Raw genomic sequence first — 70,152 nt, 5'->3', positions numbered from 1 at the left:
CATTCTCTTATTGCAGTTGTTTATCATGGGGATGGTTCACGGTCGCAGAAGTTCACCGCTGACAATGGGGGTACCAGCAATTGTGCTTGGGGGACAAAATACCTCCCAGATCCACCCCCGCTGGTCCTTTGGTTATATTTCATTTAGAATTTTTATTAAAAATAAATAAAATGTACAATGACTTTGTTGTGTTCGTATTTGTTGAAATATCCAATGTGACAACTTACCCCACATAGAGTGACAACTTAATTACCCACTGATGTGTCACAAGAGCACAATCTCCACTAAACTGTTTATAACTCTACTGAAATATGATATGCAGATGTAATGAACACCAAATACAGTATGTGTCTGAGACTTAATTCTTTCATTTGGTATGACATGTATTCCATTGCGCCCAAGAAATGTAAGAAAGAGTGAAAAGTGTAAGAATATGTCGCTCTCCCCTATACCAAAAAATGATAATTCACCCACCTACCGGATTTTTCCCTTTTTCTCCCAATTTGGTAGCCAATTGTACCCTGTCTGATTCAATTAGAGCTAGTATTAGATACACCGCCCACACCCCGTCCCTCAGCAGCCCGAAGGAGAAAGACACACCTTCTTCAAGCCGTGCATCTTAGCCAGTTGCGCCACCACGGCCCTCTGATTGTGTCTTTATCCACCCAGTTACACCTGAAATGTGCCAGTGACACTGTAGTATAATTAAAAACTAGCATCAATATCAACCTGTTAATTTACCTTTGGTCACTTGTGAACTCTCCTCTGAAAACAAGTGAAGGATCCATTGAACAATCACTGTTCATCGACAAACAGCTGGGTACAGGGGACCCTGTGAACAAAACATGGAGACAGAGCTTCCAGTTAAACTCACCCTCTAACTGCAGCTCCAACTCACAGCACATGGTGATAGAGCTTCCAGTCAAATTTCATATCTTTAACTGGAAGTACAGCTTTAACTCCTGTATTATTAAATATCTGATTCATGCATTTCTACCTCTTTCTAGAGTGATGCGGGTTCCACATTTGGTCACTGGCTCCCCTGAGAGACTCATTTTAGAAACAGCACCCCCTACCTCCGGAGACTGGAACACATCAGACCACCTGAGACTACAAGTGGGTTCTGACCCAAATTAACCAACCTGTAAAGGCACAAAATGAGAATATTCTGAACAGAAATATAGACACACTAAAACATACATGCACACACATATACAGAATGCACTGTTGTGTTTTAAATAGGCCCACAGGACAGCATCTCACTGGATGCTTTTTGTTTTTCACACCATTCTCTGTAAACTCTAGTCTAATGACTTCTGTACATGAGAATCCCAGTTGATCATTAGTTTCAGAGATACTCAAACCACCGAACAATCATTCTATGGTCAAAGTCACTTAGATCACATTTCTTCCCCATTCTGATGTTTGGCCTGATCAACATCTGGACCTCTTGATCACATCTGCATGCTTTTATGCATTTAGTTGCTGCCACATGTTTGGCTGATTAAAATTTTGCATTAACAAGCTGGTGTACAGGTTGACCAAATGTGAATAGCATTACTGACTCCCCTGATTGAGTTCGCAAATAACAGAGAACAGAGTGTCATATCATATTAATAAAAGGATATATACAATTTTCAGTATGTTACCTGAATAAAATTATATATTGAACTCAAATGGGTTACATATGCTATGGCTTACTTCCCTTCCTATTCCCCTATGTAAAGCCAATGTTGGTGACATTAATGATTACTTAATGGGCTGTAATTTTTGGGCACCCCTGCTTTAAATGTCTGTTATAATGAATCTGTATGTGATCGAAAGCAAACCTTAACTCTAAACGGTACAACATGAGACCGTTCTGCACATTTTAAAGCAATATTGCTTTTTATTTTCAATTGTTTATAAATGATAAAAAGGAAAAGGACCCTGTGCAAAAGTTTGGGAACCCTTTTGGATGTTTCTTCCATTTTCTAATAATTGCTCCAACAGTTAACTTCTCACCAAGCTGCTTGCTTATTTTCTTGTAGCCCATCCCAGCCTTGTGCAGGTCTACAATTTTGTCCCTGATGTCCTTAGACAGCTCCTTTGTCTTGCCCATGGTGGAAACGCTGGAATCTGATTGATTGTGTGGACAGGTGTCTTTTATACAGCTACATAACGATGTAACGAGTTGACACAGGTGTTTTGGGTAATGAGTTGAGATTAGGAGTGCTTCTTAATGGAAAACTAACTGGTCTGTGGGAGCCAGAATTATTGCTGATTGGTAGGGGATCAAATACTTATTTCATGCAAAAATACGAGAATAAATTTATAAAATGTATATGATGTTGTTATTGTGGATTATTTTGTGATATTCTGTCTCTCAACGTTAAAATGTACCTATGATTGAAATTCTACACAGTTCCATTCTTTGTAAGTGGGCAAACCTACAAAATCAGCAAGGGATCAAATAATTATTGCTCCCACTGTAGATGGTAACAAGGCTGCAAACAAAAATAATTTAATAAACCGAATAAACTTTCTGCTCAAATCAGAATGATCTGTCTTACGTATTTCAAGCATATAGTTTAATTTATCTGCCAAAATGCAGCATATTTCCTTCCACAATGATCAGGGTTTTGAACTGAAAGTTAACTGTTTTGAACAGAGTATCTAAATGTCTGCAAAATTTGGACCACTGCCCAGTGAAAATACAGCTGCAGGAAACCTGCCTCCACTCTGTGAAATGTCTTTAATCTCTGTTTCTCCTTTTTTATTTCGCATGCAGTCCCTGTCAGGTTTTTATTACTGCCTTGGTGTTAGCTTCACCGTGGGGACAATTATTTTATTTTGGTAGTACTGAGAGGTTTCTCTTCTCCCCTATTTTCGTTGGAGTTTCTTGTTTTCCTTTTGATTTTCATCTTGTTTAGTTCCTGGTTGTGTCGCACCTGGGTATCCACCACCCCCCCCCCCCCCCTTACAGTCCCTGTAAGTATGAAATTGTGTAGATGGCACAAAGAAAACAGTACATCACATCACTAGCAACTTAGTCCTGCTACAAAAAACTGGAAAATCAACTAAATGTTTTAGGCTGTCTACAGTTTATAGATATCTGCGACTGCATATCTTGCCTGTCATTTGCATTACCCCTTAGATTTTAATTCAAGCAGTCCAGTTGTATACCATATCTCAGACAATACTGTGCATACCTTAACACATTGACACTGACATTCTTTCACTTTGGCCCTGCTAAAATGGTAGCTAATAGACAGCTGCTTTGTGATATTTTGAAAGAATTGTTGTCTTGAATGATTTTGTCCTTCAAGTGGAAGGCCTTCTTTTCAATAACAATATTTACTGTGCAGCAGCAGTCCCTGTTTAGCTGTAAATATTGCTTGTTTGCCACCAGTATATGGTCTTCTCTCAACCGTATAGTGTACAATAAAATATTTTTCATGATAGCAGTAGCAAGTAGTGCTAACATAATGCCAAAGCAAGCTGTATGTACATATTATATACTTTGTGATCTCACCTAATGAATAGGAGAGGCCGAAGTAGTCCCCCCGCTACTACATAAATTAAAGCAATTTGGTCGATTTCAGTCCTATTCAGTTTTACAGATGAACTTAATTTGGGCATTTGTGTCATCATCAATATGACGAGAAGCGAGTGTCAACCACCAGCCAGGTTCCACTCGACCATCCGAAATGAATAATTCACAACTTAAGGCAGAAATATATTGTGCTGGTTGTAGCAAATAACATTACGGAGATTAAGCTTTGTCAATTAAATATATATATATATATATATTTTTTAAATTTATATCGGGAGATTGTAAATCGTGAATAGCCATACATGTATAATATCTCTCTCTCTCTCTCTCTCTCTCTCTCTATATATATATATATATATATATATATATATATATATATATATAGATATAGATATATGGATAGATAAATAGATTATAAATAAATATATATTAAAAAATGTGGTAGGAGAAGATCTTGCAATGCCCGGCACATGCAATGAATATTAAACCTTTTCCCTAATACACATAATACACAATCAACCCATTCACATTACTGGTTATTTATTTCTTCAACAGGTTTGCAGAATACCATGACTTTAACATAAAAAAAAAAACTTAAGTCACCTACACCACATAATAATTTGTGACGACCTGAAAGACTTGCGATTTGACTTGGACTTACGATGAAAGACTTAAACTCTGCTGGTGTGTCATTTTACAGTGTGACTTCATGTTGATTATTGAATCAAAAGTTTTGTACCTCTGCATTTTGAATGTTCCTACACATTTGTAATATATTTCCCTATTTTGGGAAAAGCTTGAGAATATTGTGAGCAAGACTCTCAGGGGAAATCTGTATGCAGTGCTTGCATTTGTGTTAAATGGTTTTCAAACAGTTTTCAATGTGATATGTTGTGCAAAAAGTTAATTTAATTGTTTGAAGAGAACCGGAAATGCATTTGACATCACTGCATCCTTGTTCAACAATGCATCCAAACAATGGAGAAAAACTGTAATTAACCATATAGTTTGTTTTGTCATAAACGCCACTGTATAATTTATTCAGTTTCAAATGATTCTGTGCAATTGCATTACAATGGCATTGCGGATGAAATTTGGTGTAGGTAATTCACATTAAACAGCAATCCAACGTGCACGGATGTGGTCTCGCCCTAGGTACTTTCCCCCAGTGACTACTGGAAACGCAGCCCCAGCCAATAGTGACAGATTAGCAACATGTAGCGTTCAGCCACCTTGCGGTACCAAAAGAGTCTAAATGTAACAGCAATTCAGATCAATACTCCTAAAATACGCGAATTACTGAAATAGTCTACGAATTCAATAAAATACAACGAGAATGACATGAATGAATTGAAACTAGTCTGAAAATACCCAGCGAGTTAAATATGAATAGAATATAACAAATACATGAATAAACAGCTTATTAGCTTATAAACTATTAAAAACGATCAAAAACCTTTTTTAAATGGTATTTTATTTGGGACCACTATTTTATGGGGAATTCGTTTTACATAATTAAGCGTGTTATTGCGATTATAGGCAACTTGCAGATTCCCAATTCCCATTCCTCTCCACACCTATTTAGGATACCTTTCGCTTCTAGGCTATTCACTGCACCCCACGCCAAAACAGGCTACTTACTCCGTTCCTTTATTTACATGCATTCCTTCTTTTACTTCCTCTTTTCTCGTCCGTCTTAATGGCGTTTTAGTTTAAACGGTTCAACGTTTCAGTTTCTCTTTTAGCCTTTGACCTCTATTTTCTTGACAGCGTCATTGTTTTTTTTTCTTTTTGTATTTTTAAATTCGTTATTCAGAAGAAACAACCAATCCATAAATGCAGATATCTGCCTAATTCGCTTAGGCTAGACAGTGTTCTCCGTAAGTGTTTGGACAGTGTTCTGTTCTTTTGGCTCTGTAGGGACTCCATGCAGCGACTGTTTGGCTGCGTTATGAGAGAAAGTAGTGTTATTTATGAATAATACACTGCAGGAATACTTAAAATTGTAAAAAATATTTTAACAAATTATTAATAGAATTAAAAACGTACAAACTAAATTATCCAACCGTATATATACTTTTTGCCAAATTATATATACAGTTAGTGATACGGTTTGTGGCTACGCCATCTAGCAATATGCCTTCTTTGGCATGTCATGTTTTATTTAAATTATTTTAATATCTTTGTCATCAGGGTTGATTTGGCAGAAGCACCATCACATTGCTGGTGTAATTAACTATTTTCTCTGATTAGCTGACGTTTGCAATAAAAGCGCACCAACAAGCAAAACGCACCATTCATTCATTCATTCATTATCCTAACCCGCTTATCCTGAACAGGGTCGCAGGGGGGCTGGAGCCCATCCCAGCACACATGGGGCAAAAGGCAGGAATACACCCTGGACAGGTCGCCAGTCCATCACAGGGCACACACACCATTCACTCACACCTATGGGCAATTTAGACTCTCCAATCAGCCTAACCTGCATGTCTTTGGACTGTGGGAGGAAACCGGAGTACCCGGATGAAACCCACGCAAACACGGGGAGAACATGCAAACTCCACACAGAGAGGACCCGATCGATGGGGATTCGAACCCAGGACCTCCTTGCTGTGAGGCAGCAGTGCTACCCGCTGCACCATCCATGCCACCTAAATGCACCAACACGAAAATATATTTATTTATTATTATTATTTTATTCTTTTTGCATGAGATATGGTGGAAAAAAGAAAATAAATAAGCGGACCCACAGCTTCTCAGCAAAGTAAATGGAGATATTGTCTTTATTTGGTTTTACAATTTTTACATTATAAAACTTTCTTTTAAAAAGTTTGGAGCAGTTATGCTCCACTTTAAAAACACAAACTTATCAGAGGTATGAAAAGGAAACAAAATTTCAAAAAGATAAAGATTGCCCAGGCTTCTCTTTTGAGGCCTCTAAGAGCCTGTGTCCCTTCTAGGGGGGTGGGTTATATAGTAAGTTCTTTTCAAAGCTCCACCCCCCATTTCTCTCTTGCCAGAGTCCTGTTACTGTTCAAGTCCACCACAGCGCTGTCTTGGAGGAGATTTTGTATTCTCCTCCTGAGAGTGACAAGGTCCTCTGTTGTCCTTGATGTTTCTTGTCTCCCACAGGACCTGCTTTACAATGTTGACAATCCTCCACTGAGTCCCCCGGTTGGCCCACAGAGGACGCCCTCATCAGTCAGGGAGGATCTCGGCAGCAACCTGTTTTGGGAGACAGAGGAAACAACAAGGCCCCAGACCCGCCTGACCACGGAGCACTCCCAAAACAGATGGTTTACATGTTCTGAGTCAGTGCATCTGTGGGGACAGCGCTCCGTCAGAGCCAGATGTCGCCTATACATGAAGGACCTGGTGGGGAGGCACATAGGATATCCATGCAATGTCTTTTTGTTTATTAGTTAATGTGCTATGGCAAACGTTTGACCAGATTCTTGATGGGTCCAGGGCTGGGTTTCCCCTCGGGAACGTTACTGTTTGGCCAGATCTTAAGTAGGCCATAATTACCTTATAGCTCCACGAGGGTAGTCCAGCCGCGGACAGTCTGGTCCTGAAGGCAAAGTCCTTCAGCGCTCTGTAAGTGTACGGGGGGTCCCAGCTGTATGGTACTTTAAGGTCTAGCTCACACAGGCCCAGCGTTCTCAGAAAGGGAGTGGCATAGTACCTAACAAAGGTACCAGAGGCCTTCTTAACCTTCTGGACATTCTGGGCCAGTGTGGCCAGACCCTGCGCCAGAATGATGTTAACCCCCCAGCCCCCGTTCCTTTCTTCCTTCAGCATGACAGAGCGCTTAAGCTTTTCCATAGTGCTCCCCCAGACAAAGCCACCAGTAAATACATCTACCGGGTGGCTTTGTCTGGGGGGGACACCCTGCCCACATAAAGTAGGATTGGAAGGACTATTGCCTTCAGGACCAGGATCTTACCCGTCATTGTGGGAAGCCATGCGTTCCAGCTCCGCAGTTTACCCTCAGTGTGGCTGAGGGCTCCCTTCCAGCTTAGCGTGTCCTCTTCGTCCACCTGGAAGGTTACCCCCAAGAGCTTGATCTTATTTCTGCGCACAGGGAAGGGAACAGTTAGTGGCTCACTCCAAAAACGAGACGGTAACAATTCACTCTTGCTCCGTTTGACAAGAGCGCCAGTGGCTGCATAGAAGTCATTCAGTACCTTGGTGGCACAAGCTAAGGAACGACTATCTGTGGCGGGTCGTTCCTGGTGGCCTGTAGGAATGGCTCAAGGTAGATGACATACAGGAGGGATGCGAGGGGGCACCCCTGCCTGATGCCGGATCTGATGTCAAACGGGGCAGAGGGTTGCTGGTTGACAACCACTCTGCCCATGATGGTCTGTCAATGGACTTGAATCCAGTGTAGGAGGAGGCCAGGGATGTTAAACCTCTCAAGCACACATGGCTAACCCTGTCAGAAGCCTTCTCTTGATCGGAACTGAGAAGGCTTAAGGGGGACCTGCGCTTCCCGGAGTGGATTATTAAATCCCTCACGAGGAGCAAGTTGTCATTAATGGACCTTCCGGGGATGCTACAAGTCTGGTCCGGTCCGATCACTGATGGCGCTGAATAAAGAAACATTATTTTCCAATTTTAGGACTACAGTGTCCAACAAAACCAAGAAAGAACTATGATTAAACATCGCTCCAGCACACAGAGTGGGAAAGTTTATGAATATCATTTAAAAGGCAATTAACAACATGTTCAATATGTTGTTACATGTTAATTGTCAATTCGTAACAGTGCAATTACTGTGGTATTCTAGTAATATTATTAGCCAACTACAACTGTAGAATTATTAGTGTACATTTTGCTTAACATATTGAGATGTAATGAAGAGAAAAAGCTGATTTCAGATGCTTGCGTTCGTAACAGTGATGGCCACTAGCAAGTGAGCTGACAACATTGCTAAGAGTGGTCCAGACCAACCTTACGAAAGTACGACGTACAGAAGGTATAATTAACTAAGAACGTTTCGGGAAACACGCTGAAACGTTAAGGTACAGCTTAAGGTACAACTTACAAATGACGTAGCATTAAGCAGGCTTCAAGAAACACACCTCAGTATATGAGTATGATGTTAACATGCAGACTGTAGCCTTTAATTTTAGGGTATTTACATCCATATGGGGTGATTTACATCCATAGGAAGTTGCATCAATTTTTGTTGTTGTCCCATTTTAGGGGACCAAAAGTAATTGAACAGTAGGCTTCTCCGCTATTTCTGGTTAGTCAGGTGTACTCAGTGGCTTCCTTATTGCAGAAAGCTTAGAACTTTCAGAATCTATTATTCAGTATCTAGTGTTATTTATTCCTTGTGACCAGATATAGTCGTATCTCTGTTGTGTAAACTGTTATCACTATTCTGTCATCATAATTTTGAAATTATTTAACATGGAGTCCGAGAAACAGCATGTTTCATTTTCCCTCAAGCGGCTGATTTGGGCATACAATGAATACTAGTGACCCAATGCAAAAAAGAGGCAGAAGTCTTTCATTTCAAGGGAAAAACTGGTTATTTTATTGATACAAAGTTAATGAAATGCCACGGTAAAACATACTACTATTTAAAAACAATTTCTTTGACAATTCATAACTGATTTGTGAGCAATAATACATGCATACAATTGCACCGTGCACTGCAAGTTTAGAGAAGAGAATCAGCGAATTAGCAGGTTACGCAAAGCTGGGTTAGATTCGTAAATTAGAGAGGAGAAGAAAGGTTTGACACAAAACCCAAAACCCCAAACAAACAAACAAAAATATTCTAGCTATCTGACCAGAGGGGTATAGCATTATTGAATTAGTTGGATAAATACACCTGGGCCCTTTCCAAAACTGGAACGTGGATTTCTTCCCATTGGGGAGTTTTGTCTCACCACTGTTTAAAGGTTGTTTAACTCCTTATGCTATTGGGGCTGAGATGTTTAATTCTCTTCTTCGGTGTCCTTAAATGAGTCATACAACAGGACAGAAACACTTGTAAATTTTGTTCTGAAGAAATTAAATCTACAAACGAGAAAATTGGTGGAAGCAGCAATATTTAAGATTCACTTTAGCTAACCAACTTATTTGGCTATGTAACTAGCTGGCTATATATAACTAAGATATGATCGTCTACCACAAACGATGCAACTACAATTTACAGTTTCAGACAAATAAAGTTTTAGCTAAACACGGATGATTGAACATGTAAAGTGATAAAAAGGAACGTGTAGCTGCCCAAATTGCACTCCGGACAAGCGATCACTGAAACTCTATACTATTGCTTATTATTGCAGCGAATAATACATAGCTAGTTATAAAACGATAGCAGTTCTCAGTAGTAACAAGCAAATTAGCTATTGCGAATTTACAAATATCAACCTGATGCACAACGCTGTGCAACCATGCTCGCAACGCTCACTCGGCTAATTTGGTTGTTGCTACTGATAGTGAACTGGTATTGTTTTATAACTAGATATGTAGTCTTCGCTTGGATAATAAACAGTAGTATACAGTGTTTCAGTTATTGCTTGTCTGGAGTGCAATTTGGGCAGCTACATGCAATCAATCCAGGCCATTGGCTGTGGCAATTTGAACAAATTTTCAACCAATGAGCTTGAATTATTGTACAGCTATACAATGTTTTGGTAAAGATTGTAAAAAGACTGTAGTAGCTTATTTGGTTTTATAATAATTGAGTACATTGACAAAGCTGCTGGGCCTTGGTATTACAGGTAGTCTTCCCCACCAAATAGGTAAATGAAGAAATACAAAAAAAAAATACAACAAGTCTGAAATAAATACACACCTTGACGCTATGTCCCAGATGGGCCCCAGCACTTAAACCAAGTTTGGCCCTTATGGGTTGAGTCACACCAACACAGTTGAGAGTAGAACACAGCACAATAATAATTATAGAAAGATGTGATGCAGAGCACAACCCGTTGTCACGACACTGTTTGCAATGAAACACACAATATACAGCAAGGAATAGTCCCTGAACTATTGTCAGACACCTGATATGGGCATGCACGTGAATAGCAAAGAAACCAGATTAAGAGAATACACACCTTAATCACTGTACAACAAACATGAACCAAGGTCGGGCATATTAATACAAATAATAATGCCCAACAGTAAAAATGTACATAAATAATGAATCACAATGTCATTATGCATAGAATAGCCTACAAACAATAAATGACTAACATTACGAACATAGGGGAGAGCGGGGTCTGTTGTGACACGGGGGTCAGTTGTTAGCCAATGTTTTTTTTTTCCTGAAACCAGCTAGCCTGCTGTAAATCACATCGCACACCCTCATACACGTCCTCTTCCCCCTCGGATTTCAAAAATGTAACAACTCGTGTCACAACAGTCCCTACTCTCCCCTACATCAATAAATGAATAATACAGTCAGTATGCAGAGAATAACTCTCTCTCCCAGTCACTGGAGAAAACATTAGTAAGAGTTTAACAGCAACTACGTTTACAAAAAGGCATGAGAAAATATGTTGTAAAACCTTTCTTGATACAGAAGCGGAGGCAGTCAGACAACGCACCTTGGCTATTGCAATTTTGGCCCGGCAATAACCACACACTGGGACAACATGAAGTCTTCAAATTACAACAGAGTATAATAAAAAATATGTACAAGTACGTGAATTAAATTCTCTTAGAGGATCACACACATGCCAAACAATCTCAGACAGCCCAGCCACAAGGATGTGAGGAAGAGAGAGACATGGTAGAGGCAGGCGTACCTGTCCTACATTGAATGCCCTAAGTACCTGTGAGACAGCACACCCTCTCTAACACTTTCAGTGGTGCTGATGGACGTCAATCCCTTCCCGAGGGACAGGTAAATAATTGACTGGATAGGAAGTGGGAGCATGAGAGATGAAGGGGACAAGATGAAAAACAAGTGCACATTGCGCACTGGAGGAGAATGTGGCCATCTGCGTGATCGGTAATACAATCACCTCACTACAAAAAGATAAGATTAAAAGCAATAAAAAGCGATTACATGTGTACTAAAGAAAACGTAGGGGACATGAACCTCAACAATAGAACCAAATTATTTACAGAATAATTCCATTAAAATGTAAAAACAAAACAAAAATTTTAATTAGCTGGTAGGAAAGTGTTTAACCTGAACCTTATGTTCTTATGCACAGGGTTTAAGCTGTACTGAGGTTAATATTGAATACAATTGCAGTGGTATAAATGTTGTTACGTTTTCGGCATGATTGTCTATTGGTTTCAGTAAGAAAGCATTGGGTGCACATGCAAGTATATGGGTGGGTATGAGAGAGAGCAATTGTGTGTGTGTCTTCTACAGTTGGCAGAGGGACACTGAGGAATCACACACTCCAAATCCAGCATAGAGGGGTGTGTGTTCAGTGAAGTGTGTGTGGATTGTGTGCAAGAGGGTCAGTGTGTCAGAGTCAGAGACGCTGTAGAAGGACAGAGTTCCGCTTGGACGGTCCACACACACTCCAACCCTGTAATCTCTTCTACCAAATAACCGTCCTACTCTGGGGTAGGGTGAGGGGGAAGGTATGCGTTTGCTGTTATTATTGTGTCTGATAACACAACTGAGATTATCAGAGAAACTGCGTTTAACACAGCTCAGTCTCCAAGAGTTTTCATTCCCTCCAAACCTACTGCCAGAATCCTCTCCTTTCCTGCTGATGCCTTTATATGTCACTGCTATATCAACCCTTGCCCACAAAGTCAGACTGAACTCAGCCTCCCAGTAACAGCGCTCACTTGGACTCTCTCTGCACAAAACCTGGGGCTCATAATCAAATCTCTCTGGGTGGTCAGGATATGGCCCTCTCTCCGGTGTATGTGTCACCTTCCTGTTCCCCTCGGACAAAGACAGCTCTCTGTTTGCTGTGTTTGGATCCAGTGTGAGCTGACAGCCATCTGCATTAAATAGATTCATTATTATTATTAATATTCACCTCATTATTTGTATGAGAGAAAGGGCTGTGATTGCACCAATGTGTGTGTGTAGGAGCCGTTTATGCACTTATAGGTTCTGAAAAGGAAAATGAATGTTAAATGAACTTATGGTAAATGAATAATGAATATGTTATGAGAACGTAAATATGAATGATTAGTTTTGCTGATTATTATTGTTGATTTATTATGCTACTTACCCTTTAAGAGACCATAACTGATCAAGCAAAAAGGTTTTCTACCGCACGCACTAACAAGGATAGAGGTATATGAAGAACTCTTCATTTTTTGCGAGTGAACCTAATGGCTATCTAAGATCCGGAGTGGCTATCATAGTTTGAAAATACAAAGTAACAACAGTGTGTTTGTGCATTTATGTGGGTAAAAGACTTTAAAAACATCGCTCACACGCACACACTGGACCTCCTTTATCAATATTTTCTTATATCCACATGTAAACTTGTGTGATCAGAACCAAACTAACAAATTCTATTTATCAAAAACGTGTTCACTGAACTTGTGATTTAGCATAAATTGTCACCCCTAAAATGCAAACTTTTGACAATATAAACAAACAGTGAAAAATTTGGTGCAGTGTAGCTGCACACTGTGGAGTAAAATGGGGGTAAGCAGGGAAATGGCAGGGACGGGAGGACTAAAGCCAGGGAAGATATTGCCGTTGTTGTAAACTCTGTCTCGTGTTGAATGGAATAATAAAAGTGAAAAACGAGCTTTACAACCCTGTTTTTTTTTTTCATTCACACACCCGATACTAACAGTTCTGGTGTGTAAATGAATCACACATTGTTCTCGCTAAAACCCTGGAACGGGCGGTCTGCTCCCAACTGTCCACTTATCTTCTCCACAACAATCTCCATGACCCCAACCAGTCTGGCTTCAAGAGTGGCCACTCCACTGAAACCGCCCTGCTCGCGGTCACTGAGGCACTCCACTCTGCTAAAGCAAAATCCCTCTCCTCTGTCCTCATCTTCCTCGACCTGTCAGCCGCCTTCGATACAGTCAACCATGAGATTCTGCTCTCATCGCTGTCTGGGATGGGTGTCACAGGTTCTGCACTCGCTTGGTTTTCCTCCTACCTCTCTGGTCGCTCCTACCAGGTGACTTGGAGGGGCGCAGTCTCCGACCCTCAACCCCTACGAACTGGAGTCCCGCAGGGCTCGGTTCTTGGGCCTCTCCTCTTCTCGCTATACACCATGTCTCTTGGTCCTGTTATCTCTTCCCACGGCTTTTCTTATCATTCCTACGCTGATGACACCCAACTCTTCATTTCCTTCCCCCCCGACACCCAAATCACCACACGGATCTCTGCCTGCTTGGCTGATATCTCTGCGTGGATGACTTCCCATCACCTGAAGCTCAACCTTGCCAAAACTGAGCTTCTCTACATCCCTGCTAAGTCCTCTCCGTCAATCGACCTCTCATTGACTGTTGAGGACTTTGTAGTTTCCTCCTCCCGTACGGCAAAGAATCTTGGGGTGACTCTTGATAACTGCCTCACCCTGGCTCCACAAGTATCCTCCACTGCCAGAACCTGCAGGTTCTTTCTGTATAATATACGCCGTATCCGTCATCTCCTGACTGAGAAAGCCACCCAGCTCCTAGTCCAGGCACTCGTAATTTCCCGCCTGGATTACTGCAACTCCCTCCTAGCCGGTCTCCCAGCGTGTGCCATCAAGCCCCTCCAGCTGGTCCAGAATGCTGCAGCCCGCCTGATCACCAATCAGCCCAGGTCGGCTCATGTCACCCCGCTTCTCATTGGCCTCCACTGGCTTCCCATTGCCGCACGCATCCGTTTCAAGGCCCTAGTGTTGGCATTTCAGGCTGCTAAGGGGACTGCCCCACCTTACATACAATCCCTGATCACTCCCTACTCCCCAGCTAGACCACTCCGGTCTGCCAGCTCTGGTCGCCTTACGGTTCCCTCTCTACGTGCACCTGGCGGTCGAGCTGCACGTTCACGCCTGTTTTCCGTTCTGGTTCCTCAGTGGTGGAATGACCTGCCTACCACTGTCAGAACAGCAGAATCCCTCCCCCTATTTCGACGCAGACTCAAAACCCACCTTTTCAAACTCTACCTTAGTCCTCCCTCCTGATTTCCCCTGTCCCTCCTTTCTGATATCCCTATCCTTGTCTAATAGTGTTGCGTGTTAATACAGACTCACATTTCCTGGGTCCTGGTTTGGTCCTGGTCTCTCCTCCATGGTCCACACTGTAAGAACAGAAGAACAGAGAGAGAGAGCGTGAGTGAGTGCGCGAGTGAGTGAGTGAGTATGCGTGCGTGTGTGAGAGGGTATGTGTGTGTGTCATTGACAAGGTGTTGTGATGCGTCAAGTGCAGTTGTGCAGTAGTTAGAGGGAAGGTGCATGTCTACTTCCCCTGCTTGCAACTCTCTTGCTTACAGCTCACTGCCGCTGGCTAGTCCCCGATGGTGAACAGGGAAGCAGCCTAGTGTGTAAGCCTTCTCTTGCCAGTACACAGCCTCTCCTTCACCAAGACTCCTGCCAGGCCTCCTCATGGCCACATACGGTAACCGGGTGCCTCGTGGCCCCAGGCAAACTTGGCAGGGGATCTCGGAGCTGCAGTCATCCCCAGAGGTGTGATGTGCAGGCCCGCAGTTGTGGACAGGCCCTGGCGTCCACCAACCACTGTCCCGCTGCCTTGTGGGTACGTCCAGAAAGACAAAGGCTAGGGGAGCACACCCTGAGAGAGAAGCTGGCGTACCATAGGCGGTCGTCCAACAGACTGGAGCTCCGGCAGCCTCCTGCAGCTGTAAGGAGTTGCCAGTCATCCTGGATTATTTACATTATTCCAGTATTATTACTCCGCACAGCGAAGAAGTGATGTTGGAGCAAGTGCATCCCCTTACTTTAAATAACCTCAGCGTACAAGTATCTGCTACTGGTTTAGTGAGTTCCATCCAGACCCCTGCAAACCTATCAAGTCTACTCGCGATGGGGTGCCTGGTGAATGGGCAGGATTGAATGATCTGGAAGCTCCTAGCTAGGTCCCTGCACAGTAGCGGCACAGGGCTATTTGGTCGTCAGCAGCTGGGATTTTGAGTTGCAGCTGCTCCCGGCAGACCCCTGTGTGTCTGAGCAGCCCTATTAAGGACCACACTGCTCACCCCAGTTGAAAAGGTCTAGAAGAGGTGACCTAAACATTGCCCACTCAGACTCTCCTAGATGGGGTACCGTGCCCATCAGGACATTCTGTTTAGCGGTCGAAAACAAAAAAGGCTAAGTGTATTCCTACGACTTGCAACATGGAACGTCAGGACCCTCTTGGACTCAACACCTTTAGCCACAACACCAACAGGCCCGGTCGAAGGACTGTGCTGATCGCGGCAGAGCTGAAGCGCTACAACATCGACATTGCTGCTTTAAGCGAGACCAGACTCCTGGGTGAAGGATCACTCAAGGAAGAGGGAGAGGGTTTCACCTTTTTCTGGAAAGGTTACCCCACAGGAGGACAACACCTGCATGGTGTGGGCCTGGCCATCAAGAACTGCCTCCTGCCAAATCTCACTGAGATACCGACTGGCATAAGTGAAAGGCTTATGTCACTGCATCCCCCTCGTCAGAAAGCAATATGCCACCCTCTTCAGTGCTTATGCACCCACCCTTCCATCAGAAGAGGATGTGAAAGACCGCTTCTACGTGATGCTGGATGAGGCCCTCCACAAAAATGACAAAATCTTGCTGTTGGGTGATTTCAATGCAAGAGTGGGGAAGAATAGTGACATTTGGAAAGGCGTGATTGGACAACATGGCATCGGCCACACCAATGCAAATGGGTTAAGACTCCAACGTCTCTGTGCTGAACACAATCTCACCATAACCAACACCATATTCCAGATGAAAAATAAATACAAAACCCCCGGTCCAAGCACTGCCACCTTCTGGATTACATCATTGTCAGGCACTCTGATCTGAGGGATGTCCACATCACACGAGCCATGAGAGGGACGGAGTGCTGGACGGAACATCGGATGATCATGGCCATGCTCAAAATGAGGATCTGCCCAGCAGTACGCCTCAGAAAGTACACCAAAAAAGGCTGCACTGTGCCCGACTGCAGGAAACAGAGGCATGCAACAGCTTCTGCTTTTCCCTAGCTAAGCAGCTGGAGAACATGGAGGGGACGACCGATGACAAGTGGTCCTCCCTAAGTGCTTCACTTTGGGCTGCAGTTTCATAATCTATCGGCTACAGCAGGAAGAAGCACCAGGACTGGTTTGATAAACTCCATACACATTTCCACTCTCCTCAACAGCATGCCCATAAACCTCACTCAATAACCCATCTTCTGCAGCCCTTAAAACCAAATGGCAAGACCAAAGGAGAGAGGTGGAGCATGTCCTGAGGCACATTAAAAACCAGTGGTGGGTACACAAGGCACAGCAAATACAATCCTATGCAGACAGGTATGACATGCACACATTTTATGATGCAGTAAAGGCCACTCATGGTCCAAGAGCCTACACTGTCTGCCGCCTTAGAACTGCAGATGAATCCTCCCTCATTAAGGATCAAGCTATGATTATCCAGAGATGAGGGGAGCATTTTGAGGCTCTCTTAAACCAGTCAGCCCCAGCTGATGTCTCAGTTCTGGAAGAGCTCCCAACCCTACCCACCATCCAGAGCCTGGACCTTCCACCTTCCTTCTCTGAGGTACATGCTGCCATAAGGGCACTGAAAAACAATAAATCCCCAGGACCTGACTCCATCCCTGCTGAGATCCAGAAGCAGGGGGGATATTTCAGCAGCAGAGCAATCTACCTCTTCATCTCCCTAGTATGGCGGGAAGAAAGCATCCCCCATCAATGGAAGGATGCAAATCTGTGGTCCTTCAGAGAACCAACTGCAGGAGCATAGAGGCCACCATCATGCACCACCAACTGAGATGGCTTAGCCATGTTATCAGGATGCCAGCCAGCCACCTTCCACGCAAGACCCTGTATGGCCAGCTCCACCTAGGCCGTCGTTCTGCAGGGGGTCAAAAAAAGAGGCTGAAGGACCAACTAAAGACCTCCCTAAAGAAGTGTGGAATAAAGCCTACTTCCTTGGAAGCTGCTGCTGTAGGTTGCTCCTCCTGGCATGGACTCTGTCAACAAGGAGTATAACTGGCTGAGGAGCACAGAATTGAACATCGTCTGGCAAGAAGCCAGAGAAGAAAGGCATCCATGTTTGCACCTTGTCCCATCGGGTCAGGCTTTCACTTGCCCTGTCTGTGGCAGACAGTGTGTATCCCACATTGGACTATACAGTCATCAAAAGACCCACAAACCGTAGTGGAGGTCATCATCACACACGATGGACTACCTTAACATAACGTAAACCATGTGTGTGTGGAAACTGTACTTACAGCAGTGTGAGTGTGTCCAGTTTAGCAGCAGACAGCGCTCTCACTCCTGAGTCTCCCGGGTGATTGTATCTCAGGTCCAGCTCTCTCAGGTGTGAGGGGTTTGAATGCAGAGCTGAAGCCAGAGAATCACAGCCTCTCTGTGTGACTCTACACCCTGACAGCCTGCAGGTAGACGGACAAACACACATTACAGCACATTCATATAAACTAACAGGGCTGTGTTTAAACACAAGGCAGTGTGTCATGGCAAGCCAGATGAGGATTTATTGCATATCCTTGATATCCAATTTGCAGTTTCCCCCAGTTGCCTGCTTTTTAGGACGTGCTCCAACATTTTATCTTACTAGATGAATGAAATAATTTTGATACTGTAACAAAGTTCTGATTCATCTGACTAGTCATTCTTTTTGAGCCTATTGTACTTCATACTTATTTTATGGTACGGTTGAAAGGCTGACTTGTTCTGACTGTGTTGCCACTGGACCGTACTAAGCTATAAAATAACAGGACTGTTTATTTATTTTTCTTCATATATTAAACTGAAATAATTTGATTAAATGCTTTGCAATTGTACAATTGATGTCAGATTAAGAAGTTAAATGGGCATGCTGAAGATCTGTTTTCACATTAGAAACATTAACATTAGTGCTGTATTAGGCACAATGGAGCCCTTTTGATTTGAAGGGGCTTTTATTTGTACTCACCCCAGTCTTTGCAGTTTACAGTGTGGGTCCTCCAGTCCAGCAGAGAGTGCTAACACTCCTGGATCCAGCAGCTCGTTGTCTCTGAGCTCCAGATCTCTCAGCTCTGAGTGAGGGGAACGCAGGACGGTGGCCAGAGCATCACAGCAGCCCTCTGTGAGATTACACCAACCCAGGCTGTGGAGAGACCACACACCCACACATTCAAATCCACTACTCAGTCTGACACTGAGCACCTTGGCAGTTGATACATGTGTTTATGTATTTCTTATTTGTATATGCATTTCTGAGACAGGGAGATGGTTGTGTAAATTAGATTACTAAAATATTATGACTAATCCACAAGTAAGAACTTGATTTCTTAATACTGTCTCTCTCCTTTAATAATTCCACAGAAAAAGCAGATGTCACAAGTCTATAGTATTTCAAACAATTGCCTCTGAGTATCACCATCATGTAGGCTATTCCATGCATGTTAAAAGTTTCAGTTTCACTGAAAATGTTGGAGGAGTTTCCATTTCTATCTACAACGCACACCCCCAATATTCATCCCCACCTACAGCTTTTGTCATCTTCATCAAACAATTCCAATGACTTAATATTCATTGGAAGGAATTGGTCATTCACAGAGAATTGGGTGCCCTTTAATTCTTTAAACTTTTGCAACATGGCCAGTTTAATTTTGTAATCTGACAGCCTAGCAACAATACATTGGGATTTCTGGGAGATCCTATGACCCAAAAAATGTTCCCTTTACATTCAGCTGTGATTTACTGTACCTGTCAATCAGACATTTTGAGATTTTGTTTCAATAACCAAACTTTCCACTCAATTCAACTCAACTCAATTAGAAGCAACTTGGGCAACTCTCTTTAAATGTTTTTTTTTCATCATTTTGAAAAATAGAAAAGCTTATCTGCAAAAGAAAGGCAACTTCACTTTGATCATTCATAAATATTTGCACCATCGCTTTCTTATAAAATTTTATAGCTGTCCTTTCGCTACTGAAACCTGCTCATCAATAAGCTTTGTAATTCATTTTCGTACCGATACTTGCCTACCAATCACTCACCTAAGCATTACGGCTTGACCATTCATTAATATCATTGTATCAACTGACATCTCAATCGGTTTGACATACTGTACACATCACAAAACTTTTTCCGCGATTGGAATGGACAGAAATTTGAGTGGGACAATTTCTAAATAGAATCTTATAAATATATGCCTACGCATTTTACTATGCAGATGGTCAGTACTTTTGGACCATTTAAGCTCACAGTACACAACACTACTCACTTCAGTCTCTGTAGTTTACAGTTCGGACTTATCAGTCCACCACAGAGCAGCTGAGCTCCTGAATCCCCCAGTTTATTGTAGCTGAGGTCCAGAACTCTCAGGGGCGAGTTTGACGACTGGAGAGCTGAGGCAACAATATCCATAGACCTATCTGTGAGGTTACTGCTGTTCAGTCTGTAAAGAAGAGATAGTAGTATTATAACATTATTTGTACACATATGACCAGGTAGTGCAGTGTGTCTGTTCTGCAGGGGTTACATATGACCAGACTAAATTCTGTGACCGTTTTCAGATAAAATTATCTTGCTGAGAAAAGTTATTTGTAACTGGCTCCATGTAGAACACCGTTTAGGGCTATATTAATTTTCTATATGCATTCAAAACATCAGGTGAAGTTTTGATATGGACGCCTGAAGTGGACTTGTTCCACTGTACAGTATTTGATGAGTCAACAGAATTGATTGAAGATCTGGATCTTGATTGAAGAGAGTTGAATGAATTAATGAATGAATGAGGAAATGCATGCCTGTGTGCAAGTGTAAGTCAAACTCAAAAGTTTGATGCATGCATGATATTATGCATTTGAAAAATCTTCATCAAGACAAACACGCCTTGTTGTTCTTTTAACCAAATAAAAAAATTCACAAATAAATGACCCCTACAATACCGGCCCCTATTGTTATGGCCGAAGTGCGTACTAACAATATTAAACAAAAACAAACAGGAGCCAACACAAAACAAATAACCAAACATTTCTAACAAAGGTTTGTCATATTAGATGAGGATGTAAGCGTGTAAATTCAGAGGCTGGCCGGAACCAACAGGCAGATTTTGTTGATCATCCTTCTTTGTTTGAAGCTTCACACTTTGCACTCTTCCTCTTGCATCAGGGTTGGTATCAATAACTCTTGCTGTCATGCATGAATAACGTTGAGCATTTCTTCTAAATCTGTTCCAGTTTTGGCACTTTTGCATGAGGGGAAGATATTCCTTTACCCATCCAGACCAAAGCAGATCTGATATGTACTCTTAATTGGCGCCAACGGCGTCCTGCATACATATCCTCTGGCTTGAAGACACCAGGTGGGAGCATGGGCTGAAATTTAAGTAACAGCAGTGGCAGAGGAGTACCCGGAGGAAACCCATGTAGACACGGAGAGAACATGCAAACTCCGCACAGAGAGGCCCTGTCCGACAGGGATTCGAACCCAGGACCTCCTTGCTGTGAGGCGACTGTTGCTAACTTTGAAAATAAAATAGTAACTTAAATCAAATACAATTAAGTCATGAGTTTTTGCACTGGATGCTGCTTATGATCTGGACATTAATGAGGATACAAGCTGTTGAAGCATCTTGATTCAACACTAGCAAAGAAAGTGTGAAAACATGCACTCAGTCATCAACATTATTAATAAGAATACTCACATTGCCTTCCTGCAGTTTCTGACTACTGGTACTAGTCTCTGATGACCTGCTGCTGATGTGTTGTAGGTTTTCAAGTCAAAATCATCCAGGATCTCTTCTGACATCAGTAACACAAAGGCCAGTGCAGAACACATGTGTGGTTCCAGATTTTTATCAGAAAGTTTTCCTGATTTCATGGAATTCTGGATTTCTTTCACAAGAGAGTTGTCTTTTAGTTCATTCAGACAGTGGAACAGATTGATGGTCCTCTCTGCTGAAGATTCCTCTCTGATCTTGTTCTTAATGTACTCGGCTGTTTTCGTAATGCTCTCTGATCTGCTTTCTGTCTGTGTCTCTGGTTCTGGTACAGATGATCTGCTTGGTGAGTTGTCTTCCAAAAGTTGTCTTCCAAAAACAGTCATGAAATCATGAACGGATTTTGTTTTGCGTCTTCCTCCATCAGGTTTGCTTCCTGTCTGTGTCATTAGTCCTCCTAAAAGAGTCTGAATGGAGTCCAGAGAGAGTCCAAGAAGAAACCGGAGGAAAAGGTCCAAGTGTCCATTCTCACTCTTCAAGGCCTGATCCACTGCCATGCAGTTTAACTTGATTAGCGGCATTCTGACAGGTTTAGACTTCTTTGTTTTTCTGAGTGCATTTACCTTCTTATTTACACACAAATTAAACACAAACAATGCAGCCAGATACTCCTGAATGCTCAGATGCACAAAGCAGTAGACTTTCTCTTGACCCAACCCAAGCTCCTCTTTAAAGATCTCTGTGCACACTCCAGAGTACACTGAAGCTTCACAGACATTGATGCCACTCTCTTGTAGGTCCTCTTCATAGAATATCAGATTGCCCTTTTCCAGCTGTTGAAAAGCCAGCTGCCCCAGTTTCAGGATGATTTCTGCATTGGACTCCAAAGTTTTCTCTGGGGTTGGGTCTGCATCTGAGCCATGATACTTCTGATTCTTCACATCAGTCTGAATGAGCAGGAAGTGTGTGTACATTTCAGTCAGAGTTTTGGGCAGATCTTCACTCTCTAGTTTACCCAACATTGTCTCCAGAACAGCAGCAGAAATCCAACAGAAGATTGGTATGTGACACATGATGTGGAGACTCCTGGATGACTTTATGTGCGAGATCATTCTGCTGGCCAGATTCTGATCTCTGATTCGCTTCCTGAAGTACTTCTCCTTCTGTGGATCATTGAACCCTCGTACCTCTGTCACCTGGTGCACACACTCAGGAGGGATCTGATGGGCTGCTGCAGGTCGGGAGGTGATCCACAGGAGAGCTGAGGGAAGTAGATTCCCCTTAATAAGGTTGGTCAGCAGCACATCCACTGATGATGACTCTGTTACATCATAGCAGTTCTTATTTCTTTTGAAATCTAGAGGAAGTCGACACTCATCCAGACCATCAAAGATAAGCAAAACTTTGAATTCATCACTTTCAACACTTTTGATCTCATTCAGTTGTGGAAAGTAGAGCTGGAGAAGTTGCATCAGACTTAATTCTTTATCCTCCTTAAAATTCAGATCTCGGAAAGGAAGCGGGAAGATGAAATCAATGTCCTGATTGGCTTTTCCTTCTGCCCAGTCTAGAATGAACTTCTGCACTGAGATAGTTTTCCCAATGCCAGTGATGCCCTTTGAAAGCACAGTTCTAATTCTTTTCTTTTGTCCAGGTGAGGGCTTAAACATGTCACTGAAGAGGATTGTAGTCTCCTGTGCGGTTTGTCTCTTGGATGCTGTCTCAATCTGTGTGACCTCATGTTCATTATTGACCCCCCCACTTCCCCCCTCTGTGATGCAGAGCTCTGTATAGATCTCACTGAGCAACATTTGATGGCTCTGCTTTGCTGAACTTTTAATTGTGCATTCAAACTTGCTTTTCAGATGAGTTTGCACTGCCTGCCTGGCTCTTTTTATGGATTCATCTGAAGAGAGGAAATAATTATGGTTAAAATTATAAATACATTTCTCATTCAGACTTCACAAAGTCAATGGAAACAGTATTACACACATCATATCATTAAATCAGCAAAAGAAGTACATACTGTTTCTTTCGTACAATAAGGATGAAAGAAAAACCATATTACATTGTCAAAAATGGGTTTTCGTCCCATTCCATTCAAAATTGTCTTTTTCTATTTCATTTCGCAGGCTTATGTGGAAAATATTCTACAAAGGTCATATGGTACATTTTTGTGCTGGGTGCACAAAAGCCCTGTATACAAACTGAGGGCAGTCTGTCTGATAGGACAGTGGATTAGTTATTGGCTTTTGAGCACGAGGTTCCTGAGAGTTAATCTCATGGACCTTCATTTACTTGCCGATGCTTGATGGAATATAAAATGCCTTTGTGTGTGATGTTCTCTATATGCAAGACTGTTCATTTAAAACACTTTTAGGATCGTGGTTAATGTGAGCATCACTGGGACCTGCAAGGTTGATGGTTCAATCCCCGTTGTAGCTACAATAAGATCCACACAGCTGTTGGGCCCTTGTGCAAGTCCCTTAACCCCACATTGCTCCAGGGGGAATTGTCTTCTGCTTAGTCTAATCAACTGTAAGTCGTGTTGGATAAAAGCATAGGCTAAATAACATGTAATAATGTAATGTTATCACTGATAGACTTGTTAGCTGAACTCATTTCAGTGTTATAAAGGACACAGTTACGAGTGAAACTCTTACTGTGCTGCTCATCTCTCTCCAGTGAGTCAGTGAGATCCTTCTGATTCATGCTTTTCAGGATGTGGAGTGTGATCTTGAGAGACCTCTCACTGCCACAGGTCTCCAGCATCTTCTCAACTATGTACAAGACTTCTGGATCCTGCTGCCCTCTCTTAATGCATTCTGGGTAGTCATGAATTTCATGACTCTTGAACAATTCTATCATCGTCTTAAACTTATCCAACACACAAGGATCTTCACACAGACTCTTGCATTCTGGACAATCCTGACTCAGATGGCTCTGAAACAGTTTAAGCTTTTCTTCCCTCTTCAGCTTCACCAGAGTATGCAGGAGAGACTGAAATAAACACACAAAGAGTTGTGCTGTATCAGTGTGAAATAAACACATGAAGAGGTGTGCTGTGTCAGTGTGAAATTGTTAAACCACCTTAGCTGTTATGCAAATGAGGGTCAGAAAAGCCATTATGAGGCCGAGAAACAGCCAGAGCACCATTCACACTGGGACACACAGCTAGTGAGAGAAGCTTCCAGCTCCATTCACATCAACAGAATGATGCACAGGTTACCACAATAACCATCGTTCAATGCGACAAATTTGGCAGTACTTTAAATGTATGATTTAAATGTGTCAGTCAGTTGTTGTGACTCGTGTTAGTTATAGGTAATAATTTAATTTGAATGAAATAGATTGGATTTTTTTTGGTTTGGATTCTGGATCCCTTTAAAAAAATGTACTAATAGCCAGTTGCCATATTAAAGTTTTCTGGGGGAGGATTCCCCGGTCTCCTCCAAATAATACAGGGATGTGCTTCTTAGCACCGCAGTAGGAAAATAGAAATTGGGGAACACTGATCCACAAGACCTTTTTCCATAACCATGTTGGCTCTTTTACGTACTGTACTTCTTGGCAAACTGTTACCTGGCCATCAGGTTTTTGCAGCTACCTTGTGGTTTGCATTTTGCAGTGTAGTTCTGTTTAGTGTAGTCTTCTGTGGAGAGTATTCACTGTTGGACAGGTTTTTTACTTCTTTACGGGGACAATTTGTCAACTGTAGAAGTCAGCCTACAGCCTTGCGGCTAGGTTGCTTGACTAGGACCCAGAAGGTTGGTGGTTCAAACCCCTGTAACCACAATGCGATCCGTGCAGCTGGGGGCCCTGGAGCAAAGCCCTGAACCCCACTCCAGGGGAGGGTAGGTCACTTTAGATAAATGCGTCAGTTAAACTGTAATGTAATGAGGTTGCCCTTGGCCTGCCAGTCCCACTATGATTACTGATATCACCAGTGCTCTCTTATTAATGATGTTACGAGCAGCTTATGCATAATGTTTGGCCTATGACTGACAGTTTTTTCTTATTTCTTGGCCTCATAATGGCTTTTTGACTTTCATTAGCACAACTCTGTTCCTCTTGTGGACCACCAATAACTGACATTCAAAAGCCTAGAATGAGGACACAGCTGACTAATCAGAAACACCTGTAAAGCCATAACTTATATGTGGTGAAACCAAAATGTATAAAAATATGCTTTAAAAAAAGCTGGAAATATGCACTTTAGCCACGTGTAAACTATTTGAATCTAAAATTGTGGCATACAGAGCCAAATCAATGAAAAACATGTCTTGGTCCCAGCTCAGTGTTTGGAAAAAAGAACGAAAAAAAAAAGATTTAAAAAAAACTTGCTGTCGGAAGAAGACATAACAACCTACTAAAAACAATTAGGAAAAGCTGAACGCACCTGTTTTGGGAAATACAGTTTATCTGAACTCTTGAACTCCAGTAACTGCTGGATCCTGAAAATAAAACCACTTCCAGTTAACCTCATCCTCTAACTGCAGCTCTAACTCACAGCACAGAGATGGAGCCTCCAGTTAACCCCTTCCGTCCCAAGAGTACCATATGGCACACTCGACCACATACATTGTCAACCAATCAAAATGAATGCTATACCATTTCTTTCAGGCCCTATTAAAACCCAACTAATTTTTTTCAATTTTCACAACCAAAGCCAAAAACCCCTGGGATTTGGGTGGAGCCACTTTTTGGCTTGATACCGAAAGGGTTAATCTCATCCAGTTACTGCAGCTGTAACTCACAGGACATCTGAATATTATATTATACTTCAGCTACACCTCAGTGTGTATTAATGCACCAACCTACTCCTGAAATGAGCTGCTTCATTCCAATTAGTCAGACACATCAATCTTACCTTTGATCACCTGTGAACCCTCCTTTGAAGTTGATTGGATAATCCATTGAGCATTCACTCTTCATTGACACACCACTGGGAACAGGTGACCCTGGTCTTTCTACCTGGACCCTGTGAACAAAACATGGAGACAGCGTTTCCAGTAAAACTCATTCTCTTACTGCAGTTCTAACTCACAGCCAGGGGACCAGGGATTGACATTACTCCAGACGTTTGCAAATTCCAGGGGCTACTTGGAGGTATTGTAGCATATTAAGCCTTTGGTGCCAAAATACAAATTTCCCCCATCGAAGTGTTCTGCATGCATTTGAATCTGTTTAATAACCTTGGATTGTCTGTGAGGCCTCCTGTGCAGTTGATTGGATAATCCATTGAGCGTTCACTCTTCATTGACACACCACTGGGATCAGGTGACCCTGGTCTTTCTGTCTGGACCCTGTGAACAAAAGATGGAGACAGACTTTCCCATAATATTTAGCTGCTGAATGCAACTCTAACACACAGAACGTGGTGACAGAATGTCCAGTTAAAATAATTTTGTTACTGCAGCTCTACCTCACATCTTATCAGAATGACACAGTACCCCACATCTACATATCAGTGTGTGTTCATACACCAACCTACCCCTGAAACATGGCAGTGACACTGAATTCCAATTAAACTGTTATGTGAATTTGAACTGGTTTAATTACCTTTGATCATCTGTGAACTTTCCCCTGAAGTTGATTGGATAATCCATTGAGCGTTCACTCTTCATTGACAGACCACTGGGAACAGGTGACCCTGGTCTTTCTGTCTGGACTCTGCGAACAGAACATGGAAACAGCGTTTCCAGTAAAACTCATTCTCTTACTGCAGCTCTAACTCACAGCCAGGGGACCAGGGATTGACATTACTCCAGAAGTTTGCAAATTCCAGGGGCTATTTGGAGGTATTGTAGCATATTAAGCCTTTGGTGCCAAAATGCAAATTTCCCCCATTGAAGTGTTCTGCATGCATTTGAATCTGTTTAATAACCTTGGGTTGTCTGTGAAGCCTCCTGTGAAGTTGACTGGATAATCCATTGAGCGTTCACTCTTCATTGACACACCACTGGGATCAGGTGACCCTGGTCTTTCTGTCTGGACCCTGTGAACAAAAGATGGGGACAGACTTTCCCATAATACTTAGCTGCTGAATGCAACTCTAACACACAGAACGTGACAGAATGTCCAGTTAAAATCATTTTGTTACTGCAGCTCTACCTCACATCACATCAGAATGACACAGTACCCCACATCTACATATCAGTGTGTGTTCATACACCAACCTACCCCTGAAACATGGCAGTGACACTGAATTCCAATTAAACTGTTATGTGAATTTGAACTGGTTTAATTACCTTTGATCATCTGTGAACTTTCCCCTGAAGTTGATTGGATAATCCATTGAGCGTTCACTCTTCATTGACAGACCATTGGGAACAGGTGACCCTGGTCTTTCTGTCTGGACTCTGTGAACAGAACATGGAAACAGCGTTTCCAGTAAAACTCATCCTCTTACTGCAGCTGTTAACTCACAGCACAAGGAGACTGTCAGGTATCAGAACAACTGGATCCAGTAGCAAGACCACAAAGTAATGTTCAGAGTATTTATTGAAAACTTGGCAGAGTATACAGGCGGAGGTCGATAGCCAGCAAACAGAATCAGCAAGGAATAGGCAGTTTGTAGTTAAGTGTCCAAGCAGAGGGTCAATACAGCTGCAAACAGAGATAGCAGGGATAATCCAAAACAAAGTCAAAATCACAGCCAAGGGTCGATAACTAGCGGGCAAAACAAAGAAAAACAGAATCCGGAAACAAAAGTCAAAAAGCCAAAATGGGTCAATAAACTCTGGTTCAAACAAGACAGATGGATAACACTACAGCCGGAAATCAAAGACAAAATAGGTCATAACAGGAATCAATCAGATCTAAACGCTGGAACATAAGGTCAAGACACATAACAATCTGGCAAGGAACTAGACCAATAAAGGGGTTTTTATACACAGGTAACGAGGGGGAAATGACAATCAGGTGTAGGGAAACAATCAGGAAGTGGAAGACAGGTGAAACGAATGACAGGGAATGAATGAACTGACAGACTACGGTGTGCACCGAGGGTAAGAATACACGGAAACGCTAACCATTTCGACAAAACTAGGCAACGAAAAACCCAGAACCTGACAAGACGAGGCTTTCGGTTGAACTCATTCTATTACTGCAGCTCTAACTCACAGCCAGGGGACCAGGGATTGACATTACTCCAGAAGTTTGCAAATTCCAGGGGCTACTGGAGGTATTGCAGCTTATTAAGCCTTTGGTGCCAAAAAGCTATTTTCCCCATTGAAGTGTTCTGCATGCATTTGAATGTGTCTAAATACACCAACCTACTCCCGAAATGAGACACTTCATTCCAATTAGTCAGACACATCAATCCTACCTTTGATCACCTGTGAACCCTCCTTTGAAGTTGACTGGATAATCCATTGAACGTTCACTCTTCATTGACACACCACTGGGATCAGGTGACCTTGGTCTTTCTACCTGGACCCTGTGAACAAAACATGGAGACAGCGTTTCCAGTAAAACTCATCCTCTTACTGCAGTTCTAACTCACAGCCAGGGGACCAGGGATTGACATTACTCCAGACGTTTGCAAATTCCAGGGGCTACTTGGAGGTATTGTAGCATATTAAGCCTTTGGTGCCAAAATGCAAATTTCCCCCATTGAAGTGTTCTGCATGCATTTGAATCTGTTTAATAACCTTGGGTTGTCTGTGAAGCCTCCTGTGAAGTTGATTGGATAATCCATTGAGCGTTCACTCTTCATTGACACACCACTGGGAACGGGTGACCCTGGTCTTTCTGTCTGGACCCTGTGAACAAAAGATGGAGACAGACTTTCCCATAATACTTAGCTGCTGAATGCAACTCTAACACACAGAACGTGGTGACAGAATGTCCAGTTAAAATCATTTTGTTACTGCAGCTCTACCTCACATCACATCAGAATGACACAGTACCCCACATCTGTAGGGAAACAATCAGGAAGTGGAAGACAGGTGAAACGAATGACAGGGAATGAATGAACTGACAGACTACGGTGTGCACAGAGGGTAATGTGACGGCCCTCTCGTATCCGTTTCTGGTTTTTCTTTTTGCTTGTCTTTCAAGTGGCTGGCTGAGGAACAGGAGGGTCATCAGGTTAACAAGGTGCACCTGCGGCCGGAGGCTTTGTGCTTAAAACATCTGCCATTCCTGCAGTTGGGGCTTGCTTCCTCCCATGCTGACAAGCCTTTTTGTTTGACTGACTAACATTTACATGTATCCATTCACATTCAATTTATGCACCTACATTAAATACATGACACATAGCTCTACACACCTCATTACCAATTTTTGTATGTTTTGTTATCTTTCGTATTATTAAATTCTATTATTTTGTTATTACTTAAACTGGTGTGTGTCCTTTATGTTACGATTCACGAGCGATCGTAACAGTAAGAATACACGGAAACGCTAACCACTTCGACAAAACTAGGCAACGAAAAACCCAGAACCTGACAAGATGAGGCTTTCAGTAAAACTCATCCTCTTACTGCAGCTCTAACTCACAGCCAGGGGACCAGGGATTGACATTACCCCAGAAGTTTGCAGGCTCTAGGGGCTACTGGAGGTATTGTAGCATATTAAGCCTTTGGTGCCAAAATGCAAATTTCCCCCATTGAAGTGTTCTGCATGCATTTGAACCTGTTTAATAACCTTGGATCATCTGTGAAGCCTCCTGTGAGGTTGATTGGATGATCCATTGAACGTTCACTCTTCATTGACACACCACTGGGAACAGGTGACCCTGGTCTTTCTGTCTGGACCCTGTGAACAAAACATGGAGACAGCGTTTCCAATTAAACTCATCATATTACTGCAGCTCTAACTCACAGCCAGGGGACCAGGGATTGACATTACTCCAGAAGTTTGCAAGCTCTAGGGGCTACTGGAGGTACTGTAGCTAATTACGCCTCCGGTGCCAAAAATAACATTTCCCCACTGAAGTGTTTTGTGTGCATTTGAACCTGTTTAATAACCTTGGATCATCTGTGAAGCCTCCTGTGAGGTTGATTGGATGATCCATTGAACGTTCACTCTTCATTGACACACCACTGGGAACAGGTGACCCAGGTCTTTCTAACTGGACCCTGTGAACAAAAAAAGGAAACCAAGTTTCCCGTAAAACTTATCTGCTGAATGCAACTCTAATATAGAATATGATGACAGAATGTCCAGCTAAAATCATTTTGTTACTGCAGCTCTAACTCACATAACATTGGAATATGACACAGCACACCACATCTATATGTCAGTGTGTGTTCATACACCAACCTACCCCTGAAACATGGCAGTGACATTGAATTGCAATTAAACTTTTGTGTGAATTTTAACTGGTTTAATTACCTTTGATCAACTATGAACCCTCCTCTGAGGTTGATTGGATGATCCATTGAACGTTCACTCTTCATTGACACACCACTGGGAACAGGTGACCCTGGTCTTTCTGTCTGGACCCTGTGAACAAAACATAGAGACAGCGTTTCCAGTAAAACTCATCCTCTTACTGTAGTTCTAACTCACAGCCAGGGGACCAGGGCTTGACATTACTCCAGAAGACGGTAAACTCCAGGGGCTACTGGAAGTATTGTAGCTTATTAAGGCTCTGGTGCCAAAAAGCTAATTTCCCACTGAAGTGTTTTGCATGCATTTGAACCTGTTTAATAACCTTGGATCATCTGTGAAGCCTCCTGTGAGGTTGATTGGATGATCCATTGAACGTTCACTCTTCATTGACACACCACTGGGAACAGGTGACCCTGGTCTTTCTGTCTGGACCCTGTGAACAAAAAAGGAAACCGAGTTTCCCGTAAAACTTATCTGCTGAATGCAACTCTAATATAGAATATGATGACAGAATGTCCAGCTAAAATCATTTTGTTACTGCAGCTCTAACTCACATAACATTGGAATATGACACAGCACACCACATCTATATGTCAGTGTGTGTTCATACACCAACCTACCCCTGAAACATGGCAGTGACATTGAATTGCAATTAAACTTTTGTGTGAATTTTAACTGGTTTAATTACCTTTGATCAACTATGAACCCTCCTCTGAGGTTGATTGGATGATCCATTGAACGTTCACTCTTCATTGACACACCACTGGGAACAGGTGACCCTGGTCTTTCTGTCTGGACCCTGTCAACAAAACATGGAGACAGTGTTTCCAATTAAACTCATCATCTTACTGCAGTTCTAACTCACAGCCAGGGGACCAGAGATTGACATTACTCCAGAAGTTTGTAAACTCCAGGGGCTACTGGAAGTATTGTAGCTTATTAAATCTCTGGTGCCAAAAAGCTAATTTCCCACTGAAGTGTTTTGCATGCATTTGAACCTGTTTAATAACCTTGGATCATCTGTGAAGCCTCCTGTGAGGTTGATTGGATGATCCATTGAACGTTCACTCTTCATTGACATACCACTGGGAACAGGTGACCCAGGTCTTTCTAACTGGACCCTGTGAACAAAAAAAGGAAACAGAGTTTCCCGTAAAACTTATCTGCTGAATGCAACTCAAATATAGAATATGATGACAGAATGTCCAGCTAAAATCATTTTGTTACTGCAGCTCTAACTCACAGCCAGGGGACCAGGGATTGACATTACCCCAGAAGTTTGCAAGCTCAAGGGGCTACTGGAAGTATTGTTCATTTCAACCTGTTTAATTACCTTGGATCATCTGTGAACCCTCCTGTGAGGTTGATTGGTTGATCCACTGAAAGTTCACTCTTCATTGACACACCACTGGGTACAGGTGACTCTGGTCTTTCTACCTAGACCCTGTGAACAAAGCGAGGAGACAGAAACTCACCCTCTTACTGCAGCTCTAACTCACAGCACATGGAGACAGAGCTTCCGATGAATGGGAGCTACCACAGATGATAAGGGAGATTTTGGCCAGCCAATCGGCCAATTTCGAGATATTTAAAGGTTATACGAAGCAAAAAAAAAAAAACTTTCACAGCCATTTTCTGAATGTCATATTTCCTGTACAAAGGGAAAAAAATGTCCAACTTCATTTATAGATATAACTACTTTCACTTGGTGCTTTCTCACCAAAATATTGGCTTTTTAAAATATATTTTGTCATTTCTATTTTATGGAGTATTTCATGTGGACACAAAAAATATAATTTTCTGGTATATACATGGGGATTTTGACAGACATAGAACAATGAACTTAATCTACAGAAAGTTTGAACTAATATGCAGATGTATACTTTTTAATTATTCATGAGATATTTTGCAAGTGTCTTAGTTATAATACTAATTATATTTTCCCCGATTCACCTGTGGTACCTCCCCTTTTTCTATATTCATCTGTGGTACCTCCTCTTAAGCTCATCCTCTTACTGCAGCTCTAACTCACATGACATTACATATGTGATTAATGCATGTATACCTCTTTTTGTCAGTGCTGAGGGTTCCACCTTTGGGTTCTGGCTCCTTTGAGAGACTCATTTTATAAACAGCGCCCCCTATCTCAGGAGAATGGAACACATCAGACCAGATCAGACCACACTGGTTCTGACCCAAATCAGTTAACCTGTAAACGCACAAAATGAGAACACACTGATCACACACTAATGCAGAGAGAGACACAGAATATAGTGTAGCTTTGACAGGAAGCAATCGGGAAAGGGCCGCTACAAACGTACAGTCACTTCAAAAAATTGATACCGTTTCATACCGTTTGAACCAGTATATTACATTATAATTTACATTTTAGTCATTTGGCAGACACTTTTAATCCAAAGCAACTTAAAAGAGCATGGGTTCTTCCACAGGTTAAAAGCATAAAATCCTTAACTAGTAAATAAGTATTATGTAATAATGCTCATGCTAAGCTCTATATTTTTGTTCAATATGCAGAATATATTTTATTAATGAGTCAATGGAATTAACCAAAGTGATATTTTTCTGCATATACACTCACCGATAACTTTATTAGGAACCTTTTTACTTTATTACACCACCTTATTAATGCAATTATCTAATCAGCTAATTGTGTGGCAGCAGTGTAATGCATACAATCATGTATACAGGTTAGGAGCTTCTGTTACTGTTCACGTCAACCATCAGAATGGGGAAAAGTGATCTAAGTGACTTTGACTGTGGAATGATTGTTGGTGGCAGACAGGGTAGTTTAAGTATCTCAGAAACTGCTGATCTCCTGGGATTTTCACACACACTAGTCTCTAGAGTTTGCAAAGAATGGTGCAAGAAACAGTGAGCAGCACTCCAGTCGTTGTGAGCGGAGAGGCTACAGCACTAGAAGTCTACAAAATAAGTCTAATATATACCAAGTAATGTGATCACAATTTTTGGCATCCCTGTCTTCTTCAGTATAGCTCAGAAAATAAATCAGTCCCTGGAGAGTAATTAGTTAAGTCTGAAAAAGAAATTTCGAGTATGGTCCAAAATAATATTTTGTATTATATTCAATATTTATGGATGATTTACTACCGGTATTACGGCATTAACAAATGCATCCATTAAACTTAAATCCACGGATGTAACAGCTGAATCGTCGCTTGATTTTGTTCACTCGCGTTACACTTATTTACCTTTACCCGAGTCAGAACTCAGTTCTCATTTTCCTGATACAAAGTCACCCGACCAATAAGTAATCATTATCTGTTCTTCAAAATGGCTGTTCGGTTTATCTTATACAAGGGCGCCTGTAACTTCCGTAATATATCATGAGGCAAAATGGTTCTAAACATCAAGCGACTAAAACATACAAAATATGGAAAAACACGTAAAACGTTAAAATATATTTTGAATTGTCTTTTGTTTTTGTTCCGGAATTTGACATTCGAAAAGGCTTTTACACCTTGCCTAAATCGCGTCATGTTATTGTCTAGTTAATGTTTTACTGAATTAGGCTTGTTATTGCGATTATAGCTTCTGACTCCAATTCCTAGCCGCACCCCTTCACTGCGCTGGTAGGCTACATATTCACTCCACAATACGCTACTTACCCCATCTGTTATTTTATTCAGTGTTTGGCTATTTATATATCTCCTTCTTCTTTGCCCTCCGTATTTAAGATGACGATCGTTTTGAAACTTTCAGTTTCTCTTTTGAATTTGTTGTTGTATAAGCCTAGGCTACTTTCTATTGGCTGAATCATTTACTGTGTGTTGTCGTTTTTCAGAAGAGACAAACATCTCATGTAGGTATAGATATTTGCTTATGGAGCAGGAGCAAGGGCCCAACGGCTGTGTCGATCTTATTGTGGCTACACCGGGATTAGAACCACCGACCTTGCGTGTCCCAGTCATTAACCACTACGCTACAGGCCGCCCTTGTAATAAATAAACCTCCTTAACACTCATTCAGCCTTCCTGGCGCAGTATCTGACGCATTCACTTCCTGGTGACATGTCTTTGGCAATATATACTAATGTTGATGATGGGAAATTCCTGTTTTCAGTACTTAGCATATCATAGGCTTCTTAAATGTATGTTTCTGTTCATGAGTTTCCTACCAAGTCGTAATTATGTCTGGAATGCACCAGCGGCTTTGCACACATTGCCACCCCGACATCCAAGTCACACTCCTCAGGATCAGGTAGTGATACAGGGGGAATCAATGTTTATCTCAATGTTGAAATTAATGTATTTTACACTGTCTTCTACCAAAGATAACCTGAGTTACCTCTTTCTCTGCGTCACAAACCTGAGTCCTTGCATTGAGGCTTGGTGTTATACAACAGATAGGCTGCAAGCAGTTGCAGTTTTTTTTGTAATGAAATGTTTACTCAGTAAATCACTAACTATGTATCTATGTATATATTATCAACTTGATAAATTATGAGCAATGATTTGTGAAAAAGGAGGCTAGAATATAGACAGTTATAATGATCCAAGTTATAATTGATTATAATCATAAAGGCACATTTTTAAATTTACGTACTGAGACTGTCTGACTCTTACCCTACTCTTCCATAGTAGTAGGGCTCTGAATGACAAAGCTCTAGCTTTGGGACTCCCAGGTAGCCTGCGTCTTGAGAAAAGAGGGATCTTGTGGGCTTATAAGGTAAAAGCAGTTTGGTAATGTACGCAGCTACAAGACCATGCAGAGCTTTAAAATCTGCCCTATATTTGATAGAAGCTAGCACTGGAGTAATACAATCATAGTTTGTCCTAGTCAAGCGTGTGGCTGCATTCTGCTCAAGCTGGAGAGTCTGTTGTTTTGGAAAGCACTGTGAGCACCATTCTCTGAAAAGTGCCGTATGAATGAAGTTTTTGTTGTTATTATGAATAATAAACTGTTCCTGTCAGTATGTTCTGAAAATGCTTGTGAAACCAGACATTTAAATTCTCCAATAGTGATTTAGAAACTGAACTGCTTGTGCCTTAAAGTATTGTAGACTGGAATTTGTTCAACTGTCATTTCCAGGAGTTGTTCCCATGTATTAAGCATTGCAGGATAAATGACTGTTAACTTCTATGACAAATTATCCTTATGGTGTTTTAACCATAAAAAACAGTTTATAATGTATATCTATGGACTTACACAGAGTCTATCAGTGCCATTTCTGTGACTGATGTTGCACTGACTGTAACCCGATAATTTTAAAGAATAGTACTGTCCAAACACGCCAGCACGATCACTCTGACATCACTTGCAGTATATTTATTGGAGATAATAGTACTGTCATTTATACTCAAATGTACCAAGTATAGATGCACACAAGGTGAAACAAGCCATTGATGATTATCACTTTCATGTGAAAGGGCTGTATCTAATCTATGAATCAATGCAGCACTGTTATTTACTTCTGTTCAATGAACTCTTGATAACACGCCAATTTCTGCCCTGAATCTCAATCGGTAGAGTTAAATCCCTTGCAGTAGCTTCACACTGCCACCAGATGGCAGAATGCATCGCTTCTTTGGTCGCAGTATTCAAACACAGCTCAGATCTGATCGCTGTAAATAAAATTAAACAAATAAAAAAAGAAAACTATAATTTTTGCCGTTTACAGCGCCAGGGACATACATAATGGTTATGATTTTGTATTATATTTAGCATGAGGATGGAGGTGTAATTTGAAATAAATACACAGCAAGATGCACTGAATATGCTTTTTGTTTTACACACAGAGGGTAGCCGACACACAGCACACTGAACATGCGACCAATACAATTTAAGCAGTCCAGCTGATGATACAGGCAGTCCTGCTTGTAGCATTATATCATGCGAGTGTGAATTTGCTAACTAGTTCTGATAAAGAATGATAACAATTAAAAACATCTTTTACAGAGAAAATGGACAGGTTTGTATTTCGATTTTCAGCAAATACTACATAAGACAAATCAGTCAAATTGCTTGGCCGAATAAAGAATTGCTTTATTAGATGTGTGGCCTCTATTCAGTATCTCAACATCCACACAGAAATAGTTCCGTAAAAATGTTCTGCAAGTCTGTTTCTTCTTTCTCGTATCAACTGATGTTTAATCCTTAAACATTCTATTTTCTTTTCTTTCTCGTATCATCCTATGTTGGATTTGGATTGGCTACATTTTATTTCGCCCGCTAAATGTACTAAATGTAATAAGTGTTGGCTAGGTGTGGAGCTCTGTACAAGCCTGTAAGGGCTTCGCTCCCACCTTGCACAGATTTGTACTAAAATTTGTGCTAAATAAAAAAAATAAAAAAAATAATAATAATAATTTAAAAAATGATAATCTCAGGCACCGGACGTCAATCCAACCGAAATCCTGTGGGCCCGTGGACATAATACAGTATTCACCCATGTGTTGTCGGTTGTGAACCGTCGCAAGTTTCCAATGCAGGCGTACCCATCTTTCAACTGTATACGATCTTGTTGTATAACTTGCGAGAATGGGCGGTGTTTATATATTTCCTGATGTGTGATAGGTCGAAACTATCAAGGCGCCTCGTCTCAAAACCGGATGTCGAAGTTAACAAAATAAGGCGCCTAGGCCGTACTATAGACAGATATATGGGCTGTACACAGTTCAGTGTCTTATGGATGTTCCCACAAAATCTCCGGGCGACAAAAAACGTCCTCCTATCAAAGTTCTCTCTAGCCAGCTTAGAGAGAGTAAAGTACATACTGGACCTAACGGGAAGATTGAGTGCACAATTAAAAGGCTGGGGCAGCGGAATGCGTGTCCGCTACGGGATGTGTCTGTGGTGTGGATGCAGGGGACTGTGTTGGAGGTGAAATCAGACCGCAACACTACGGTAACGCTGATCGACGAGACCGGGACTTTCGTGGTCACGGGCACTAACAGCATCCCGAAGGGAAAACCTTGTCTCCTCTCTGGTGAGTTAACGGGCCTGTTAGCTAGTTTCACTTTTCAGTCTTTAGTATTGATCATGTGTGCTTATTCTACGAAAAGGATCAGTTTACGTTAGGATAGGATCATGCACATGTGAAATGACTTCATAGGGTTTCTTCTTCTCCAGGCAAATACGTAATGGTCATGGGAATACTGCAGTCCTGCACTCCGGAGCCAGTTCTCCGTGCGGTTAAGATGGCAGACCTCTCCGACAATCCGCTTCACAGGAACCTGTGGAAGTTCGAAGTGGAAGACCTCCAGCAAACCCTGTAATCAGCCCCAGAATAGTAAACTTTCTTTAAATTAATAAAGTGTATTTTTTTGTATTTAAGAACAAAGTTTTGAGCTTTTGAAATGTGTGCCAAAGTCAGTATTTCCAAATGTATTTTACATCTCAGCTTGCCATATTCTAGCAATGATGGGGCTCCCCGTATTTCTATTTGAGGAAGAACACAGCTGCTTGCATAAGTCAAAATAAAAGAACATTCATCTATAAAATTATATTTATTTGTGTGCAAGAAAGTTGCATTTTACACTGACATGTTAAAAGTGAAGAATAAAAAAGTGAACATTAATGACACACCGTTCTATGGGAGACGGTGTTAAAAATGGACCCAAACTATATAAACAAACTTAATCATGAACTATATTAACATTTAAAGGCAGTTCTTGGAAACATTTGGGGCCGGTCTCACAGACACAGATTAAATTTAGTCTTGGACTGAATTGAGTTTTGTATGGAGAATCTATTCAAAATTGAATTTAGACTAGGAATGCGTTCTACCATTGTCTGTGAAACTGGCCCTGAATGTTTTTACCATTCATTGACCCTCAGTACTAGTTAGTAGTAACAGTGAAATTATTTCAGTTTGTTTTGTTAGACTTACTAACTTAGTTGGATGTGGATAGCGGACAATATTTACCTTGTGAAATTATAAAACAAAAATGCTTCCCCAGTGGGACAAAAGGAATTTGAGTAACTCTTCACCATATTATTTAGCTGCACATCTCAGATGTTTTATATACTTTTAGCCAACATCCTTCTTTATCCCATGTTTAAGGCCCACTTTGTATCAGGCTGACCTGCATCATTGAACCATAATAATGAGACCCTAATGGTCAGTAAGCACAATAACTGCTATGGCATTTGGTTTTTGGGTTTTGTAATTGCTTAAAGGGTCAGGGTTGATGTGTTGGTTAATTTTGTGATGGGTTTAGGATATGAGGAACAGAGGACTTCAGGTTAGAATGAGGGTAAATGCCCCAGTGGCATGCACATTAACCATGTCATTACACGGCCACTCAATACACGTCAATACGATAGTTACAATGGTATTACACTGGAATAGGATCAGTCCGTTCTTTTTCAACTCAACATATCTGCTAAATGGCTGCATATTTTGAGGAGGGGCACCACTTTAACTTCACAGTTTATATTACTTCCATAATTATAAGGTGCCTAAATAAACTTTATCTAACACTTTTCAAAACATTATAAAACAATAAACCAGCGATCATCAAATCTGGACCTCAAATCCAGGCCTAGTTCTCTTTTCTCCCTGGTAAATCATGCCCAGGCTGAACAATTAGTGTTTCAATTAGTCTTCAAACCTGACTCCCAGGTAAAGGGAGGGTGGAAAACCAGCCCGTTGTCAGGCCACAAGGACCATGATTTGATGATCCCTATTATAAACTATTTTAAATGTACGATTTCTAAATTAAGGCAATTTGTTTAGATTTCTTTCTTTAAATGTACCCTGTATGTTGTGAATTTCCTCATCTAATTTCAGAGAACATAGTTTTGGAAAGAGCTAGAATTTCTTTGGACAAGGCCTCATCATGTAGACACTAAACCAGGGATACCCTGAAAGGGTTGGTGTTGATGCAGCCTTTTGTTCCAACCAAGCAGTTACACACCTGATTGTACTAATCAAGGTCCTTAAATATCAAATCACATAAAATTACAAAGCCGAAACCACAAAGCTAGAGACCATTTTTGTTTTATTGGTTAGAACAAAAGTCTGCACCCACACTAGCCTTTCCTGCAAAGACTGAGTATCCCAGCATTAAACAGTCTACATAAAATAGTCTCTGGCTTTGTGGTTTCGGCTTTGTATTTTTATGTGAGCGAATGGTATAATTTCCTAAGCATTTCCACAGATTATCCTCATCCAATGATATAATTTTCATCCAGTTATATGTAAAATATAAATTCAATAACATTCGATTAAATGCCAGTCAATTTTGAATTCAGTATATTTTAAAGTGAATCTAATCTTCGGTTCACTCGGTTATGCCATCTTCATTGACAGGAGCTTAGTTTTAGAAGTTTCCAATGTCCTTGACTGTAAGGCAGGGGTGCACGACAAGGTCTGATCCGTTTCAGGATTTTGTGCCAACTTCTGCTCTTAATTATTTGATTGGCTCAATCATTATCTTGAACTGGCATTTGTATCAGCACCAGCGAGTTTATCCTAAAGACTTCACTGTGGACAGGACTGATATAGCCTAGAGTACAGTTTCTAGAGCTGTCAGAAAACTACAACTACGGTTGGAACAAAAGACCAACATGCAGACCAGCCCTATGGCCCAGAGCTGTGCACTGAGAGTTTCACAGGCGCCGGTAGACTCCCAGGTAGTTGCTGCAGTTTGGGCAGAAGTGTTTCACGTCCTTCAGACTGTCCGCACAGAATGGAATCAGGCAACATCCATAGAAGCACCTAGAATATCAGAAGGACAGTAGTATATGAATAATATATGCTCAGACAATTAAATATATGAATAATGAAGTACATGAGGGCGACATGGCTCAGGCAGTAAGAGTTTGCCGGTTCGATCCCCCGCCCGGGCTGTGTCGAAGTGTCCTTGAGCAAAACACCTAACCCCCAAATGTTCCTGATGAGCTGGTCGGCACCTTGCATGGCAGCCAATCGCCGTCAGTGTGTGAGTGTGTGTATGAATGGGTGAACGAGAAGCATAAAGGCGCTATATAAATGCCAACTATTTACCATTTACATGAATAATAATGAGATAATAGCCATTTACAAGCGTAATTCAGTTAGTTTGTTTTTTTTTAACGGTTCTGGTTCTTGTGCTTTTAGAGGCTTTTTTTTCCCTACAGGTCAGTAGCTTTACAACGGCGTATACGGGGCATATCAAGATACAGGTTCAAAGTGGTTGTTCTATTCCTAACTTTGTTTACAGTGGTGTGTAGCTCACTTTTATAAGGAACCTCCAAATCCTGAAGCTGTTATATAGGCTTGCAGTGGGGCAGCAGCACCACCAGGTGTTGTCCGCTCTCGTAGGACTCGCTGACCCTTCTGCATCGTGCTTTTGTACCTCAGCCTCCATTTTCCTATCCTACTGAACCTGATTTAGCTCTTGGTCTGTGTATTCCGGTTTAAATAAATATGGGTGGCCATCAAAGTGAAGAGACTTAACAGCGTCCTCATAATAGTCAGATGAATAATCAGCCATTGGAACAGGTTTAGTATTTGGATTGCACAACCATCATCGGTATTTTGTGTCATTCCATCACTTCCTCTTTTCACTATTCACTATGCTAAATCCCTTTGTCAACCATCAGCATGGGAAAGCCAAATAACTGTCAATTCAGAAGACACAGATGGTAATTGACAAACATACTACTTAGCACTGTACGGACAATAATAAAAAAAGGAAGATGGTGAGGGAGTCCATAAGTAACCCAAGGATCACAGTTTAAGAATTCCTGGTTGCATCTTGAGGTCACAAAGTCTCAAAAAGAACCATAAAATGGCACTTCCATACCAACTAACTCTTTGGAAGAATGGCACAAAGACAGCCCTTACTGAGCACAATAATCAAAACCAAGCATCTGGAGTTTGTCAAACGTCATTGGAATTATGACTGGAAGAGAGGGCTACGGTCCAGCAGGACAATGAATCTAACCATACATCTTGATATGCCCCATAGATGCTGTTGTAAAGCTAGTGACAAAGAAATATAGACCTAACTCTAAAAACCCTTATACTATAACTGCCAAATAAAGGAACCTTTTCAGTCACTGGTGAATAAAAGGTATATCAAAAGCGGGTGCTTCCAAACAGGTGTGGTTCCTGAGTTAATTAAGTAATTAACATCCCAGCCTGTTGATGGTTGTGTAGAACAATGGTGGCAGGAACAGTTGCCCAATATTTCAGTCACCATTGTTAAAAGAAATGTTAGTGACTTTGAAACGAGGGTTTGGAAAGAGCTTTGGGGACTGAAGCCCAATTTGTATGAGACTAGTTTTACCCCAGGGTGTCCTCTAATTTTGGCCATTACTCTGTTTTATTCCCATCGGAATCCTCCATGTCTGTAATTTTTCCAGATCAGGAGAGTTAAAAATTCCAGCCTGAATTACCTATTATTTTTCAGTCAGACTCAGATCATACTAATCCCATACGAAGACATCTCTGTAAATTGCTTTTGTTCACTTGAATTTTGGCGCCATTTTCTTTCTGCTGTCGACCTGTCCCAGTCACATCCAGGACACAGTCAGCGAAAAAGCGGGGGAGGGCGACAGTGGTGACAGTGATGACAGTGGTGGAAGGGGCACGCTGCTTTTCCGTGATATCCATGAACCGGTCTGACATGCAAGGCTGAACACACAAGTAACTGAATCAAGTGACTGCGACTATTAAAAAGTGACCCCCATGCTTGCCGTTTCCTTTACTTTGGCAGTTATCCGTATAATAGTGAAATATGAAGTATGATAATTAGAATTGTAATTCATTATTATTGAACTGAATTGAAAACTGAAACTAATTATTTGAAAAATAATTACAATTATGATAATTTTCCCCGATTCGTGAATTCAAATTTTCGGCGTGTTATGCTCACCCGAAGAAGGATAGGGCCAGGCAGCTGAGCCAGGTTATCGTGCCGGCCTGGAACTCGGTGCGGGTCAGCACAAACTGAGTGCACGCCGGGCAGTGCGTCTGCACAGGCCTGTCTCCGAAAATCACGCCCGGCTGCACATAGACGGTCTGCACAGACACTGAAAGACGTTCCGCAAATTCAGTCGGCACGTTCAGCCAATCGGATGAGCCCTCGCTATCATGCAAGCACACTCATTGACATAATAATCTGTGTAAATTACAAATCCATGTTTGCCGTTATCAAAGCCACAGCAACCAGCGCAGTCAACATTTTGGCTGAAAAAAAATCGTCATTATGCCAGTGGCTACAAAATGGGAATGAATATTGAATTACAGTCCAGTGTGGACCCATTAAAACACACAAACATATAGTGGTCTTAAGTGAAATGAAGTTAACGTCACCTCTGCAAGGTAAAAACTTGAACATTGCATATTTCTGTAAATTCCAATGCACAATTTGTTTTTATTTTAGTACTTAAAACATCTCTGGCGCACTGAAGTGTTTTGTTGCATACTTAAGATGTTGACTTTTGTAATGAGATTACAGGAAAGGTTGCTTCTGACAGCTCTTCCATGCAGATTATTTTTTTGGAAGCAATGTTCTGCATGAAATTATCCGTAAAAATTCTCAGAAATATGTCAAGTTTGCACCCTGGTTTTGTTTTGTGAACTTCTTTTCACTTGGAGATTCAACAAAACATGCAATTTGATTAGGGGTGTCCAAACTATTGCATACCACTGTACACACACATACACCAAACAAACATTAACAAAATTCACCCCAACACTAAACTATACACAAAAACAAACAAAACACAAACAAATCAATACACACTGTACACAAACGCTATAGACACAACACCCACACACTCTGGTGGACACTCACGTCTACAGTACGTATGGGTCACACAACTGCAACATTTGCAACATGAAAACCAGTTTAAAATAAAGAGACATTTGACATACAAATTTCTGTTCACGTTCTAGGTAAGTAACGAGACGGGAAAATAAATATGAACACTGAGCGCACATCCTGTGGGCAGAACCTGAACACTAAAGCCCAGCACAAACAGCAGCAGAGGGCGCAAGAGCTTACCCACAGGGCTGGTCAGAGGGGGGCTGACAGGCTGAGGCGGGTATGGGTGCTGAGGCACCTTGGTGTAACCCTGAGGAGCAGGAGGCCCTGGAGCATAGCCCTGAGGAGCAGGAGGCCCTGGAGCATAGCCCTGAGGAGCGGGAGGCCCTGGAGCATAGCCCTGAGGTCCAGGAGGCCCTGGAGCATAGCCCTGAGGTCCAGGAGGCCCTGGAGCATAGCCCTGAGGGCCTGAAGGCCCTGGAGCATAGCCCTGAGGGCCTGAAGGCCCTGGAGCATAGCCCTGAGAAGGGGGAGGGCCCATGTGGTAGTGAGGAGGGGGAGGGGCTACCATGGTTTCTTCATAGGAGGGGGGCTGTGGGAACTCCATAAGTGGAGGCGCAGTTGCCATGGTACTGAAAAACATGAAGGAATGAAAATTGGGAGATACGCATTAAACTAACAAAAAACACATTTTGTGCTACATTATCTATTACACTTATTTTTAACACTGACTTGCATTGAAACGGGTGGCAGAAACGCCTATACTGGACATTGGCGCTTGTGAGTAATGTCCCAGGAAGTGTATGTATGTATGTGCCATGATTTGATATATGATTCATGTCCCATGATTTACTCCAAACCAGATAAGTTTAATTTGAATTGAAATGTATACAATCTTTTACGTCAGGTCGGTAGCCTATTTATCTTACACAAAAATGAGAAATGTAATATTTTCATTTCGTCCTGTGCAGTTTATCCATCGGTTTAAAGTTACAATAAAGTAATCTCTTGACGTCACGAAGAACCATTTTAGACTGTGAAATTAGCCGTACATGGGAAATGAGGCGGGGTGAACTTTCCTGCCCAGCCCTTGACCTATAACACATTTTAAAATAAAAGAAAGTGAACAATCCCTCTAACTATGATAGCCTACATATTATGACAAATAGGATAATGTCTTCAAACATACGAGCGCCAGCTATCTAGCAAAGATTGTAAAGTAACCCAAAAGAGGCTAAATGAAATATTACCTACATGATTAGTATCGTTACAAGCTTTCGGTTGTAACATTGCCGGACTAGCAAAAATAAATAGGATATAATTATGACTGGCTCTAATCAGGCCTGCCTTTAGCTGATAAAATGTGACTGGAATCTAAACTCTTCTAACTGTATAGCCTAAGTGAATAGCATGCTGTTTGGTATGTGCTAGTACTCACACGAGTCCCTACGTAAATGTACCATTCAAACTCTGAGACATCTTGAAGTTGATGTCATTATAATCGGTGGTTAAATGATACGAGCACATTATTTAGTCCAAAAGTTTAGCTCCGTTATGATTTACGTAATCATTCGTTTACAGGAAAACAGCCTACTAGTTATCGACATATTTTCCAGGAAGTCGCGCTAGGCACTTTGTCAAAACAATAAAGTAAGCTGGCTACATTATCCAGCGAAATGTCCGTTCTTACCCGATCCTTCTGAAGCTTTATAATACAGGAAGTCCCAGAAAGTATCTGCCACGTCGTGTCCTTAAAAGATACGGTTGCGCCAAACGAAAACGACAAGATTTGTCCACATTCACTAAAGTGAAATCGTTACGCAATTTCTTCCCTGAACTCACTCGTGGTCACGTGATTTCGCCGAAATTCTTTACGTTCTTCGGGTCTAAACCTGTTTAAGCATACAGCCCTCAATATAGCATCCATCCCGTTATTATATTTCATCCTAAGCAGAAATACTGTTATGTATTACATTACTTACTGAATTGTACATATTTCATCATATTAATTGTAACGATGTACACGTTTCTGTGTTGAAAGATGTTTATTCCCAACGTTGCGCAACGTTTTGTTTTGAGATATTTGCTCCCTTTTGGTAGCAATGACGTAGGCCTGTGCTTTAAAGCCGAGAGAACGTCAGTCAGTACGCCCAATGCCCATTGCCATTTCTGTTTCGTGGCCCAGACTACATTTTTAAAGCTGATTTATTTTTGGAATGACCAGCATGATTGCTATCTCAACCATCTTGTTGCAGGTTCGACCATCTCCAAACCAGGTGCAAACCAGACATATTAAAAAATCAACTTTTCTCCGGTAGTGGATGAAGGCATCTGCCAAATTATTGAAATGTAATGGCATTCAAGTTGAATTTCAGTTACGATAACTGCATATGTGGGTGTGTGAGTGAAGCGGGAAGGGATGAAAACGGTGAGCCGGTTGCATCAAGGTACAGACTCATTACTTCCATGGCCCATTCTTAACTCTGATGTGCATACAGTTTTGAGAAGTACGACTGCAACCTGGCGTGAGTGTATAGTACAGAAACAAAAACAAAAAACAAACCAAACAAAATGAAGGAATGGCACTGGACGGCCCTCAGAAGGGATGGAGCCTGCCCGCTCCCTGCTGAAATTGGTTCCCAGCCCCTGTCTGGCCAGCTCTGTGTTTGAATAGGTCCCATGTTCTCCATCCATCCAACTGTCCATCTATTTTCTAAATCGCTTCTTACTCAGGGTTATCCCAAACACCATTCCCACACACATACCTCCACCCACCTGAATTGCAGCACTGATAAATATGTAGGGTAAACCGGTTATGTTGACTGTGAGCTACAACAAAGCACTGTAATCTCTCTGCACAAGCTATGTTTCCACTTCAGGGAAAAATGTCAGCCTGCAGTAACACCGCTTTCGTATGTCGGCACCGCTCATTGAAATCCAGTCAAGATGAAGGAAACAGCAGTCTTCTGTTGTTCTTATGGCTGTGAGTTGGGCTCCAGGCCTTGTTACAGCTCTGAGATGATGCGCCGGCCCATTATATAGCATCGCTATTCGCTACAGTGTTTTATGATGCTCGAGGGAATAAGAGGGCCAGATTGTGATATTATTAGGATTGGGTTGCAATTTGTTTTTCCGCAGTGAACATGGTTTGTCCACCCTGGAAGCGCTGCACAGCTCCAGCTGTAACAATGCTGCTGTATAGCCTATCGATCATCCATCATTATGTAATTGCCACTCGTTGTCCTGCTACAGTGGGGTGCAAAAATTTGTGCACCCCTGGTTTGAATGTCTGTTACACTTAATCTCTATGTGATGGAAAGCAAACCTGATAATTAAAGGGCCAGATTGTGTCCGCATCTGCGGAAACAATGTAACGTTTCAGCCTGCATCTGTAGGTTGCCGGTTCAGTTCCCTAATGTCAACCGCATAAGAAACAATCATTTAAAAAATAAAACAATTTTCCCAAAAACTGTAAATACATTCCTCTTGGATACTGTGTTTGGAATCCTTAAGGCAAGAAAATAAATTTGCAAACCAGCTATTAAAGGACACTGACTGGCTGAAGATGGAAAAGCTCAAGCTATGTCACTGTACTCAGACATTGCAAGGCCTTGTTGATCGAAATGCATATAGATCAGTGTCTTGCCATATGAACACTTAATCAGCCAGTAAGATGGAGGCCATTGATTTCCCTTCAGCCAGGTTGGCAGAAAAGGCCCCTGGCATGGGGCCAGCACACACTAAAAGTGGAGATTTCATTTGCTCACTATAGCAACGCTCCCCCATGGGTAGAGTTAAATCTGCACCTGGCCTCTGCAGAAGGATTTTGAACAAAATGCGTCCCGTCGCAATTTCTCGGAATAGCAAAGAACTGGAAAAGAAAGCGAGGCAGCAATATGGATATTACCACCAGCACCATTTCAACCGAATCAGCATCTATAAATCAGCCATTTGAGTCCATGTGTTATCAGGACACTATTATTTATTGAGTTATTTTTTGTATGGATTTGAAATGCAGCCACCATTGTTCATTCATTCATATTTTCCTCACAAGCCTGTTTTCATGTAATTATTTTAAGGTACCATATTCTGGTCACTGTTAAAGCAGAAATACAGCATGTGGGCATGTGTACCTCAAGCTCTCATGTCCAAACCAAGCAATGCCTTCTATTACTTTACATTAGATTACATTATTGGCATTTGGCAGATACACTTATCCAGAGCGATGTACAGTTGATTAGACTAAGCAGGAGACAATCCTCCCCTGGAGCAATGCAGGGTTAAAGGCCTTGCTCAAGGGCCCAACGGCTGTGCGGATCTTATTGTGGCTACACAGGAGATTCAAACCAGTGTCCCAGTTACCTTAACCACTATGCTACAGGCTGCCCCAGAACTTGAATTTAACGTTAGGAACGTGACAAATGAAGTTGAACTCGAGCACAGATGTCTGTAGTCCTGAATCCTATTGGCCTCAAAGTATGTTCCCAACAGACTTTATGGCTTTGGAGAAATGTCTCCCTCCAGTGGTGTTCACACGGAAACGTTCCTGGTGAACGTTAGAATTAGCGCACCATTTGCTGGGGGGGGGGGGGGGGGGTTCCTATAATCCTGTCATGAATCTGCACCCCCACCCCCCATAATTGTTCTACAATTACGCATTTCACATTAAGAAATAAATAAATGATCAGTCTCTTCATGTTTTGAACTAGCTACCCATTAGCACCGTCACCAACATTCCTCGCTGCTGTCTACAAAAGATTTCCGTAATTTCTTTGCAATTTTATAGTGTTGGCTATATTTTACAACAATGCATTATTTCATTTGAAAAACTATTAAGTGAGTGTATGGTGAGGCAAACTTGACTGGAATTAGCTTTGATCTAACAAAAGGTAACTGTACGAAAGTAACTCCCCCAACACCGCAGAGATACTGTGCAACTGTCCAGAGCTGTTTGACACCTCATTGAAGACAAATAGTCACTGTGGATCAAAACAGTTTCTCTGGCCTCTGTCTCTGGCTCCAGGACAGCTGCACTAAGGTACCATGGATCCACAGGACCACGTTCCCTACCTGTTAAATGTTCGCTCAAGGAGCTAGAAGTAGAAGTTAGGAACTCCCAATCTTGCCTTTGAGCAAGGAAATATGACCCATATGACCCTTGCGGAAGTATTTTTTCAGAAAGTGTGATATTGGATCCACCTCTCCCCATTTCCCCCCACCTTGAACTAACATTTGGAGGAGCAAGGCCATTGCATTTGTCTAATTCACCTTCTCTCAATTTCTTAATTTCTTCTTCTTTGCCGATAGGTGGAGCTAGGAGTCGAAAAAAAGAAAGAAAAAAGATTGGAACAAGCTCCCGGTCTTCTGCTGCCTCTCCATCTCCTCCAGTGAGATCCCACGATGAACCCCAGCCGCTCAGAGGACCAGGAAGGCAACGCGGCGATAAAGACAAAAGCTGCGTCCACGTTCCAAGTTTCAGGACTGTCGTGACTGTGAAGCATCCCATCGCAGGCCAATAGCATCTCTGCAGATTCTGTCGATATTTCCATGTGTTGTGTTTCTACCGGATTCACACTGTGTGTGCTAAAAAAGGACCAGCTACTGCCGGATCTTCGCCACCCATTCAGGTTTTATCTATTTCGGTATTAATAGGTTGTCATGGAAACCAAGAGGCTGCCTTGTGCTGAACCATTAACCAAAAGGAGGGAGGGTTACAATGCCAGACCACTGACATTTGCGGTTGATGCTTTTTGCAGCAGTAACAGTAAGTGATGTGGATGGTGGATCCTCACATCACTCATCCATTGCAGGTCCTCCACAGCGCCACGCTTTCATCTCCCCCCAACGCCTAACCCTAACTCTAACCTACCATCCCTGGTGATGTTTGGCAGGCGATAGATGGTCCTCCTTTTGCGTTTGTATGTCCTGCAGAGCATGCAGTCATATTAGGAGAAAGGGAAGGGGCTCCACTCACAGCCCCCGTGACTCAGTGAAATGCTGACCAAAGTTAACACACAGCTGCAGGGTGAAATGCTGTGGCCTTTTCTTTATTTATACTACTTTTTCTATGTCTTCTTATACTTCTAACTACTTCTAGTTGTATACTATTTTCTTCTTAAAAGATCCGCATGGATGCATGGAGAAATGGTCAAAAATCCCTCCAAATGTGTTCTCTAACCTTATCACAAATTGTAGGAAAAGACTCATGGCTGTCATCTTGGCCAGGGGTGTTTGCACAAAGTATTAAACCGGGGTGCCAATAAATGTGTAGCCTGCTTCTTCTTTTTTTTTTTTTATGTAAGACTTTGGTTGATTCCATTGAATCATGAATAAAGTGCACTACTTTACACATGTTGGAAAACAACGCTCATGTCAATAACTGTATTATTTTTTAGTTTACATGTTAGCATAGCAAACACTGCTCTTTTTCCACTTCTCACTACACTTGAAAGTTGCTCAAGACCTTCCATTCATAAAAATCTTTCAAATTCAATTCACACTCTCACAACAATATAATGTTTTTATACTGGTCAGACACATATTCCAATAATTTTGCTCACCTAAACTGTAAACTGTAAATTCAGTGGATTGCCTGAGCTTTAGTCTAAAGGATTTAAAGGTACAGGTTTTTAATAATAATAATAATAATAATAATAATAATAATAATAATAATAATAATAATAATAATAATTCATCCATCCATTATCTAAACCACTTATCTCAGCATGCATTAGGCAAAAGGTGGGACTATACCCTGGGCTGGTAAAAAATATAAATAAATAAATATTCATCATTTGTATTTTTATTTTTAGAATTTATATTAATAGTATCATTCTATTGTAGGCTATTGTATATTATTTTAAAGATTAACAGTTTGATATTGCAGATTATTGTATTGCAATTTCATTAATTTATAGTCACTAAATACTTGAAGTATTTCACATATGGTGTGTATTGAGTTTTAGATGTAGTTATAGTTTATGTTAAGAATACGTTTTAATTGTTTTAAAACTAAATACAGTTTCCGCCAAATATGGTCAATATTTGTCGTTCATTTTTCTATTTGCCAATATTGTCCTGTACATTTTTAAAAAATGCAACAGTTAGGAAAACAAACAAATGTTATTTTAATTTGGCACAAAAAATTATTTTGAAATAGAGCTCCGCCTTCCCACTCTCATCTGTATTTGCAATAAATTGTCGGTAGGGGGCTCTACAGATTTGATTGGTCCGTACAAGAGTGATCTCATTTCCTGGGATGTGAAATTGCGGCCTCTTGGCGATGTTATTGCTCTTGCCCTGCCCTGCACTGCCTGCAGCACCATTATTGTGCGGGCAGCGCGGACCGAAGAATGGTTAATAAACGATAAACTGTACGTTAGCGTTGGTAATCTTTCAAAGTTTTTATCTGGACTGAAATCCAAGTGATGTCATGGATTGCTTTCACACTGGGAAACAACGGGATTATACATTCCTCCAGATTACGCACATAAAAATACGCGAATAAAAAAATATGGTAAGCATTTGATTTTCATTTGCTTCTATTTTTGTTTCTGCATATGTGTTTGACATTTTGTTTGTGGCTGGTAGTTTTTGGTAGGTTGATCGTCAACGTTTATTTCAGTAATGCATATAGTCTACACCCTGAGTATTGGCTGAGCAAATGCATAACTGTAAACTAGCATTACCGTTGTTTCACAAACGCAACCACGGCCGGTAGCTTTGAAATGAGGTCCACTTTTCTGAAAAGGCACCAAAAACCAAGTGTCGTAAAATAATCTATTAAATAGATCTCATTTAAATGGCCTCGGAAGGATAAGTAATGCAACTGTGAGAGCATGTGTATATTCGCTTGGGTCGCTCAGTTTTTCTCAGTGGATTAATTCAATGTTGCCTTGATACTCTGTAGCATTCATTGCTGCCTTGTGTTCGGAAAGGTTCCAATATCACTTGGCAATATACACGTCATTTTGCTTAATTGCGTGTTAACCATATTTTTTTGTTTGCTACTAATGATATAAAGGGGGACTTGGGTTCTACAAACTGTGCACTGATGTCCAGTAATTAAAGGAGGAAAATATAAATGCGTAAATGCATACGGGCTGGAATTGAAGCTGGTATGTTGCATTTAAACACACGTTTTTCGATTCTAAATTCATTTTTAGGGTCGTTTCAGCAGATGCTGCGATGCCCCACCATCCTCCGATTGGCCTTTAAATACATTTATTTTCGATGTACTTGCTGTGGAAAATGGAATATGGTACAATATCGACGGGCCGCCAGCAGGTGTACGGTATTAGGATGGCAAAATTCTATTAGCGACATTTTTATTTTTATTACATTGACATATATTTCCAGAAAATTGTTGCTTAACCTGTGGCTCAATGAAATGATTGGTTTGAACAAAGTCAGGGACCAATAGCACTGAGCGTACATTTAGGACTAGTTATTATACAGCATCAACACAGCAGCGACTCGTTTTATTGCTAAATGAGTGTCGAACAATCTTACCCGACAACAAATATCTATTAAGGATATTATTAGGATTGGGTTACAATTTGTTTCCGCAGTGAACATGGTTTGTCCACCCAGGAAGGCCTGCACAGCTCCAGCTGTTTGCAAATGCCGCTGTATAGCCTATCGATCGATAGGTTACGTAATTACCACTCGTTGTCCTGCTATAGTGGGGTGCAAAAATGTGTGCACCCCTGGTTTGAATGTCTGTTACACTTAATCTGTATGTGATGGAAAGCAAACCTGAACTCTAAATGGTACAGAGCTAAACATGAGACCTTTCTGCTCATTTTAAAGCCATATTGCTTTTTATTTTAATGTTTTACAGTTTATAAAAAAGGAAAAGGGCCCTGTGAGAACCATTTTGGATTATTGTTTGTTACTTTTAAAAGGATTATTACTAAGGCTCAGACCCAGGTGATTTACTCCTTAGGGCTTCAGTGAGTCAGGGGAGTATAATGGCAGGGCTGAACTTTTCATTCTGAAGTAACTTCATGCCTACTGAAGTATCCAACTGCATTGGCTGTTCTGTCTGGTGGTAACAAGCATGGGTTCCTCTCCTAAACAGTTGTCCCATGATTTCAGAATGAAGATGGTTCATTTCCACCAAGTAGGAGAAGGTGACAGAAACTCTCTCAATGTTTCACACTGCCTTGAAACATTATTAGAAAATGGAAGATAAATGGAACAGTTGAAGCCAAGGCAAGGTCTGGAAGACCAAGACTGATTTCAGATAGAATGCCCCGAGGCCTGGTGAGAAATGCTCAGAAGAACGCACACATGGCTGCAAAAAAACCTGCAAAAAAGAGCAGAAGACACAGGTATGGCTGTTCTCAGGACAGCAATACAACATACTTTAAACTACAAACACCTACATTCCAGAGTTACCAGAAAAAACAACCTCAACACAAAGTTTAAGCGTCTGAAGTATGCAAAAGAAAACATTGAGAGGCCCGAAACTATGTGCCTTGGACCAAAACTTTTTGGTTACCACCAAAGAAGGTATGTTTGGAGAAAAACGGGTGAAGCCTTTGTAGAGAAGAATATCTTGCCAGCTTTGAAGCATGGAGGTGGATCCATTATGCTTTGGGGTTATGTGGCAGCTGGGGGCACAGGAAATACTGTGCAGGTGGAAGGAAGAATGGATTCCTCCAAATATCGAAAAGTTTTGGAGGCCAATAATCGAAGGTCAAAGCAGTTCAGACATTGAACTTGAAGAAAGGTTGGGTATTCCAGCAAGACAATGATCCACAGCATACCTCGGAATCAAAAAACGATCCAAAAGCAATAATTGAAAATCTCTTCGCTAGCTACAGGAAGTGTTTACAAACTGTTATAGTTGCCCAAAGAGGAGTTACAACTGACTAACTGATGAACTGACAGGGCTTGCAAACTTTTGCACAGGGCCTTTTTCCTCTTTTATTATTTTAAAACTATTAAAAATGTAAATAAAGTAATCTTGATTTATAATTTGAAGAAATGTCTTGTGTTTAACATGAGGTCAGGTTCATTTCTGTTCACTTAGATATAAAAGGCTGTTTGACCAGAAGGGCCCACATTTCTGTAAACTACTGTATAATTTTAGATTTGAATCGGCAGACATCCCAACAACTGGAAACATGGCAATGGAAAGTAATCAATGTTATCGGTGGGGTTCATTTCATTTTATCTATGCATTTTTGTAATGTACACTGAATATGTTCTTCAGGGCCAGGCAGAAGGATGCTGTACCTGAGATTGTTGAGGTTGTTCATACACGTAGAATCAGGCATTGCATGTGTGTTATTAGTTGGAAGCATCCGGTGGGAAAAGGACACAGAGTTAATCTGGCTTCACGTAATTTAGTTATGAAACGCATGTTGTAAAGTACCTAGTTCAACTCAACGTAGAAACTGGAATCACAGGTTACAGCAAAGGGCTGCTGTGTCTGCTGGTTTTTGATGTGTTCCTGCAATTAATTCAATAAGTGCTAAGCTTATCATTGGAAGTCTGCATACTGTTTCCAGTGCCTAGACCCGGGGTGTGCAACAACAGCCAATTTGTGCCAGGTTCTGCTCTTAATTATTTAGTTAAATAATTTATCAGTCACATCTTGCTCTGACATTTGCATATGCACCAGGTCAGCTACAGCTGCTGGCTGCGAGTATATCCTAAAGACTGTAATGTGTTGAAGTACAGGACTGAACCAGCAGAGCTAAGGTAACGTTGGAACAAAAACCAGCACACAGGTTAAAAAGAAATCACAAAACAAGTTTGAGACCCATGTTCTTAGAAGAAGGTTGCTACCCAGCTAACAAAATGACTATCCCCTAATATATAAACAATGTCCACACATGCCAAACATCATGACATTAAGGGGACCTTCTCAGAATATGTTACAGGGACTTTCGCATTGGGGACATTCAAGGTCTTTCCCAATGCTGGATCCTCATAAGCAACAGCATCTATTAAACTAGGATAATGTGAATTAATCGTTCAATGCCCATTACTTTCAATTAAAAATTAATTTCTTTCATTGAAAAATCCTCAATGACCAATGGGCAATGTGGTGTAAATTTCATACCACAATATTTTGCACTGTAACCACAATATGCCATCACTATATAGATTTATACAGTCATGGACAGAAGTATTGGCACCCCTGCAATTCTGTCAGATAATGCTCAGTTTCTCCCAGAAAATTGTTGCAATTACAAATGTTTTGGTTTGAATATCTTTATTTGTTTGGCTTGCAATGAAAAAACACAAAAAAGAATAGACAAAAATCCAAATCAGATTATAATTTTACACCTAAATCAAAAAAGGGCCGGACAAAAGTATTAATATTTGGTAGCACAGCCTTTAGAAAAATTACTGAAAACAATTGCTTCCTGTAACCATCAATGAGTTTCCTACACCTCTCTACTGGAATTTTGGACCACTCTTCTATCCTTTACCAAAAAGCTCTACATTAGTCTCATCTGTCCTCAATGGAGTTTGCCGAAACTTGCCTGAGAAAGCCAAAAACCTTTTGGGAGAACGTCTTGTGGACAGATGAGACTAAAGTAGAGCTTTTTGGTAAAGGATATCAACGCAATGTTTACAGAAAACAAAATGAGGCCTTTAAAGAAAAGAACACAGTCCCTACAGTCAGATTTGGTGGAGGTTCCAGGATGTTTTGGGGTTGCTTTGCTGCCTCTGGCACTGGACTCCTTGACTGTGTGCATGGCATCAAGAAATCTGAAGACTATCAAAGAATTTTGGAGCACAATGTAGGGCCCAGTGTCAGAAAGCTGATTCTCTGTCACAGGTCATGGGTGTTCCAGCAGGACAATGACCCAAATCACACTTCAAAGCACTCAGAAATGGTTTGAGGGAACGCGCTGGAGAGTTCTGAAGTGGCCAGCAATGAGTCCAGATCTGAATCCCATAGAATATCTGTGGAGAGCTCTCAAAAAAGCAGTTTGGAGAAGGCACCCTTCAAATCTGAGTGACCTGGAGCAGTTGGCAAAAGAAGAGTGGTCCAAAATTCCAGTAGAGGTGTAGGAAACTCATTGATGGTTACAGGAAGCGATTGTTTTCAGTTATTTTTTCTAAAGGCTGTGCTACCAAATATTAAGTTGAGGGTGCCAATACTTTTGTCCGGCCCTTTTTTGATTTAGGTGTAAAATTATATCTGATTTGGATTTGCGTCAAAACATTTGTAATTGCAACAATTTTCTTGGAGAAACTGAGCATTATCTGACAGAATTGCAGGGGTGCCAATACTTTTGTCCATGACTGTATAGTATGTTTTAGATTAACATTATAGTTCACTTTATGTTTTACTGTTAATACCTGTCAGCTAGCTAACGCTTGATTATGTTAGATAGCTAGCGCTAATTGTAATTGGAACATTTCTTGCTCACCTACCCTGCTAAGATGGGCCTATTCAATGCAAAACAAAATGCTCATTTCCAGGCTTCGGTTGAACTCCGGTCCTGTGTTTTAAGTAAACATACCAATACAATTTGCCATCATATCGCAAATCCACATCCTGGCACTCTGTCATACCAGTGTTGACAATTCTGTTATACCAAACACCAAGGCCTCATAGAATATTATGCATTTAGATTTAGAATTGATTTAGAACACCAAGCCTGGTTTGACCATAGGCTGTGTCAAAAATGCGTCCGTGAGCATAACGGGATTAATTTTCCCGTGTCCGTTCCAGGTTGCGCTGTGGGGCCTATAAGAAACCGAAGAACAAGAGTGACACATCTCTGGCCACCGCAGCCCCGCCCGCTGCCCGAGGGCCCTGCCCGTCCTCCCGCGCCTCGCTCAGGCATGTCCATCATGGACCACAGCCCCACCACGGGCGTGGTGACGGTCATCGTCACCCTCATCGCCATCGCCGCCCTGGGCGCCCTCATCCTGGGCTGCTGGTGCTACCTGCGCCTGCAGCGCATCGGCCAATCGGAGGACGAGGAGAGCATCGTGGGCGACGGCGAGACCAAGGAGCCCTTCCTGCTGGTGCAGTATTCGGCCCGGGGGCCGCGGGTGGAGCACAAGACCAAGCTCACCCCCAACGGCACCGAGAGCCACAGCTAACTGGACCGGCTGTCCTCCGGGTCGCCTGAGCCGAGGCCCCTGGCTTCCCGTCACCACGGCCTGTTCAGAACTGTCCCCCTGTGTGTGAGAGAGCCTTGTGGTGACCAGTGTTATTAAAGCATTTTCTGTTCAGCTCCACACTGCATGGTGGAGTTTAAAGGTTGGGATCACACTGCTGTAGTCTCCTGTAGCGTCTGAAGGATGGCCGCCTGTAGAGCGCACACTGGAGAAATCTACACGAGTAATCAAAGCTGTTTGTTTCTTTGAGCCAGTGTTGTTTGTTTCTTCATTTTTGTTTTGTTTGCTTCGTTTCTTTTCTCAGCTTTGCCATAATGTGAATCTACTGCAACTAGTTAAAGCAACTAATACTATTTTAAATGTAACAGTCTTGTATATTCTGCAAGTTATGCATAAATAATGCATTTAAGTCTGAAAAGAGTCCTGTAGAGTGGGCTGACTTGCATAAAGTTGCTGAAGGATACAATGTTTTTATGCATGTGCCAAGGGATGCAAGATGTGTGGAGAATTGTATTTGACGAAAGCATGAGTGGCTATAAGGATGAGTTTGGGTCGCTGTCCTATCCCGAACTAGAGCGTCTTGGACATTGTACTGAGTGAATGAGTTCCTTTTAAATGCATGGATGTAGCTGCACTTTTTTTTATTTATGTCAGTTTTGTGGGATTAGTCCTGCTATGAAGCCGCAAAAAAACAGGAATCCTATGATGGCTTTTCAAAGGTGCTGCCTTTCTTTTCTGGCACTGGAATATCTGGATGGTTCTTCGTTCCCATTTTGTTTTTCGCCATTGGCTGAGCAGGATTATTGTGCTTTAACAGCAATTTAGATTTTTCTTTCTAAAATTATTTTTGCATTAACAAGAAATCAAAGCATAGTGTCATTTCATGGTTTTTCATTTTTAATGGTGTGTTAGTGTTGTTCTTCTCTCCTTTTTTATGAAAAGTATGTCCTCACAAGATTATGTATTTATTACTTTTGTCATTTTACATGTACATGAAATACATTTCTGATGAGAAATGCCAAGCAACTGATATGAAAATAATTTATTTTTATATAATACTGTGGTTCTATCTTCTGGATTCCATTCCAACTGCGGTTTCCGTTGGGAAAAAGGAGAGGGGGCGTGGTGACGAAATTGGCAGGAAGTAATTGCAATGAGAAAAGGTACATGCCATCTCCCCTCCTTCTGAGCTCACTGTCAATGTTTGCATTTAATATGTGGATACATTTAATCTGTAAAAAGCTTTTGACACACAACTGCAGCTGCTTGATGCAGTGGATAGTCCACCAACTGCTGTGGGTCACTTTAAATCAATCCTGGCTTGCATGTGTGCAGAGTTGAGGCCCCAGAGCTCCAAACTGTCCCTTACTCTAGCTTTTCAAATGCAGAAAACAAAGCTTTTTTTATTTTTATTTTTTATTCAGTGTACATGTAATGCTCACAGGGTCCCTAATGCAAACCGCTCTTTCTGTACTGGATATGAACTAATAAACTTTTGTAGCCATGCATGTTTTATGGAATTACTTTGTTGGTTTCACTAGAGCTGGGTTCAGTTGCACATGAGTCAGTTCAGGAAATTCTCTCGGGACATTTCTGAATGAAATTTGTACTAGAACTGCAGCGTGTGTGTCTTGAGATTTACGAACCAACACACCATAGTCCCTCGCTGCCTTCATAGGATTTTTATTCATATGCAAGTTGGTTATCGCATGTGCCGAGTTTCGAAAACATTATTTGCAGTAAATTCCACCTTGTTGCTGTGGTTAAATGGCTCCGTTTCAGACTATGGCTAATCTTACCATTTATAGATTGTGGAGAAGTCAGGCAGGAAGTCTGACGAAAACAGGCAGCTAAATTTGGTTTGATTGCAGAACTACTTTTAGCTCATCTGATAGAGGAGTCTAAGAAGAATTTCCACAGACCTGATTGGCCAGTGAGATGGCACTTCCCTGATTATAGTACCTCCTGCTGTGCAGATGTCATTTTGGCAGCAAAGTATGCTTCCAGTGAAAAATTACAGAAGCCACATTCTAAGCATATCATCTTTTCCTTTCTTATACCATGTCATTGAAATTTTGATGCTTGCCAGCAATAATGATCATGATGCATTTCTACAGCACCTTGCCTCATTGCTTCATAATGCCACTCTGGGATCTTTAAGTGCTACAGAGTGAGGACCAAGAGAAAATGTTTCCGAACACCAGTCTAGGCTGTGGTCAATATCCACTTAAGGTATAAATAAAGTGGACATAGCCCATACACTACATCTCTATATGGTACCTAATTTAGTCTGAATTATGACAAACGGCTTTCAAATGTGTATCACTTTCGTCGTTTAAATATCTGTGCGATACATTGTTGATCCAGTATACCACCAACATGGCTGAGGATAGCATTCCACAGCTGAGGATTGGTGTGTGATTGTGTCTGCATGAGTCCTGTGGGAGTAGCCCTCTCACACAAACACACACACGCACAATACACAGAAGATAGGTGACTGTTAGCATATTTTACTGATGGATGTTAAGGAACAAACTTCTCAGACCATCAATTCACAAATTTTTGAAAGAACAAAATAGACTGCAGTGCAGTCCATTTGGACAGTGACACATTTTTGTTGCTTTTGCTCTGTACAAACAAAAGTTTAAATAAAATACTCACTGTGTGGTTATGTACAGACTTTCAGCTTAAATTTGAGGGTTTTTACATCCATATTGGGTGAACCATGATAAAGTTTAGGGGATCAAAATTAATTGGACAAATTAAAACAAACTGAAATAAAGTCCTCATATTTAATGTTTAGTTGCAAATCCTTTACAATCATTGACTGCCAGAGGTCTATGACCCATAGACCTCACAAGGGGCCATATCCTCCCTGCTGATGCTCTTCCAGACCTTTACTGCAGCCCACTTCAGCTCCTTTTCAGCCAAATGATGGCCTGCTTTACTGGCATTGACACTTTGGTCTTCATGTTGAGCGACGACAACAACATACTCCAAATGCAGGTGACAGTCCTAGAATCAACTCTAGACCTTTTACTGGCTCACTTACACATGAACTAACAATGAAACATTTGAGCAGCCAATAGTCCAATTACTTTTGGTCACCTGAAATTGGGGAGGTTATGTATAAAAACAGCTACAATTCCTACACTGCTCAACCAATATTCATTCATTATCCTAACCCGCTTATCCTGAACAGGGTCGCAGGGGGGCTGGAGCCTATCCCAGCATACATTGGGCGAAAGGCAGGAATACACCCTGGACAGGTCGCCAGTCTATCGCAGGGCACACACTCATACCTATGGGCAATTTAGACTCTCCAATCAGCCTAACCTGCATGTCTTTGGACTGTGGGAGAAAACCGGAGTTCCCGGAGGAAACCCACGCAGACACGGGGAGAACATGCAAACTCCGCACAGAGAGGCCCCGGCCGACGGGGATTTGAACCCAGAACCTCCTTGCTGTGAGGTGGCAGTGCTACCCACTGCACCATCCGTGCTCAACCAATATGGATGTAAAAACCCTCAAAGTCTGCACTTTAACAATTTAATTGTTGAGTACAGAGCCAAAACAACAAACAATGTGTCACTGTCCAAATGCTTACAGATGGTACTGTACATATAACAATCTGTATAATGTCTGATACATACATTAAAATGGACATATTGTATGTGCATATGTTTTCTTATATCATATCATATATGGACATGTTTTCATGTTGGTAGCTTTTAAAATGTCAGCATATGTATCCTGCACAGTATACAAGCCAGTATATAGTATATAGTATGCTTCATATTTAACAATGATGAACATGTCAGTTAAAAGGAACTGTAATAGAAAGCAAGATCTGATGCTTGCATTTCAATACCTAGCGAACAGAGATTATTTCTGAAGTGAGCAGCTTGCAGCATCTGAAGCTCTGAGAGAGCAGCTTATGCTCTGAAGCAGAAATCGACAATGTGGCATGGACCTCCAGTACAGCTAAAATCATGCTAGCCATGCTTGCTAAAAGAACTAGGGACCCACTTAAAATCATCACTTCCATATATTGGAACCCATACACATAAATAAGGCTGAAGGCAGTGCATAAGTTGATTTTCTAACAATACATTGTAGAAAAAGTCATATCTCAACCAGTCTAAAATACTGAAACTGACATCATTCATGAATATTGAGTGCCGCTGTTTCACTGTACATTCTTCTGGAATGATTAAATCACAGATATTATTATTAATGATATAATAATAACAACAACAATAACAATACCTAATACACGACTACTGCTAATAATAATAATAATTATAATATTCCATCCATCCATCCATCCATTACCTTAACCCGCTTATCCTGAACAGGGTCGCAGGGGGGCTGGATCCCAGCATACATTGGGCAAAAGGCAGGAATACACCCTGGACAGGTCGCCAGTCCATTGCAGGGCACACACACCATTCACTCACACACTCATACCTACGGGCAATTTAGACTCTCCAATCAGCCTAACCTGCATGTCTTTGGACTGTGGGAGGAAACCGGAGTACCCGGAGAAAACCCACACAGACACGGGGAGAACATGCAAACTCCGCACAGAGAGGCCCCGGCCGACGGGGATTCGAACCAAGGACCTCCTTGCTGTGAGGCGGCAATGCTACCCACTGCACCATCCGTGCCGCCATTAATTATAATATTAATAATGATAATTATTATTACAATATTTCAATCAAATGTTTTTATACAAGGATGCACCAAATTCCCAGGCATAAATAAGCCATGGGAATTGGAGCGTGTCCATATGAATAGACGGGTTGATTAGATGAACAGTCCACAGTCCAAAGCATTCAGCTACGGGATTCCAGTCATCCACACCAAGCTAAAGTAGCCTTTTTTAAGGGAAAAGTGTTGAACAGACATTTTTAGTAACAGCTAAGCTGCGTATGTTGTTTTGTTTTGCTAGACCCTCCTTGGCTTATAATGTGGATGATTTACCATCACTGCAATGTTTGAAGAGCAGTCTGCTTGGACTTTTTAAAAATACCTTGGATTTCCAGTGATTTAACGTAATGGCTTCTCCCTGTCAGAGTCAGAGCACAGCTAGCTCTCCTGTCGGCTGGGAGCATCTGAAACCGTTTCCTGCAGAGGCTAGACTCTACAGCATCGCTGTCAGTTCCATTATGCATTACTGACCTCCGGCAGAACAGGCCCATACTTATACACTCATTCCCACCTGCTCCCACCTAAAGTCTCAGATATTACATATATGCTGGGCAGAAGGATTGAACTATGGATGGCTTGGATCTTGGATAGCTGCTGGGTCTCCTGCCATTTGTTTTCACCTTAAAGCAGCTAGTTTAGAGGCAAGAAAGGAGTTGAGTGGAGTTACCTGTGGCTTTAACTGATAACCTATGTGCTGAGTAACAATGAAAGCCAGCAGAACCAGGGCCTCTGGACCTGTGCAGGTTGGGCTAACTATTGTCAGTCACAAGAAATTGACCGCATTGTCCTAGCTCCCCCTAGTGGAATTAATGTCTCTGGATCCAATTGCATATGAAAAAGTGTCATCTTGTTTTCTACAGATGAGCACCACAGCAAGTGAGCGTAAGCAGGTGTACTACTCTACAGAGGGCCCCGCGAGGTTGTTTCTTGTCCTGAGGTTGTCTCTGGACAGGACTAAACAATTCTTGGATGGAGCAACAAAGTAAATGGTTTGCATTTATATAGCGCCTTTATCCAAAGCACTGTACAATTGATGCTTCTCATTCACACCCACACACACACACACACCAACAGCAATTGGCTGCCATGCAAGGCACCAACCAGCTCATCATGAGCAATTGGGGGTTAGGTGTCTTGCCCAGGGACACTTTGACACACCCAAGGCGGCATTGAACCAGCAACTCTCCGACTGCCAGAGGACTCCTCTTTCCTCCTGAGCCAATGTCGCCCCAAAGTGTAATCCTAATCCAAACAATTGATAATTATTTACTTGCTAAGGAGACACCCATATCTGTAACAGCTTACATGGACCCATGTTATTAATTTATACACATGAATATCTACAGTACTGCTCCACTATACTTTCACTTTGACATCTTGCGTTTTAAAACTTAAAAATTTGGCATTAAGAAATGTAGATTATGAAAGCCAAGATATTGTTCTTCAAAATGAAGATGAAAACCTAAAAAAAAAAAAAATATCTCAATCAGGTATTATATACTTGCTCCTGTTGAGCAGAGGAATTTCCCTCTGTATAATGACACCAGAGACAACCAGGTGTATCCAAGAAGAAAAGGATTTATTTATCTGCAGAAAGAGTCCAGTACTTACACACACAAGGTGTTCAAGCATGAACTGAAGAGACAGAGGCAGTCTCCCCCATATTTAATCAAAAAGTGTCTTGCTAATACATAGATTATCCTACCTCTGGAATATAGCAACATACATAATTGTACCTCTGATTGGTACACGGTTAATACATTAGCATATAGTAATATAAACAAAGTCAATGATTGGTTAGATCTCATCATATAGCATGCATATTGGATGACCCCTAGCCCAACCTCACACCAACGGTTCTAAATCAGGGATAACTTCCAGAGTTGTATGTTTTTCCAGGATTCAAGATGAAGTGTCTCCTCTGGCTCTTGTGATAAGATGGGCCTTATATCCTTGAGCCTGGGATTCAAGTAGGTCAAATGCAATGGGAGAGAAAAGGAGAGAGGAAGAAAGACAGACACACGTACACACGCGCACACACACACACACACACACACACACACATTTTGCCTCCTGGTTGGCATTGGGCGATAGATATGGAACCTGCATTCCTGGTCTTGAGAGACCTCACAAAGAACTTAAGTATTTCAGAATTTAGTGCATGTATATACGTTCCAATTAATGTGATCATACAATGAGTATATAATGAGAACTCTTCTCTATTAGTGTGACCATACAATGAGTATACAATGAGAACTGTTCTCTATTAGTGTGATTATACAATTAGAAAACACACTTCATTCCATATTCCAGATAAGTTACCCAGCCAATGACAGGTTTGATAAAAAATAACTGAGGATTAACAACAAAATTAATTATAGTTAATATCTTGCGTTGTGGCCACAGAGTAAAATATGGTCACTTAATGTGTCGTCGCACTGCTCTATGCGTTTTAGCAAACATGTTTTCTGCATTATTCTTGACTGAGCCCGGAATATTGTTGCACTGCATTATGGGGCGGACCATAAGGACCCACTGACATCAAGCCAAAAATATATTGATCACAGAGCTTGTACAAAAATGACCTGTTTCCATTCAATTCCAGGGTCAAACCAAAATGTAGGCATCTTTCAGCACATTGCGTATTACATCTCTGAGTCGGGATGGCCCCGCCCCAAAAATAATACCTGTTAAATACAGATTTTGAGGGCCCCTTCCTATTCTTCAGGCCTTGTCAAATTATTATTCCCATGACCGGCAATTGCATGGCTCTCATTCCTGCCCGAAGGTGTGATACGTTCAAGTATCTGCTTGTATTCAGGTGTATTCTTGTTCAGGTGGTGATCTTCTTTTGCCCATGTCTTCAGTCTGTCCTGAGCATTTTGGTCAATGATGCCCATCTTCTCATACTCAGTAATTAACTTCATGTAACCGGCTTTGTAGTAAAGATTTCTCCCTGCATCTGAAAGAGTTCGATAGTTTCCTGCAGGTGCACAAACTTGTATACCTAGAGAAAAAAAATAAACATAACATTATATTACAGGCAGACGCTGTTATCCAGAGCGACGTACAAGAAAATGCATGAACAACACATTTCACAACAAAAGCAATACTGAACACAGTCTACTGATTTGTTGAATTTATAAATGTGATTGCCTTCAGAAAACAAATGTTGTTGCGTTAATGGTATTGTAAAATCCTAAACCATAGTCTGTTTTGAATGGAGTTAAACTGGATGGATGGAATGCAGTACATTTCAAAAATAACAAAAATACAGTATAACAAAAATCATTTTAGTGTGAAACCAGATGAAAATAATTATTTAAAAAGTACAAAAAATAGAATGAACAGTGCAGTCCATAAATATTTGGACAGTGGTTCTGTTCTTTTGGCTGTATACTCCAGCACATTGGATTTAAAATTAAGTTGCTTTGGTTCTTGGCCGTTTCTTCCAGCCTCTACTTCCCTCTTGCCATCATTGTCACACAAGTCAATCTTGGGCTCATCAGTCCACACATGCTTTTTCCAGAACTCAGGCTCTTTAAGGTACTACTTAGTAAACTGTAACCTGGGCATCCCATGGTTTGCACCTCGCAGTGTAGCCTCTGTAGATATTGTGAAGTCTTCTGTCCAGAACAGTCACTGCCGCCTGAAGAGTGTTTCTGACCTGTCAGACAGGACTTTGGGGGGGGGGGGGGGGGGTTTCTTCATTATGGCAAAAATTCTCACCAAATGAACTGTAGAGGTGTTCCTTAGCCTACCAGCCCTTTTGAAGTCACTGAGCTGACCAGTGCTGTCTTCCTCCTTAATGAAGTTCCAAACAATTTGTTTTCGTAAGCTTATGAGTGAGCCATAACAGGGGGGAAAGGAGCTCCTCTTTAATTTATTGATTGTTTACAGTACATGTTATTTGGCTGATGCTTCTATCCAAAGCAGCTTATAGGTGATTTGATTAAACTGGAGACAATCCCTCTTGCAGCAATGCCGGGTTAAGGGCATTGCTCAAGGGCCCAACAGCTGTGCAGATCTAAAATTATTCCCCAAACTTTTAACATTTCCATTTCATTCCCTCAAGCAATTTTTCAAACCCACCAGCTCAGTTTGTTGTACATTGAATGCAGTCTCTTCTTCCACATTCTTAATTTTCAGGCTTCTTACAATATAATTAACTTGATAAAGAGCCCTCAGCTACAGGTTCTCTGAATGTAACAAAAGAACCAATGGGAGGAAGTGGAGAATGTGTCATGGTTTGGAGGTAATTGCTGATTGAGGCCGCCAGAGGGCAGGGGCTTCATTGGCTGCACCTGTGCCTCGTTAATTACTAGGTGCTGGCTCAGGGTATTTAAAGGCTGTGCTGACAGTCTACCAATGCTTTGGTGTCAAACTTGCAGTTGCACTAAGCCGGTAATGCACCAGGTAGACTCTGTGAATCTACGAGTCAGGTACGGTGCTAGTGTTGGTTTCTCTAATCAGTTAAAAGAAAAGTTTAAAGGTAAGGAAGGCGTGCAGCTGGTGGTGTTGTGTTCACTCATGCCTTCCTCTAGGGTTCTGGTTTTTCTTTTCTTTTGGACTCATGCGAGTCAGGGATTGGGGACGTTGTCCCTGGTATGTATTTTGGTTTGAATTTTTGTCCTGAGCTGCGCCTCATGGTTTTATTTTCATGCCTAGCCTTTTCATGCTAGGTTGTACTTTATTTTCTTCATCGGTCTGCGACCGTGAGTGCAAAGCATTTTAGCACTTGTTTTTGGTTGGGTTATTCGCCCTGGTTTTCGAAGGGTTGTTTCATTTTCTCCAGCCGTTTTGGGCTTCATTTCTATTTGCGATTTAAAAAAAAAAAAAAAAAAAAAAGTTCCTCCCTCTGTTCCGGGAGAAGCCCTGATTATTTTTATTCTGGGTAGCTCTGTCTGCTCCCTCCCAGGATTTAGTGGCAAACACGTTTGCGTGTTTGCTTACAAGGGTTATTTCCCTCAGTCGTGTCTGGCTCTCCGCCCCGTTCCAACCTCACAGAATGTGGTTATTTTTTATATTCCGAAAACCTGTAGCTTCTCAGCTAAGGCTGTTGCTCTTGATTACTACACCCCTTCTTTCAGTATGGAAGAGCAGATCCACGCCCGTGTTCAGAATTCCTGGAGCACAGGGTTGCAGGTGACGGCCGAAAGTGACAGCAGCTCCAAACCAGCCGTATGTCAGCTTGATTATCGCTGGAGAGAGCGCATGCCTCCTTGCTGGTCGACATATGATACCACTGTCGTGTGCTCGCGGCGTACTAGCATATGACACCCCTTTAAGCGGGAGAGTTAGCCATATAGTTAGTATCTGTAGATGATTGATGTGAGCTGAGCATAGCCCATTCATAATGCGTCCCTCCTGAGGAGCCCCCCACCCAAAGAGGGATGTGGCTGTACACACTACCTTCCTCATGAAAACAATTCCGGGAGGGGTTCCCTGAGTGTGAAAGTCCTTGTTCTCCTAATGATGCCGAGTTGCGATGCATTCACGTGTCACCATGATGGAGATGGAGATGTCACAGAGCTGAGGTGAACTCATAAACCCCCTCATTCTCAACAGGTCTAGTGCCAAAACCTGTGAGGCTGACGCCATCAAGCTGTGTAGTCTGCAACACCCGTGGACTGAGCTGAGAGACTGAAGGGTAGAACTGTGTACTCGTATCAAACTCATTGGCTTGATCTTGGGAAGCCAGACAAATTGCCCCTTTGTGAAGAAGGGAAGAGATTTCCTCTTCCAGAACATGGGCTTGTCTCTCTTTGGTCTGTAGCCTTTGGCTATTGTGCTTATCACCCAGTCAGGTGCTGACACCTCCTGCCAGACTTTGGTGTGGCTCATGAGCACCCCTATCGGTGTGGAGGACCGCAGGGTGAGAATGGCTGGGTGCAGCCTTAACGAATAATGGGGCTGGCACTCCAGCTAGTGTGAACTTAACATTTATAGGGGCAGTTCACCTGAAAAATAGTGTAAATTGCTGTAAAGTGTGCTTCAGAAGGAAAAGGTTGCGAAACACTGCTCTAACTTTCTGCCGCTTGACATTTAAAAAGAATACCTAATTACCCCCCACTCCCCATATTCAGAGGAAACTCTTCACAATTCAGGACCCAGGGCACATTATCTGATTTTAGCACATGAAATCTCACAACTCATATCATATAGATTGTACATATTTTAGTACCCAACCCTTTTTTTAATTCACTCACTTTTATGTGGCTATTACGCTATTAAGACTTATTATTATTATACCTGCATGTTTTCTGAGGTTCTGGGAAGATATGGGGTTGGCCATGATCATGCCCTGTTTCAGCAAGGCCTCACCATCCCCACTCAGTAGTGTATCAGCCAACAGTGCCCTGGAGAGAGAAAGGGAGGAGAAGGAGGCTGTGAGTATCTCTTTGGTGTGAGGTCATTGTGACCCAAATGTAACTGTGGATAACTGTTAAATCAGTATTTTGTCACTTAGAGCAATATGCCTCCCATAAGGGCTGTATGATCTAATGTTCTTCCACAGGGCAGTAGTGTGGACCAGCAGCATCCTCATCCTCCTCTCTGGCTCTGTGCTCTGATATCAGCACCCAAGAAACATGCTAGTAACTTGCTACCAACAGAATTTCAAAACATAAATGGGTTAACTGCACAAATTAATCAAGTTGAAGTCATATTCTCCTATTACGTAATCTCACCCAGGGACTGTATGCAACGGAAAAATGACATTTCAATTTGTATATAACCACCCCTGCCTACAATAACCGTTGGGGTATAGGCTTTGGTGTGATGCTACTGAAGCATGTATTTTAAAAGAACAGAGATGTACAAACTGTTTATGGGAATATTGAAATCCATAGTTGCTGTAGAGTGTGAATTAAAGTAACTGACTACATGGTATACATGCCACGCTATACCACTGGCTTAAATGTAATTTAACTGAACACTATTTGACCATTTGAACACTGACTTAAGCACCATTTTTTTACATTTGTTAATTTTCTTCATATTCTTATTATAATCTAGAATATAATATAGAGCTAAAGGTGGAGAGGCTGCATGACAAACTTCACTTGGCTGTACACACCTAACTGAGGGCGCATCTGGGTCTCAAAAGGATTTAAACCGAGTTATGGTTGCTAAAACAAGTCTTTTTTTTATCATTTTAGTGGGTGTCCACAACTGAGTAAGGATGTAACATAGCTATACCAAAATCAGAACCAAAATCACCTGTAAAATTACAATGAGATTGGTTGTGAAACAGTGAAGATATTGACATAATAATATTGCTGCATTAGAGCACTGTCTAATGCAAACGTGTCCTGATACTGTATGTCTCACCTGCATTCTGAGGCACACTTGCTTGCTCCAGTGGTCAAGGCAACACGATGGTCCTGATAAAGAACCTGCATGGCCAGGTGTCCATTTTTGTCCTCTTTTGTCACCAGAGTATACAGATTAGAATGCTCTGCTTGCTTTGCATTTTTCAGATTCTTTAAATCACCTATATTTTTTCGAGCTCGAGTCATCGTGTCCGTTGGAATGAAATGATCCTTCTCCACAGTTCCCCGTTCACATTTGATTGTATTGCGTAGGCTATTCAATGCAGTTAAGAAAAAACAATATCAGTTAATTTTCCACGAATCATCCTAAATCCATCAATTCTATTGTGCAACTGCTTTGATTTGAAGTCAATTTTGAAGTGTTAATTTCAAACCAACACTGCTGATTAAGGTTTTACTTGTCTAGACTGTGTTGCTTTTTGTGTAACATTGCTAGGTAGACACACACATCATATTTGGGGCTAAGATGGAACAAATTAAGTTAAGTACATGAGGAAGAGAACATACTATAATAGCTCCCATATACTTTAATTTATTTAATATCATAATGTTTCAGGCTCTTATCGGGCCTTTGTCTGGCAGACAAAGATGGAATTAATCTGGCTCAGGTGTTCTTCACAGTATTTGACAGATATGATTAAGACCTTGTCAGTAAAAAGTGGTATAAACTTTCAAGTTAATGGATAAGAGCAGCATACATTTTTTATTGTCAACACATGCGGCTAAAAGACTGTTGAATATCTAGTTTTGGTTATTGTCTTTGAGAAAGACACAAAATACTTTAAGCTGGCAAATTTGCTCAAAGTGTCCATTGTAATGAACTAGTCTGCTCTGTAAACCATAGGAATGTTCTTTATCCGCCTCGTCTCAAATTATTGTTGCATTCATATTTCTATCATGCAAAAAACTGTGACATTATAAAAGTGCAAAACAGCCATGCCAGATTGTTAAAAAGACTCTTACTGCTAGAACAGCAGCTTAGACTGTTTTCTTATTTGCAATGCAGGGAAATAAAACAGCAGGCTCCCCCATTCCAAACTAATGGTTTACAGCCCTGACCTAGTCACAGACTCAGATAATAAAAGGCATATTCAAAAAATCCTTGATACCATTTCATCCTCATTCATTCATTCATTCATTCATTCATTCATTCATTATCCTAACCCGCTTATCCTGAACAGGGTCGCAGGGGGGCTGGAGCCTATCCCAGCATACATTGGGCGAAAGGCAGGAATACACCCTGGACAGGTCGCCAGTCCATCGCACGGCACGTACACCATTCACTCACACACTCATACCTACGGGCAATTTTAGTCTCTCCAATCACCCTAACTTGCATGTCTTTGGACTGTGGGAGGAAACCCGGAGGAAACCCATACAGACACGCCGACGGGGATTCGAACCCAGGACCTCCTTGCTGTGAGGCGGCAGTGCTACCCGTGCCGCCTTGATACCATTTCTCTACATCAAAAAATAATGTTCCAATATAATAACAAAAATATCCTATTCAGAAGTTGCATGAATAAACACATTGTGCATTTTTCTTAACTCACTTTTATTTCACATGACATATTTCTGGTTAG

The 70,152-nt window shown here is 41.5% G+C and overlaps 6 protein-coding genes across 6 annotated transcripts in view; 2 read left to right on the top strand and 4 right to left on the bottom strand.

The window, feature by feature from the left end:
- Positions 1-11,498: 11,498 nt before the first annotated feature.
- Positions 11,499-27,283, bottom strand: LOC133114187 (NACHT, LRR and PYD domains-containing protein 3-like). The gene is made up of 12 exons (XM_061223356.1): positions 27,227-27,283; positions 26,902-27,012; positions 26,535-26,645; positions 26,210-26,320; positions 25,739-25,793; positions 24,003-24,339; positions 21,325-23,245; positions 19,900-20,073; positions 18,604-18,777; positions 17,900-18,061; positions 14,698-14,744; positions 11,499-12,478 (listed from the first exon to the last, which is right to left on the bottom strand). The coding sequence occupies exons 1-12, from the start codon at positions 27,271-27,273 to the stop codon at positions 11,883-11,885; spliced, it is 3,846 nt and encodes a 1,281-aa protein (XP_061079340.1). The 5' UTR covers positions 27,274-27,283; the 3' UTR covers positions 11,499-11,882.
- Positions 27,284-28,750: 1,467 nt separating this feature from the next.
- Positions 28,751-32,807, bottom strand: LOC133114186 (uncharacterized). Its single transcript, XM_061223355.1, has 9 exons — positions 32,747-32,807; positions 32,015-32,125; positions 31,692-31,802; positions 31,370-31,480; positions 31,004-31,114; positions 30,682-30,792; positions 30,315-30,425; positions 29,332-29,410; positions 28,751-28,780 (listed from the first exon to the last, which is right to left on the bottom strand). Exons 2-9 carry the CDS (start codon positions 32,077-32,079, stop codon positions 28,751-28,753), a joined length of 729 nt encoding a protein of 242 aa, XP_061079339.1. The 5' UTR covers positions 32,080-32,125; positions 32,747-32,807.
- A 4,467-nt stretch (positions 32,808-37,274) lies between these two features.
- On the top strand, positions 37,275-37,990 carry rmi2 (RecQ mediated genome instability 2). Its single transcript, XM_061224838.1, has 2 exons — positions 37,275-37,648; positions 37,792-37,990. The coding sequence occupies exons 1-2, from the start codon at positions 37,348-37,350 to the stop codon at positions 37,935-37,937; spliced, it is 447 nt and encodes a 148-aa protein (XP_061080822.1). The 5' UTR covers positions 37,275-37,347; the 3' UTR covers positions 37,938-37,990.
- Positions 37,991-38,149: 159 nt separating this feature from the next.
- Positions 38,150-45,442, bottom strand: litaf (lipopolysaccharide-induced TNF factor). Its single transcript, XM_061224837.1, has 4 exons — positions 45,112-45,442; positions 43,662-44,053; positions 42,528-42,684; positions 38,150-40,384 (listed from the first exon to the last, which is right to left on the bottom strand). The coding sequence occupies exons 2-4, from the start codon at positions 44,047-44,049 to the stop codon at positions 40,276-40,278; spliced, it is 654 nt and encodes a 217-aa protein (XP_061080821.1). The 5' UTR covers positions 44,050-44,053; positions 45,112-45,442; the 3' UTR covers positions 38,150-40,275.
- Positions 45,443-56,220: 10,778 nt separating this feature from the next.
- snn (stannin) lies at positions 56,221-58,028 on the top strand. The gene has a single exon (XM_061224684.1). It carries the CDS (start codon positions 56,241-56,243, stop codon positions 56,502-56,504), a length of 264 nt encoding a protein of 87 aa, XP_061080668.1. The 5' UTR covers positions 56,221-56,240; the 3' UTR covers positions 56,505-58,028.
- Positions 58,029-62,795: 4,767 nt separating this feature from the next.
- LOC133114185 (uncharacterized) overlaps positions 62,796-70,152 on the bottom strand; it is an 18,607-nt gene continuing 11,250 nt past the window's right edge. The window contains exons 5-7 of the mRNA XM_061223354.1: positions 68,568-68,822; positions 67,488-67,594; positions 62,796-64,242 (exon numbers count right to left, since the gene is read on the bottom strand). Coding sequence (XP_061079338.1) covers positions 63,953-64,242; positions 67,488-67,594; positions 68,568-68,822 — 652 coding nt within the window. The 3' untranslated portion in view covers positions 62,796-63,952. The remainder of the gene's footprint in view (positions 64,243-67,487; positions 67,595-68,567; positions 68,823-70,152) is intronic.

This window comes from Conger conger, chromosome 16 (assembly GCF_963514075.1).
Source record: "Conger conger chromosome 16, fConCon1.1, whole genome shotgun sequence".
In the NCBI taxonomy this organism is placed as follows: Eukaryota; Metazoa; Chordata; class Actinopteri; order Anguilliformes; family Congridae; genus Conger; species Conger conger.
This window is presented reverse-complemented; position numbering and strand designations above follow the sequence as displayed.

Bases quoted from the DNA above. Each gene is read 5' to 3' on its own strand.
- LOC133114187 (XM_061223356.1), bottom strand. From the start codon at position 27,273: ATGGATTATCCAGTCAACTTCACAGGAGGCTTCACAGACAACCCAAG. The intron at 26,321-26,534 runs GTTATTAAACAG...TTTTGTTCACAG, and splicing joins GGCCTCACAGACAATCCAAG to GGTCCAGGTAGAAAGACCAG. The intron at 18,778-19,899 runs GTGAGTAGTGTT...GTCTCTCCACAG, and splicing joins TGTAAACTACAGAGACTGAA to CCTGGGTTGGTGTAATCTCA.
- LOC133114186 (XM_061223355.1), bottom strand. From the start codon at position 32,079: ATGAAGAGTGAACTTTCAGTGGATCAACCAATCAACCTCACAGGAGGG. The intron at 30,426-30,681 runs GTAATTAAACCA...TTTTGTTCACAG, and splicing joins GGGTTCATAGTTGATCAAAG to GGTCCAGTTAGAAAGACCTG. The intron at 28,781-29,331 runs GTAGTCTGTCAG...TTTTGTTCACAG, and splicing joins CATTACCCTCTGTGCACACC to GGTCCAGGTAGAAAGACCAA.
- rmi2 (XM_061224838.1), top strand. From the start codon at position 37,348: ATGGATGTTCCCACAAAATCTCCGGGCGACAAAAAACGTCCTCCTATC. The intron at 37,649-37,791 runs GTGAGTTAACGG...CTTCTTCTCCAG, and splicing joins AAAACCTTGTCTCCTCTCTG to GCAAATACGTAATGGTCATG.
- litaf (XM_061224837.1), bottom strand. From the start codon at position 44,049: ATGGCAACTGCGCCTCCACTTATGGAGTTCCCACAGCCCCCCTCCTAT. The intron at 42,685-43,661 runs GTAAGCTCTTGC...AACGTCTTTCAG, and splicing joins CCCTCTGACCAGCCCTGTGG to TGTCTGTGCAGACCGTCTAT. The intron at 40,385-42,527 runs GTGAGCATAACA...CTGATATTCTAG, and splicing joins CTGGCCCTATCCTTCTTCGG to GTGCTTCTATGGATGTTGCC.
- snn (XM_061224684.1), top strand. From the start codon at position 56,241: ATGTCCATCATGGACCACAGCCCCACCACGGGCGTGGTGACGGTCATC.